This window comes from Pan paniscus, chromosome 17 (genome assembly GCF_029289425.2).
Source record: "Pan paniscus chromosome 17, NHGRI_mPanPan1-v2.0_pri, whole genome shotgun sequence".
NCBI classification, from domain to species: Eukaryota; Metazoa; Chordata; class Mammalia; order Primates; family Hominidae; genus Pan; species Pan paniscus.
Window position 1 is genome coordinate 81,381,444 of NC_073266.2, and position 71,300 is coordinate 81,452,743.

General features: G+C 38.1%; 2 protein-coding genes across 2 annotated transcripts; both read left to right on the forward strand.

The window, feature by feature from the left end:
- The first annotated feature begins 12,564 nt into the window (after positions 1–12,564).
- On the forward strand, positions 12,565–28,860 carry SERPINB2 (serpin family B member 2). Its single transcript, XM_008952654.6, has 8 exons — positions 12,565–12,761; positions 16,419–16,595; positions 20,249–20,368; positions 22,080–22,208; positions 22,716–22,833; positions 26,716–26,858; positions 27,380–27,544; positions 27,873–28,860. Exons 2-8 carry the CDS (start codon positions 16,428–16,430, stop codon positions 28,275–28,277), a joined length of 1,248 nt encoding a protein of 415 aa, XP_008950902.1. The 5' UTR covers positions 12,565–12,761; positions 16,419–16,427; the 3' UTR covers positions 28,278–28,860.
- Positions 28,861–31,206: 2,346 nt separating this feature from the next.
- Positions 31,207–59,924, forward strand: SERPINB10 (serpin family B member 10). The gene is made up of 9 exons (XM_008952656.6): positions 31,207–31,229; positions 32,925–33,005; positions 40,475–40,651; positions 42,423–42,488; positions 42,932–43,069; positions 44,755–44,872; positions 53,884–54,026; positions 56,896–57,051; positions 58,655–59,924. Exons 1-9 carry the CDS (start codon positions 31,209–31,211, stop codon positions 59,057–59,059), a joined length of 1,305 nt encoding a protein of 434 aa, XP_008950904.3. The 5' UTR covers positions 31,207–31,208; the 3' UTR covers positions 59,060–59,924.
- Positions 59,925–71,300: the final 11,376 nt, after the last annotated feature.

The following is a 71,300-nucleotide window of genomic DNA, read 5'->3' on the forward strand; positions in this document are numbered from 1 at the left end:
TGTAATATATTTAAAATTTTAAAATTCACTACGGTTATTATTGTCTTTCATGCTCAAAGTTCCTCAATTTTGGCCACTGGGAACTTTTTCAATTGGCTCCTAGGTCCTTTTGACAAGATTTTAGTTGCCTTCAATGGCCTGTTTGCTTTCTGGTTTGACAGAATGATCCCAACTCATCTTCTATAATGCTTACCCCAGACCTAGAATTTATAATTTTTTCAAGTATCCCTCATCCTCTATTTTAAATTTAATTTTTTAAAATTGTTTTAACTTTTAACTTCAGGGATACAAGTGCAGGTGTGTTACACAGGCAAACTTGTGTCATGGGGGTTTGTCGTACAGATTATTTCATCACCCAGGTATGAAGCCTAGTACCTATTAGTTATTTTTTCTGACCCTCTACCTCCTCCCACCTTCCACCCTCTGAGAGGCTCCAACGTGTTGTTCCCTTCTATGTGTCCATGTGATCTCATCATTTAATTCCCACATGTAAGTGAGAATATGAAGTATCTGGTTTTCTGTTTCTGTGTTAGTTTGCTAAGGATAATGGCCTCCAGCTCCATCCATGTCCCCACAAAAGACATGATCTCATTCTTTTTTATGGCTGCATTGTATTCCATGGTATATATATATAAACCAAATTTTCTTTACCCAGTCTATAATTGATAAGCATCCCTAGTCCTCTTTAGAGGCAAAAGTTTTGTAACTTAATACAAAATGTTTTTCTGAGTTTGGGATAGAAAAGTTTTTTTTTTTTTTTTTTTTTTTTTTTAAGATGGAGTCTGTCTCTGTTGCCCAGGCTGGAGTCCAGTGTCCCATTGTCAACTCATTGCAAACTCTGCCTGCCGGGTTCGAGTGATTCTTCCACCTCAGCCTCCCAAGTAGCTTGGATTACAGACGCCTGCCACCACGCTCTAACTTTTGTATTTTTAGTAAAGAAAAGGTTTCACCACGTTGGCCAGGCTTGTCTCGAATCCTGTGACCTCAAGTGATCCACCAGCCTTGATCTCCCAAATTGCTAGGATTTTGCTACAGGTGTGAGCCACCACACCTGGCCAAGAAGACTTTTTTTTAAAGACATAAAATGCTAAGCAAGAAGAATGTGACAGCATCAAAAGTCATCTTAAATGAAGGTTAAAAATGGCAAATTAGAATATTTTTGCAACCTATATAGCTAGCAAAGCTTAAATATCCAGTACATATAAAGAAGTCCCATAAGTCAATAAAAAGACAAATAACAACAAAAAAAACCTTTCAAATCTTCTCCAAAAATTTTAAGTAAAAATTTCACAGAATAGGAAATATGCATCATCATGATATTATGAAATATTAAGAGCTGTTCAATCTCTTCAGCATTCTGAAAATTGCAAATCAGGACATGCCACCTTATACATACTATAATGGCTTGTCAAAAATTAAGACATTTGACAAAATTAAGTGCTGGAGAGGTGTGTATTAGAAATGTCTTTGTATATTGTTGATGGGAATATATATTTTAAAAAGCATATCAGAAAACAATAACTAGAAACAGCCTAAATATGTATTGACAGGAAAAAATGAATAAATTATGATACTTTAATTATTTCAATGGAGTAGTAATGAAAAAATGAAATATACCTACAAGAAACAACTGGCTGAATTTTGAAAATATAATGTAGAATTCTCTAGAGGACTTGTAACATTTTAGTAAATAATTTGGCATTCTTTTCTATATACACTAGAGAAACTCTTGCATTTCCCATGCGCATGTTCAGAGTTTCTCTAGAGGAGTCCGTATCCTATAGCATATGGCCCACCACAAGTATTTTGTAGGTGAAATTGAGTTAGAACACAGCTATACCAACTTGTTCATGTCTGCTTGCCTATCACAAGGCAGGCATAAGTGGTGGCAACAAAGACTAAGATATTTACTATCTGACCCTTTTACCAAACAAGTTGGCTGGCACCCTCTCTAGAATATTTATAAGGTAATGTCAATTTTTATAAAGTTTACACACAAACAATACTAAACAATATACTATCTGGGCATACTTTCATGGATAAAGATATAAAAATAAAACTAGAGAATAATGAATATAAATTCAGAAGAGTGTTTACTTCAGGTAAGGATGGAAAGGCTGATTTCTTTCTTTGGGAGAAATCCATAGTAAATGGAAGTTAATAGAAATAGTCCCTTCTATGCATTAAATAGTATATTAGAAACATAAGAAAATTAAAAAGACAAAAGGAAATAATTCAAGAAAGTTCCCTGAGACTAAATGACACAAGCTTCCAGGCTAAAAGGTCTTACTAAGTGCCAATAAAGTGGATAAATGTAAGCCCACCCCAAGGCACATCACTGTGAAATTTCAGGACGTTGGAGACAGAGGGTTTGTAAGCTTTCAGAGACCAAAAGTAAGTCACATATCAAAGATCAGAAATTAAGATGACATTGGACTTCTAACAGCAAGACTAGAGGCTAGAGTATGATGGTAAAGGTCTTCAAATTTGGAGCAATAATATTTTTAAATCTAGGATTCTATACATCACCAAATTACCAATTTGGTGAAAGAGAGAGATGAAGCATTTTCAGACATTTATGATCTCAGAAAGCTTTCTCCCCATGCCTTTTTTTTTTTTTTCTCAAGTAGCTCCTGGAGCATGTGCTGCTTAAAAATGAGTCAGGGAACCATGAAGAGGATGATAAAAAGATGTAGGGAAAAGAGAAGCCGACCCAAGAGACAGGTAAAGGGATCCACCTCAGGATTCTGCGTTTTCTTTAGCAGTCAGACCTTCAGGGGCCTAAAGAGCAACCCCCTTCAGTCTGGAGCCCGTCAGAGGCTCTGAGTGTGATTATTTTAAGAAAATGAAATTGATTAGATATTTCAAGTGTTTGAATGCATTAAAATAATGCTTGTCCAGCTAGGAGAGGCTTTGTGGTCAAGTTGGTGATAAGTATATATAACAGTAAACAAATTTTTTAAAAATCTGAGATAATGCTAGGAAAACAAAATGTGCAGAAAGTAAAATTATAGAATATGGCCCAATAGTGAATTCCATGTACATAATCATGATAATGTAAACTGAAAATATTGATCGAAGTTTGGCATTACTACAGGTATATTTGAAATATGACAGGATGGGAAACGTTCACATGTGTATGAGAAACAGTCAATGCCTAGAGCTCTTTAAGAAGTAGCAATATAATCATGTTCTTTAGAGATATAGAGTTAAATACCAAAAAAGAAAAAAAAATTAGCTGAAGTAGTTTTAAAATTTGTCTTTTTAAAGGAGCGAGAAATGAGAAGAAAAATAATATGCATGTCTGGTTTTAATTAAAATTTAAAGACAAATTGCAACAATAACAGTGTAGAACAAAACTCATGTATTAAATATGATCATCTTCCTCCCGTCTAACCAACCAACCAACCAACCAACCAACCAACCAACCAAATATAGTAATACTTGGAGTTGACCCTTTCCTTAATAGAAATTAATTAAACAAGTCTGCTTGTTAACAAAAGAAGATGAGATATCATCTTTTGTAACCTTTTGAGCACATTACGCAATTCTTGAATGCATGTGAAGTTCGTTGCTCCAGAAACAAAATGCTGTTTGTCAGTTGAGAAAAAAAAAAAAAAAAGAGCAGCATCTGCTGATATTTGTAAGCTGGACTGACACAGTTAGATCATGGTACTTACCTAGAAGACATAAGCCACATAAACGAAATACCATCCTCAGACAAATTGCAAACCTCAGACAAGTTTACTCTGGGACCATGATAAAATGAGATCATTTAATAATTTTGTCTACGTGCAAAACATCACTGCACCACCCATAAAATATTACCAAATATCCACTGTCTCACTCAAAATGATTGACTACTACTTCTTTAACATTTATAATCTTATCCTCTTTCTAGTTCCTCCTTCCTGTATATGAGATTTACTGAGATACCAATCAAAGACTTAACTCCACTTTCTGGCAGCACCCAATCTCGGGCAAAACCCAGGCACAAGTAGGGGTGGGATGTCAGATAATGTCTGATCAGAGGCAGCGTAACTAAGAGAAGATTCAATTTGGCAAATTTCTTGAGGACTTACCATTTTCTAATGACAACGCTAGGCCCTGGGGAAATCAAGATCAAAATCAAAATCAGGAAGAGCGATTATCTCTGTCTTTGAGGTTCTAACAGCTCCTTAAGCAATCACAGAAATGGAATCACACATAGTAAAATTGGAATGAGCAAGCAAGGTATTATCAGTGGAAAGAGCATTGGCCTAAAACATCTGGGTCGAATATACTCTGTCACAATTCATTAATAATGAGGCAACTCCCTTGACCACTCTACATGTCTGCTTCTTCAGCTGTACAACATTTATCTTATTCAAACAATTGTTGAAATGATTAAATAAGATAATGTACATTGAAAGACATTATAATGGGGGCATTACCATGTAAAGAAGGGGAAGTCCGAAGAAGTTAAGCGACCTACCTAAGATTACACGGCTATTATCAGATTTCAGTTTAACACTCACGTGTAGGTAATTATCAACAATACCTCTATAATAATAATAATATCAAGTGCTTATTCTGATTACACATTCTGCCTAACATTTCACCTGCATTATTTCATTTATAATAACAATGCTTTAGTTTTCTATATATATATATATATATATGGTGTATGACTTTTTTCAAATCTCTCCTACTTCATTATTTTAATCAGAGGTACTGGAACTCATAAGCATGATTATATTTTAAACAACTATATAAGAAATTTTGGACATGCAGGATTTGTGCTTATCTTTCCACATTGAGAAGAAGAAACAGGATCTTACTTCAACATTATGATGCCATATCAAAAACCACGCAATGTGATTTCAGTATGAGTCAGAGATAAGGCCCACGGGGTCATGACTCTTCATTAGGAAATGTGATGACCAAAGGTTCTTTATGGATGCTGAAGTCTTCCAAAAAATGTTTCAAATGGATTTTATGTGCTCAAGTCCAGGAAAACAGGAATTTGTCATGGAGTTAAGAGTGTTCAAACATTTGTAACTCTAGGAGATGATCACAAAGATATGCATACTTGAGCGCTGGGGAAAGTCTATCACCTTTCTTGAGTAAATGGGATGCATTTATTACCTATCTCTCCACATGTTTGGGTTTCTTAGCAGAGCTTGGTGAGACATGAGACTAATATAATATGTAGTCAGTTCTGAGTCAAAGAGACATTGGACACTAAGAAGGCAGTGCTATAGAAAGGTTAAATTATCATACTCTTCTGAGCTTTGCCCATAGAATAGTGAGCAATGTTTTCATACTAAAAGAAATAAGCATACGGGTGTGGATATTGAAATTATCCAGAAATGTGATTGAAATAGTGTTGGAAGGGGAACAAGAGTAAAACATCACTGAGAAATAACATGCTTTGGGAGGTACTAATTCCGTTGACTCGGGCTTCATCTAAGCAAAAGCTTTGAAGGGTTAGATTTCGTATCTAGAAGCAAATGTCAGGAAAAAAAAAATAGGCTATCACAAGTCCTGACCTGAAGGAAATCCAGTATATTCCTTATCCTTGTTTGATTTCATTAGCCTAGTTACTTACATGTCAAATAAATCATTTAAATTATCTCTCACTCTGAAGCCAATGTTCTTGCAAATCATATGCAATCTATGAGCTAGAGCACAGTGTTTAGCAGCACTTTCCAAAGTTGGGATTTTTTTTGTCATTAAAAGTTTTATTTTCTTCTGTTTATAGCCAAGTATCTAATATAAAACTTAGAACATTAGGATAAGTGGAGTAGCCTTCCCCCCTTGTGACTTCTCCTTTTGTTGCTTTTAACCCTTACCATCTTCTCTTTCTGTTTGTCTTCTTCCTTAGTACTTAATACGTACTCACAGCTTAGAACTTTTGTAATCCTATCTCTGGTGAGGCCTTACCCTAATCCAGGAGTGGGGACAGAGTTCTCTTGCTGCTGGCCTGATGCACTCTGTGCCTATTGCAATCAGTCAAGTTCAAGGTTTCTGTTTCGTTGCCTATGGATCCACCCCAGCACCTGCCCCTAAAGTCCCCTAAGCTCCTAGTCCCAGGATCCTAACATTTACCTAAAATCCAGTTCATGAGACTCAGCCTTAACTGCTCCCTGTCCTGGAAGATGGTTTTCTATCCTCATAGCAAAGCGGGGAAAGCAGGAAGGCCATACTTTGAGGCTGTCAGTAGTGCTGGGGAAGATCAAAATTGAAGTACAAAAGTTTGTTTTCAGTTGAGTTCAAAAAATATTAAGTCGGGCATCCCCAAGTGAACACATAGTCTACTAAGTGCTGTGTATATAAAAAATAAAATGTACATTTTCTGCTTTCAAGAGAATTGAGGAAACAAACAGTAAAAGCATGAATTGGACACAATTTTCTAAGTATATTAATAAAGGTAAAGAAATAGTAATCCTTAATGCTAACAATTTTTGTGTACCTATGTGCCAGATATTATGATAAAACTTCATCTAGAGTGGTTATCGTGATTAGAGAGGTGCCAGATAACTGATGGCCTTGGACACATATGAACCTAGCTAAGATATATCCTGTATTTAATGGAGACTCATTGAAAGATTTTAAGAAGAGTCATTGCTGGATCAGATTAAATTTATGGATTAAGGGACAAGACACTAGAAACACAGAACCCAGGGCTAAGATGATGAAGACTGGAGCCAGGGCAATAATTTTAGAGGAAAAAGAGGAGCACATTGACTCAAAAAATATTTTGAAGCTAAAATGATTGTTAAATTGTAGATGTGGAAATTGATAAGGACAAAAGATGCAAGGTTGTTGCTTCGATATTAGCTTGAATAAATAACAGGCAAATGGGAAGTGAATGAGGACAAACAGGTCTGGGAAAATGATAGAAACATGATGTGTCCAGCTTCGGACCATGGACATGGGTGCAGCCATAATGAGGGGAGGGGTCATGGCTGGAGATAGAGTTGCGGGAGTCTTTGTTGTCTCTTTCTTTTTTCCCCCACCCACCACTCACATCCGATTCACATTCTCATCTTCCTGCCCATACACTCAGTGTATTATGACTAATCAACAGGGGAAGAACTGAGCAATAATTTTTTCTGCCTCCTCCTCATTTTTCTACAAGTCTAAATAAGGGTGTCATGATTAGAAAGCAATGCAAATTATCTGATCCAACCCTAAGATAAAATGCATGACTACCACAAAGTTCCTTTAGTTTCTCCTTGCCATTTCCTTCCTAGAAATCCAGGGATTCCTCACATTATTTTATATAGGATCAAATGAAATCTGTCTGCAGGGCATGCATATATGTATTTTAGTAGAAAGTGTCAATCTGTTTCTGCTCTTTTAGCCACCCTTAATAAAAAAAGATACAAAAAGTCATAAGAAGATAAAACAAAAATAATTGACATCTGAATTTAGAATGTATCTTACTTAGTTATTTAGGTATTTGTTTGTCATCTGAGTACATACGTGCTATGGCAATTAACACTGAATAGGCTACTTCCCCTAGGCCTAGAACACTGGCTGAGATGCACTAGGAACATGCTAGATAAGAGAGAGACAAAATTAAGACTTGTTAAGTAATATGAATAATTCATTTAATCATAATTAATCCACAAGGATAATGGAGAGGTGAGTGATGCATGGAATCTAGGTTATATGATTCTAATATTATACATTAGACCCTCCAAGGAAACACACCATTGTAAGCCCGGAGTTTTACCAGTGTGTACAAGGAGTGAATTCATGACTCACAGTGTTCTGAGGCTGCTCTGGACATGCAATCTTGCATGCTTTTGTCATGACAGGTCTTAAGAAGTTTATCAGCTTTCTCAAATAGCTGAATGACAGAACACTGGATTTTTGTTCAGATAGCCTATCAACATGGCATCTGTGTTGCGGTTGTCACTTGGTAACAAGATAAGTACTCTGACAGAGGTGTTACACTCCCTAACAAAGCTAACTTCATGTGCAGACTTTCTCACACTCATAGCTGGCCCAGGGCCACATCTTAAAATAGGTGAGGTTTGTTTTCTTTGCCCTGTATCTCGGGACCTTGCCTCTCGGTGGCCTAGGCCTATGCTTATTCAAAGCCTTCTCATTCTCCTATCCTCGTCACACACCCCGAAACTCCTTCCTGGACCACCCCTTTCTCTGTAAAACCCACTTCACAGGAATTTAGATACATGTAATATTTCTCCCAAAGCCGTTAACAAACAAAGTGTTGTTGCTAATTTATTCTCTGATAAAGAGATTTCAAAAAGTGTATATTGGAGAACGTTTTAGCCAAGATGTCCCAAATTCACACCATGGAGGTGACTGCCTTCACCTCCATTTGGTTCTGCTCACAGCAACAACTACTTAAATTTCTGGAATAAATCATGCTACCTAACTACTAAGGCTAATTAATACTAATGATCTTTGTTATAAATTAACATAGTTTCAATATGTCTAACTGGAAGTCATTAAAAATAAGGTTATTATATAGAATTTTATATTAAAATAGGACTTTCTTTTGACCTACATTCATATCATGTTTGAGATAATTTCAGTGGTGATATTACTGCTGATACAGAAATGATGCATTTTCCTAATTTGTACATTCCCCGTATATCCACAAATCATGTAAAATAGGTAATTATGGAAGTATCACTGTTTGCTCTTCAAAGTGAAGAGGATAGAAATGCATTACAATGTGCCAAACATGAGTAAGTCATTCAGCAAACACTAAGTGAACACCTAATATGAGCCAAATGCCTGTCCTAGCCACTGGGGAAGACCATTATAGTCTTGGAGTTCATGGTTGTTACCATCCAGCAGGGAAGATAGGCACTGAAGAGTAAACTACACAGGTTATGCAATCACAGTTGGTTAGATGTTTCAAAGAAACAGCACAGTGTATGCAAGTCTCAGATTAGATATTAGAACTTTATTACTTATAAAGTTATTGTCTTCTTTTGGAAATTATTTCTCCTTTATACATGATTCATTGTAGTGATAGTCAGGAGAGAAAAAACACCTCAATACAGAAACTTTGGTAAATTATTTCTGATTTTAAAAGTAATGCATGCCTATTATGGAAAATGTGGGACTTTTTTAAGGTACAAAGAAAGACAATGGTAAATCTATAAAGTTACCACTTAGACATAAATCCTGTTTATCTTTTGAAGAAATATTATGTTAAGTAATATTTCTTCTGCATGTGTTGTATTTATATAATTAATATAATACTGTCCATATAATTTTATTTCCTTTCATTTCCCACTTATGATTATCTTGTATACATTTTCCTAGAAAATAAGACACTTTCTGTTTCATTAATCTCATATTCCGTAGGAGTGACCTGCTCTGCAATTGTTGCCTGTACTATTTCAGGTTATTTGAGAAAGCTTAATCTTATGTATTTTCTATTGGTAAGGAACACTCTTTAGTGACTGTGCTTTTTTTCTAGTTGACCTACTGGCTGGGTTACTGCTATAGTCTCCTAATACATTTCTCACCCTTTAGATTCTTTCTCTTCTGAATTTTCAGATTTTTCTTCATAAAACACCACTTTTTACAAGTCACTTCCCTTCTCCAGAGTTTACAGTAGACTGCCTTTAGCTTAGATCCCAACTCAGCCTGAGATCAAAGGCTCCTCTATAAGATCTGTTCCTTTTCTCCTTTCCTCCTCTATAAGATCTGTTCCTTTTCTCCTTTCCTCCTCTATAACACCAACTCGGATCCAGACAGACCTCAGAAAGCTATTCTATGATCTTTGCTTCCCACTTCTATAATATTAGTGACTTCCTCTCTCTATTGTCTATTTTTCATTTATCTCAGCTCTTTGCTCAAGACCCTAACACACATTATCAATCGTTTCCCTTCTTTCTATGATACTTACTATTAGCACCACTCAATTTGGGTTTAAGTTACATATTATCTTTTACAAGTCTCTCTAGTTGTTTGAGGTGTGAAAGTCTAGTCTTCTTATACTAGAGCTCATAAATTGCTCTAATCTAGGCAGAAAGGCAGCTCCCAAACCTGACACTAACAGTCACCCTGTTATATATCAGCTAATATTATGCGGCACTCACTACCAACGAGAATCTGCTAAGGACTTGGCAGGCATCATCTCATTGATTATTCACAGCAGCCTGTATTATTTAGAAAGCTTTTGGCTGCAAATGACAGAGAACCCATAGCGTCGAATGCTGCTTAAACAATACAGACTTGTTTATTATAATATCTCAGCAACAGCAAGAACAAAAACTAGAGGTAGGTGGTTTCTAGCACTGGCCGATGTCAGAGCTCTTGTTTGGGATCGCTGCAAATTTCTCAGTCTTCCTATATGGTTGAAATATGACTGTGACTGTGGCATCTTCTGGCATCACATCCTCGCACAACCACGCTCAAAGTTGGGTAGGAAGGGATGGTATAGATATGGAGGTTCTTTCTTCATGCTTTCTTCTGTTAAGGAAAGAAAACCTTTTGCCAAACATTCCCCAGTGGATTTCTCCCAAAACTCTTTGTCCAGAATTGGGTTTATATGTCCACCCATTTCCACCCCACCCCCGCCCTGCCCAACACACACACACCCCCTACAAGACTGGCAGCTAGGCTTTCCTTTCCTGAGATCAAGGGCTCTCTGAATAATACCTGAAGAAAATTAGGAAGAAGAGTAGCAGAAAGGCATTGACTGGGGTAGGCAATCAACAGTACCAGCTGTATAGAATTATTAGAAAATTAGAAGTTAGAGTAGTTGAGAAATACGTGCAAGATTATACAACTAGTAAGTGGCAAAAAGAAGATTCTGAGTCTGAGACTTTTCTGAGTCTCTCAGAATTCATATCCTTGTTCACCACAGTATAGGGCCTCTCTAGAGAGTTTTAGCATGTTACTCCACCCATTAAAAATATTTGGTAAGAATTTGCTTGATGCTCACCACTGTTCTTGCTGCTCAAGGGAAACCAAGTGTATATTTGTGGATAGATCCTAACTCAGATGATACTGTCAGAATATACAAGATTCCTATACCACATCCTGAACTCTGAAAGTTGCAGTTCTACATAGAAGTTCACTGAGGGTTGTAAGAGTCAGAATGGACTCCATGGAAGTTATGGGGTGTGAATCAAACCTCATAGGTGAGTCAGTGGGGAGAAAGAAGCATGACATTCCTCTTGAGAATAACTGGAATGAAAATAATACGGTGAGAAAGAGTAGCACCTGAAAAGTGAGTGAAGGAAAGGGTGGTGGAAGTTCTAGGTACATTGATATCTGTCCCAACTTGTTGAGCTGTCAATGTGTGGTTAAAAAACAGTTAAACAGGCCAGGCCCGGTGGCTCATGCCTGTAATCCCAGCACTTTGGGAGGCCGAGGTGGGCGGATTGCCTGAGGTCAGGAGTTTGAGACCAGCCTGGCCAACATGGTGAAACCCCGTCTCTACTAAAAATACCAAAAATTAGCCCGGCGTAGTGGTGGGCACCTGTAATCCCAGCTATTCAGGAGGCTGAGACAGGAGGATCGCTTGAACCCAAGAGGCGGGAGTTGCAGTGAGCAGAGATCACGCCATTGCACCCCAGCCTGGGCAACAAGAGGGAAACTCGATCTCAAAAAAACAAAAACAAAAACAAAAAACAGTTAAACAGATGGTTGGTCACATAGACATTACCAGAGGGGTCTTCTTGGACAGAGGCTGAAAAGAAAGAAGGGACTTAGCTCACCACCAGACTCCTCAGCACTCACGGGAGAAGAGCACTAAGGACAAAGGGGCACTTAACACGTGTAAAAGGGCAATGGCTCCTAATAAAGGATAAGATCTGTTTTCTTTTTATTTTATTTTTTGTTTTTGAGATGGAGTCTCACTCTGTCACCCAGGCTGGAGTGCAGTGGCACAGTCTCAGCTCAATGCAACCTCCACCTCCCAGGTTCAAGTGATTCTTCTGCCTCAGCCTCTCAAGTAGCTGGAACTGGAGATGTGCGCCACCACGTGCAGCTAATTTTTGTATTTTTAGTAGTGACAGGGTTTCACCATGCTGGCCAGGCTGGTCTCAAACTCCTGACCTCAAGTGATCCTCCTGCCTCGGCCTCCCAAAGTGCTGGGATTACAGGCATGAGCCACCGCACCCGGCCATAAGATCTATTTTATAATCAAGAGAAGATGAAAAATTCTTCTTGTGTCAGGATATTAGGGTAGAATCCGAGTTATTTCGAAAATTACAGCTTGAGACAATGTAAGACAGTTTAAAATAGAGAATTTCTAAGACAGAAAATGGATTTTTTCTTCCCTCCCATGCCCTAAGCATCGCTTGGGTCTCCCTAGGCTCAAAAGAGAGAGTAAATCTCATGATATTTATATATTGGAAGAAGCCCACAGGCCATGGTTGTCCAAAGCTAGAAGAAGTATTGTAGAATTTGATACTATCCTTGAGCACAAGTATAGTGGGGGAAATCTTGAAACTGGGGCTGACAGATTTTAGCTAATTTTCACAGGCATGTGTAGATATTGACAAATTCTTAAGTTTCAGAGTGACCTCATCCTCCCCCAAAATTCCTTAAACCATGCCTTTACAAACAAGTATTTCTATTCTAATGATGTCTTCCTGAGTAAAATGTTGAATCACTCAAAGGACACAGATCAAAAGACAGAGGGAGAAAAAAAATGCCATGTGGGAGGGGCAAAGCTGTATAAAACCAGTCATTACCATGTCTGAACTGTAACAACTCTCAGAGGAGCATTGCCCGTCAGACAGCAACTCAGAGAATAACCAGAGAACAACCAGGTATTTCAATGATTTCCATGCCATGTCTGTGGGAAATAGGGTTTCATGTTTTCTCTTCCCTCATGCTGGTATTAATAGATTGAAAATTTGGATGTGGGGTGTTTGTAGAGGGCGAGTAAAATTTAAGTGGTGTTTTCTTGTTTTGTTGTTGAATTGAAAATATTTTATTTCAAGATTTGAATTAAATTTATAAGGTTTAATTTTGAATCTCAGAAGCCAACAAATACCTTTGTAGCATTAACCAAAACAAAATGTACATTCAGATTGTGATGCCAATTTTATTGAACAGGTTAGATTATATATGTTCTCTACTAGCTACTGTTTTGACACTAAATTTGATGGAAACAACTAGATACATTAAAATATTTTCATTTAAGCAATTGAATGTAATCCCTACATTGTATATAAATAATAGGAAAAGAAGACTTCATTTGCACCTTAAATGAAAAAGCAGGAACTGCAAAAATTAAGTAGCAATTTGGGCTGGGTCAATCTAGTACAACAATATGTTTATTGAGTTTAGTTCAATAATGGGTCAATTTAGTGAAAGAGAATAATCAGCCAAAGTAGTTGCAGGGTTGACTGAAGTATGGTTCAGTAAATAACTTAATATCCCATAAAAAGATACTTATTCATTATGAAAGCCATCAACTAGGAGAAATTGCTTTTAATTCTGTTGGGGGAGATGTAGCAGTATTTGATGAGATATTCCCTTGAAACTGTTGTTTTCTCTTAGTTCTCATTAATTTTTGTGGTCAATTTCAAAATATTTCCACTGTCTAATTGTAAACAAAATTTGTTTTAAATGCTACAGCAAACTGCAATCTAACATCCAGGGCCAATAGGGTGAGAGACAATGGCCGTGTGCCTGGTGACTCCTCCCAAATTCTTCCTTCCCTGTGCCAAGTTTCAGTGGTGCATTTGTCAACTTGTGTTGCAGGAACCAACACAAGCACCACCAGGAAGCCCAACCCTGCATATTACTCCCATTAATTCATCCCAGTAATACTATTAAACCTTAATTAAGAGCATACTATTTGGAAGTTAATGAGATCATATAAATTACTATAATGTTAAAAAATTCACAACAGGTATACCTGTTCCAGGAGGCTGTGGTATTTCACAATACCCCGTGACTTCAATTTTGCCTTGTTTTGAAAGATTTTCATTCAAACATAAAGTATGGCCTTATCTGAGAGTCAGGAAACACTGCATATGGGTGCCTTCATAGATTTCTAAAATTATGAAACTCTCAGACCTTATTTGAAAAGTTTGTAGGAAAGTATTAGACTTGGAATCAGAAGTCTGTGATCCAGTCTAGGCTTCTGAAATGGACCAGCTGTGCAATCTCTATTTTCATATTTTCATTCATATTACAGAAATTACTAAGCCTTACTGGACAGGTAATTATGCAAATTGAAAAGGGAGCTGAAGGAATTTGGTGACTGCCATACAGACATCAAATATTATTTTTACATTAAATGTAATTAATTACACCTTATTTAAAAATATAATTGAAACTATTTTTTTTGAAAGAAGTAAATGCATCCAGGAAAATTTGCTTCTGTTCTTATTAATTTTTTTCTTTATCAAGTTACCTTAAATTCTAACTTAATATTAACAGAACTTTCTGATAGTTTGTCTTTAGAGTTAAATATTTTTACTATCAAAGTTACTATGTGGATTGTTACAAAGAATCCGGTATGAATTGTTACAAAGAATCACGTATTTAGGTATGGGAGAAGTCTAAATTTACGTTTGTGGCTCTGATCTCTTATTTACATTTCTCACATGGGGATCGAGAAATATTTTATTTGTGTTATTAATAGTTTGTTTCCAAAAGATATTGAGATAATTAATTTTAAAAATCTGTACAATAAATCTATTTAATTATGAAGACAATTTTAAGAGGAACAAATTTTTGAGCCATCCAATGTAATCTAGTATCTATGATGAAGCAAGAGAAAAAAAAAAGTGACTTTTTTTTTTTACTTCCTAATAAGCCTTCTAGTAGAATTACAGGTTTACTACTTTTTTCTTTTGACTTCCTCTTTCTAGCATTTCTTGCACTACAACTTGCTTAAGCTCTTACACTTCATAGTGAAGCTATGCACCACCGAGTGAAGCAATGTGGAACATTGGAAAGAGTGGGCTTCCTTAGACAGACCTGGGCTTGAATCCCTGCTCCACTACCTACCAGCTGTGTGACCTTATACAAGTTACTTAATGTTTCTGAGCATCAGGATATAATCTATAAAATAGGGAGAATCACCTCTACCTCATACAGATTCTGCAAAGATTAAACGAGGAGAGGAGGTGAGAGAGTTTTAGGGATACGTTTTATTTAATTTACTATTTTTGTCTTGATAAAATAGTCTGGTTGTATTCCAAATGAGACATTTTAATACAAATAAATTCCAATCACTTTCTTAAAAAAAAAAAGAGTTCATGAATCAAGGGTTCACACAAGAAAGAAGCGACCAATGGTCCTTGTTGGAGAGCAATGCTGTGTGAGACCACAGGTGTACACAGCCAAGACCAGAGCCAGAGGACATGCTTCCTCCTGGGTACTTCCAGCCCCTCCCCAGTTCTGGGAAGGCACTGTCATAAGAAAGTTTCCTGAGGGATGATCAGTATCAGCATTGTTTGTTATATTTATATATTTTGATAATTATCGGGTATGTTGCAAGCTATGATGAAAGCAAAACATACAGCTGGAAAGACAATCATTGGTCAGGACCAAAAAACACACACACCTTGGGTGTGAGCATGCATTCAGTAGCCTGCAGAGCCTGAGGTCAGGGAAGGTCTCAGATGGTTCATACCTTGGTGTATACATGAGTTTCATAGGCCTGGGATTAAGGATTATCCCTGCAGTCTTGCCTGGCATTGACTTTCTACCTGGTGGGGTGGCAGAAGAAGGGGGTCTTCTAGTCCACCCAGTAATGAACTCTCCAGTATAGGAAGTCTTTTTTAGTAAGGCTGTGGTATGTGTGGTGCATATAGGGAAGGGGTTCTGGGATAGGGACTGGGTGAAAGTCCAAACCTTCAAACAATGAGTCAAAGTCACTTTAGAAGCAGGAAAGCAGAAAGAAGATTGACCGTCTTACCAGATGCAACAAGGTATGTATGCAGGTGGCATATATTTCAATATGTGTATATCTTCCTGTGTGGCAGTGTGTGTGGTGTGGATATGTGCATTGTGCTTGTGGGGGCAGCATAGAAGTTGAGAGCATGATCCTAGGGTCTGCCTATCTGGCTTCAATTCCTACTCCTGTCCCTATATATTGTCATTGTTATTCTATGGAATGCCACAAAGTGTCACTGCTCATCATACAAAACACTTCATGTATCTCAGGACTGGCTATGTAATCTACAGGGTCTGGTGCACAATGAAAATGTGGGCCTTTTGTTTAAAATTATCAAGAATTTCAAGATGGCGATAGGAGGGCATTTGGCTAAACAAGGGGCTTTTTACGGCTGCACAGGTGGTATGTCCATGAAGCTGTCCCTGACCTGCCTCATGTTGTTCCATGAGGATGAACAGACAGGGAATCTGTCCCTACACAGAATGCAGCCTGTCCTACTGTGCTGACCTCACCCAAAATGTTACCTTATGTTTCAGAGCTGTTTTTTTCTTCCTCTCTTTGCTTCTAGATTGAAACAATGGAGGATCTTTGTGTGGCAAACACACTCTTTGCCCTCAATTTATTCAAGCATCTGGCAAAAGCAAGTCCCACCCAGAACCTCTTCCTCTCCCCATGGAGCATCTCGTCCACCATGGCCATGGTCTACATGGGCTCCAGGGGCAGCACCGAAGACCAGATGGCCAAGGTGAGTTTGAGCTGAAGCTCCACATTTGGGCCGAGTAGTTCCTGAATGGAATTGGAGAACTGCTCTTGTTTTATGCTAAAGACATTTTAACTCAGGAGGTCAGCAATCATCACAGGTAATGAAGCACTGATCCTTACAACACAAATTCCTTAGATTCAAATCTATAAGACAGCCAAACCCCCGAATCCCTCAAGTGTAGCTGTTGAAGGCATATGGGAGTTGAATAGCCTGCAAGGCTGGAAACAGTTATGAGTGACCACATCTTATATTTTAATAATATAATATTCTTATTTTTCAAAGTTAGTGTTTTGTACCCATTATCTCATTCAGTTTTAAGACAGATATCATTTTACAGATGAGAGCCCTGGTGGTGTCAGAGAAGCCCCCACTGTCTCCTAACTCCTAGCCTGGGCTCCTTCCCATTACTGTGCCACTGTGGTGTTTGTTCCCTATTCCTATGAAGAATTCCTTCTAATAATGTTAAGAGAGTATCACAAAGGGAAAAAAAAAAAAAACATACCAGGGTGGTGCTCACTATACCCACAGGATGCATGGATAGTGTTGTAGCTGCAGAAGATCATGCCTGTGAGGTCACGGTAGCAGAATGAGACCTGGCATTATTATGGCCAGCCCTGAAAACCAAGGTGGATGGGATGCACAACATCATTGTGAGGGATTTCTGCAAGGCCACTGCCTGCCTTCCTTGGTGAATGGATGCGGACTCAGTCAGGAAACTCTTTCCATGGAGTCTGGGCCCTTGAAATTATGCTGGATTACTTCAATTGTACACTGCAATCATTACTGTAACAGTCACTCAGCACATACAAAATTCTTGTGATCATGTTACTTCCAAGGTTAGTGACCTCGATGTGGCCATGATATCATTAAAATTCCTTTTCATTCACACACACAAACATTAACATTAAATGCTTTAAGGACAAGCATGCATTGTGCATGCAGTCACACCAAGATGCCGCCGGCTGGTTTCCAGTTTCCTACGAGAATGTACCTGAGTGTAAATACATTCTTTCCATGCACATGGTGACCCATGTAAGGTGGGCCTCATTTGAAGTTTGAAGTTTCACAGAGAGAGCATTGGCCAATATTGCTGCAGGAAGACAAGGGATGGGTGAATCAATCTCTGTGTTTGTGACAGTTTAAACATTGAGACTTACAACAAAACTCAATTGCTCAACTCCCTGACACAAGTAGTCTTTTGCAATATTCTTTCCCCATTATTTTTTATTTTTTGCCTTGAAAGAATAAAGATAGTAAATTGGCATAAAAACTTTAGAAACATCAGGTCTTAGGTTTTTTTCTTTTTTCCTTTCTTTTTTTTGAGATGGAATCTCGCCCTATCACCCAGGCTGTAGTGCAGTGGCGCGATCTTGGCTCACTACAACCTCCAACTCCCGGGTTCAAGCCATTCTCCTGCCTCAGCCTCCTGAGTAGCTGGGATTACAGGCGCCTGCCACGATGCCCATCTAATTTTTGTATTAGTAGAGATGGGGTTTCACCATTTTGGCCAGGCTGGTCTCAAACTCCTGACCTTGTGATCCACCTGCCTTGGCCTCCCAAAGTGCTGGGATTATAGGCGTGAGCCAGGGCACCCGGCCTAGGTTTTTTTTGTTTTTTAAATGTAAAGGAATCAGTAGCAATATATTTTGGGAGCAAATGCTAAATGAAGTGCTCTGGGTTGTTAAAGTAAAAATTTTGATTTTGGTACTAGAGGAAAATAAACTGATCGCTCTGGACACAAGACAGCTTTTCTGTGTCTAAGAAGTGCTTTAAGCCTTTGGGACTATGCGAGGATTCTATATAGTCTTTTTTTTTTTGAGACTCTCTCTATATAGTCTTTTGACAACTCTGTTGCATGTGTACATTTTGAAATTCAAACGTTAATATGATTGCTTCCCAAATAAAAAGAAAAAGACATTTATTGGCTTGGAGAAAGAAGCACAGACTTTGGGGACAGACATATCTGTGTTTGAGTCATGGCTTTGTTCCTTACTACGTGTGTGTGAGGACATTGAAACCATTTGCATCTCAGTTTTCTCATCTACAAAATGGGAATAAAAATGTGTAGCACGCAAGACAGTTGTGAAGATTAGAGGTACTATGTAAGGCACTTAGTAGCAGTCGCTGTAATAACAACCAATACTTATTAGTGTCTTAGCCAGGCATCTTTCTAAGAACGTCTTATAAATTTACTCACATAAGACAAAATATTATGAGGTAGGTACGATGATTACCGTACTCATTTTACAGATGAGGGAATCGGGGCAAGAAGAGACCACACAGTTGAGAACTGCTGTAGCTGTTAAAAGTGGTACATTTGTAGTGAAAGAAAAGAATACATAAAAGACATAAGCTCCTGGACGGCATAGGTCTGTGGGAATTAGGATACAAGCTCTTTTCCTTATAGTGAGGCAACAGACCCATCCAGGCCAAACTGCCTCACTATTTTCTCTGTGGCCTTTGTGTGGACTAGGGGCAGCTCACAGTCCCACTTTTGCAGGGACATCACCCTGAGTGACTTTAACACTGATTCAGGAAGGCTTTAGTGCTAGCCCAAAGAACCCTGATTTAAGGGTCAATTTCCTTAGAAGAGAGGAAAACCAGCCAAGCTGTCATAGGAAATCTTCTTCTTTTACGTGAGGGTGGAGTTGCACCACTTCTTTTCAGAGAGTACTAGGCAGGACTTACGATGTATGACTCAAAGAGCAGAAAAAGACTTCACAAACCCTAACGCCTCTCCTTCTAGCCCAGAAATTCACCAACTTGCTGGACAAGGCTGCCTTAATTAACTTCATTAGCAGAACCCCAACCATCAAGCCACTTACCAGATCAGCTTCTCCTCAGGGACCCCATAGGGAGGTGCTGCAGGACCAAGGGTTCCCAAGGAGGTGGGATGGGGTGGGTGGCTGGGAGGCAGGGCCAGCTTGCAGGTATTAAGACTGGCAGACCAAGGTGGGCAGGCAGCAGTGTTGTGGGAAAGGGATCTGAGGAAGCTTCAGAGGGGACAGTCCTTGCTGCCAGCTTCCCCGTGTCAGCCAAAACTGCCTACTTACTATACGAAGAGATTCACAGTGTCATCAGACCAACTTGTCCCTCACATGTACATTAATTTCTCTGTGTATGAATATGGTATGTGTAAATATTTTAGGTGAACCCCGTTAATATTGCATGACTTGTTTTATGCCTTAGCTGACTCTGGCTTGTAGTTTTTGACAGATTGAAAGTATTTTGTGTATAAGGCCACTGAAAAGAGAGAGACACACAAGGTTCTGAGTTAATCTTATGACTTTCTTTAAAATACTGGCATTTTTTTTCAAGGCCATTTATTGGTTGGATATAATTTAGATAATTTGGGGAAGAGGTTTTAAATCATTTCATAATAACAATTTGTTTTCCAAAATGGCCAGGATATAAATTAATCTAAAACACCTCATGCTGTTTTCTATAAGGGAAATTTAGGTTGGCTGATACTTTTATATTACACAGAAAGAGTATTGAGTATCTATGGTTGTTCCCCAAGTATAAGGGCAGGGAAAAGATCTAGGACCATTTTAGAGCCAACTGATAGCCATCTGTTTTAAAAGTTCAGTAAATCCGTGGGCAAGAGTAACCATTTTCTCTAATTCTGATTGCAGGTGCTTCAGTTTAATGAAGTGGGAGCCAATGCAGTTACCCCCATGACTCCAGAGAACTTTACCAGCTGTGGGTTCATGCAGCAGATCCAGAAGGGTACTTATCCTGATGCGATTTTGCAGGTATCTGACTTACTGGTCCAAATTTCTTTTGTGGTTTATTTTTGCAATCTTCCTGTCTTAAAGCCACAGTGTTAGACTGGGAAGGAAGCGAATATACCCTCCCCCTTTCACAGAAAGAAAACTAAGACTCAGAGTCATTAAGAAAAACATGTCCTAAGGTGATACCCATAACGAGAGATGAGCCAGGACAGAATCTAGACTTCATGAGTTTTAGGCCAAGCCTATTTACTTCTAAATTCTCTCATGCCTCTCTGTCATTGGTGAGGTATGTGTAATTTATTATAAATCCACAGTAGAGACTCCTAGAAGACACGTGTATGGATAAGGATTTCCAGAGGAGAGAGGGTAGGGACTGACAATTGATTGAGAAATGGCAGAAGGCTGGGCCCAATGACTGCATGAGAAATCACTGACCTTCAGGTATCTTTCCTTCTGTCTATCTAATCTATCATCTATCATTGATCTCTGTCATCTATCTTGCCTATCATACATCTATCAATCCTATCTATCTATATATCTATTTTATGTATCATCTATTTATCATCTATCTTCTCTGTCATCTGTCTATCTTATCTATTAATCAATCAGCTATCTCGGGGAGTAATACCTTTCCTCAACACTCCATTTCCTTAAATGTCAGCTATCCAGTTAAATTATAAAAACTGAGTATAGACTGCTCCTGTTGGCAACCAACTTCCACAGTCATGCTTCTGAGGTAGATTATGAAGAGGTATCTCCCAAAGCTCTCTTCCTGGGCACTCGGACACTCCTTCTACCCATTGCCCAGGGAATTATGGGCTAGAGGAGGTGGACAGGACCCTGAACATGTGGAGATTCCGCCAGGTGTTCTGCGGTACCTGGCAGTCCATCGGGAGGGCTCTGTCCCCTGCCCTAGGACAGGCTGCTGCTGTGACCAAGCCCTGTGTCTGACATGGTGCTTACAAACTTCAGTTTGAGAACTGAAATAACCGTTCACTTTTGTGGTTTTCTAAAACCCATGTTTTCCACTGCATAGTTTGCCCCATAAAATAGATATCTAGAGAAGCTATATGAACTTTGTAAGATCATTACTAAGGCAACATTTCCTCCCTGCCAGCTTTACTGAGGTATAATGGACAAATAAAAATTGTACATGTTCAAGATGTACAGTGTGATGACTTGCTATACCTATACATTGTGAAATGATTACAGTCAAATTAATGAACACATCCATCACTACAATTACCTACCATTTGTATGTATGTGTGTATGTATAGTGAGGACACTTAAAAAACATATTCTTCACAAATTTCAAGTAAGCAGTTTTATTAACTATAACTATTAATGAACACAATCTTATTAACTATAGTCATTATACTGTACATTAGATCCCCAGAACTTATCCATCTTATAAATATAACAAAAAGTCCTTAGAGACTTTGAAGTTTCGGAAACTGAGAAGGGGCCTTTCTTCTAGGCTGTTGGTCACCTGGTTAAATCCAATCCATAGACACAGCAAAATTGGAAAGAAATTTAAATTCACCTTATTAGTTTTAATGTACCACATCCTTATCGAAATAATTTTCTCAAAGATTCCTCTAATGTACCAAAAATAAAGTATGTATTAATATAGCATTTCATGATTGTATTCAAAAACTATTACCATGGCTTAAGAACTATCTTGTTTAGTAGTCCTGTGTTATATAGAGAGAATTCCTTCTTTCTTTTCAAGGCACAAGCTGCAGATAAAATCCATTCATCCTTCCGCTCTCTCAGCTCTGCAATCAATGCATCCACAGGGGATTATTTACTGGAAAGTGTCAATAAGCTGTTTGGTGAGAAGTCTGCGAGCTTCCGGGAAGTAAGTGAAACCTGTAATTGAAATGGCTGGATCCCAAACAAGTAATGAAGTCACTTTCAAAGCAATTCTCTACAATTCTACAGTTCATAAAAGCAGAGTTGGAATTCCACACCAGCTCCCTAGGGCTGGCCTTGCATAACAGCTGCCCTTCCTGTACCCTCTGGGGCTTCCTCCTCTTCCCGTTGCAAATGTCCCAATCTCAGAGTCATAAATCAGGAAAACAAATGCAACTGTTTTCCAGAGACACTATCCCCCAAGTCAAACCTCTTTCCTTTTATTCTGTCTCTATAATGCAAGGAGTGCAAGAGGGTGGATAGAGTTGGGGCGTAAGCGTGGACAAAGGGGTCTGCACTCTTTCCCCCTTCAGCACCTGCCTTCCATAGCCAACCTCCACTCCCACCCTACCCCAGGTCTCCTAATTTCAATGAGAAGACCATAATTCACCATTATGCCATGGCTTGTTTGGTATGCATTTTATGTAACCTTTGTCATTTTCTTGCTTTAAAGGAATATATTCGACTCTGTCAGAAATATTACTCCTCAGAACCCCAGGCAGTAGACTTCCTAGAATGTGCAGAAGAAGCTAGAAAAAAGATTAATTCCTGGGTCAAGACTCAAACCAAAGGTAAATCCAAGAAAATATTTTATTTACTTCTTTCCAGTTAGAAAACTCTGATCTATCTTTTTCCATCCATGAACTTAGTTAGCCCTCACCCCTTTACAATTTGTCCAACTTCAGTTACTTTGGTGGATGCAAATTTATTCCTGATTAGCTCAGTGGTGTTTTAACTGAGAAGAAATAATTGAGGCCTACTAATAGAAGACATATGTTTAGTACTTAAATATTTGATTTTGGATATTGCTTGAGGATAGAATATGAAAGGAGGCAGAAGCTTTCAAAATAGGAAATAGCAGCATTGAAATAATTGTGAGTCTATGCCTACTGTGGACAAAAAGAAAACAAGGCTTGACCCTGAGCTTAGTAAATGGTGTGAGCTATAAAGAATACAGGCAGTGGAGGAGGGAAGAATCATAAAATTATTTTCACTCTTTCTTCTCTTTCACCATTCAAAGCCAATCCATCGTCAAGTTTTTTTGGTCTCTGCTTCATCCCTCCTTGATTATCTAAGTCACGTCTACCATTTTAACTCATGCTTTTAATTGTTTCACAGGCTCCTGCCTCCCTTTGTATATTTTACAATGAATAAATTATTTAATTGAATCATTTATTCATTGTAATTTAGTTTATTAAGTCATTTATTCATTAAATTCATTCATTCATTAAGTTCAATTAAGTTCATTCACTTAGTCAGCAAATATTTATCCACCACACACCATGTTCCAGAAACTATATGTGGAGATAAAGATAAAAGTGGTAAATCCTGCCACCATAGAACCTATAGAGGAGGGATTCAGTCATGTTGGCAATTGCTATAGAGTAGTAGTCAGTGCTTTCATTGAGAAGTACAGGCACTATGTGGGAGTACACAGGAAAGGCATCTGACTGGATTTAAAAATGATTAAATTGTAATTGGGAAGACAGGCTGGAGCTGGCCAGGTGGAGGCTGTGCGCCTAGGGGGAGATTTCCGGACAGAGTGCACAGAATATGCAAAGGTCCAGAGGTAACCCTAAGGAGACGAATAGAGTCTGGTCTGACTGCAGTGTGGAAGGCCAAGGGAAGGAGGTGAAATTAAAGAGGTGATGCAATACACTTATTATGCTATTCCCACACTAAAAACTGTCAGTGACCTCCTACTGTCCTCAGGAGAAGGTCTCATTCTTTACCTTGACTTCTGAGTTCTCAGTAATCCAGTTGACTGTGCTTGGCTACCACTGGCCCTTGGAGCTCCTTAAACACTCATTGCTGCCTCTAGACTTTGTTTCTGAGGATGCCTCAACTACAGGATTTAAGTTGCAGTTTAAATTGCAGCCAAAGTCTTACTCTTTCCTGGAAGTGACTCCCAATTACTTCCTGATCTTTTCTTCTTCTCATCTCCTCATCCGCTTTTTCAGCTTCACAAGTCATGTTAGTGTTAGCCATATATGGCCTTAAACAATTATGGAACTGATTTTTGTTAGTTTGCTTTGCTTTTCCTCTCAGGCTCTAATTATTTTTGGGTAGGGCCAGTATGTCACACTTATCCTATGCCCCCACAAAAATTTGCACAGTTTTTTGCTGACAGTGAAAATCCTTCATTCTTCTGAATTTCCAGGAAGAGTTGTAGGCCTTAAGTAAACAATTGCTGAATAATAACATATAAATGTATTTCTAAGAAATAGAGATGATTATGAATTCAGAATTGTGTAAGTATTTCGTTCATTTATGATCTGTTAGGATTGAAAATGTCCTAAGAGAGCTCCTATCCATCTTACCAATTTGTGGTTGGAGCACCATGTTCCCAGGGGATTAGCCAGCTCCCCTAAGATCCCACTGGTAGCAGTAAAGCCAGGGTTGCTTCTTCTTCTGATCCTTAGTCTAACTCCAGAATTCCTCAATCGTATGTTTAAAATTTTTATAACTTATTTTTTTAAGGATTTTCATTTAACTCTTATGTTTAAGACATTGTTTCAAGAAATAGTTTGGTGTCTTGCTTTATTAGTTACCACAGTGGAAAATGCACATAAACTAAGTTCTATGGGATTTCAAAAAATATATATTTATTTGTTTATCTGAAAATAATTGATTTCCTTTTAGTTCTTCATTTTCATTGTGGATTTGTGAAATACTGTTCTAAAATATTGACAGACCACTGACACAAAGGAAGCAGAGAAAGATGATTTAAATCAAAAGTTCAAGTAAAAATGGAGAGCAAAATTAAAGAGACACATGGAAGTTTTGCCTTCTTTAAAGAACGGCATGAATTGTTTTTCTCTTTAGACATTGTGCTAAATGGCTGTAAGTCAATCAGTTATTTTGCCAAAATGCCAAGCAGCTATTTTGGCAGATTGTTTTACCAGCTTTTGTAAGAATTGGAGAGAATTGTCTGTTTCATCATGTTATGATCAAATTCTAGTTTTATCATATACATCACAACATTACTATACCCCAATACTAACCAAAAATTTTAATAGCTTGGGAAATATATTGAATGTATATATTAAATGAATACATTGAAGATGAAACTGATGCAAGGCAGGCAAGCTCCAAAGTGGGGCTTAGCCTTCAAGAGTTCTTGGCTTCACCCAGGAAAGTATTCAAGGGTGAGCTGGAGGTAGGGTAGAAGAAAACAGCTTTATTGAAGTGGCAGTATTACAGCTCCATGATTCCTCCTGCAGAGCAGGGCTACCCCAGGCACTGTGCTGAGAGGCACAGTGGGGTCATATTTATACCTGCTTTTAATTACATGTAGATTAAGGGGTAGTTTACACAGAAATTTCTAGGGAACGGGGAATAACTTTTGGGTCATCAGGTCATTGCCACAGAAAGAGGTGGTAACTCCAAGGTGTTGTCATCACAATGGTAAACTGACATGGTACACTGCTTCCACCCTGTCCCTGGTCCCCGTTTTAGCTAGCCCTCAATTTGGCCTGGTGTCTAAAACCTGCCTCCAGAGTCAGGTCCCACCTCCTACTTCAAAACCACATTGACCTATTAATTTGTTAAGAGTCTTGTATTTGTCAGTAGTTTTGACTGTGGAGGCAGAATTTTTACAAGCTTACCAGCATTGTAACGTTGGGAAGACTGCTAACCTGGTGGTGTCGTTTTGCATAAAATGACACTAATAAAACCCACCTAATAGAGTATCAAAATAATATATTTTGATGCTTGGAATACTGCAGAGCAAGTACTAACTATAAACAAACTGCTTCTTAAACCAATTTCATTTTTTTTAATGACCACACTCAGTTGTCATTGTTTCTGTCAATCTTCTCGGGCTTACTCCTTCACTCCCTTCTCTGTATGATCATAGTACTCAATATATTATTTAGCTCAATTACAGAAGTTATCACACAGGGTTTCACAACTGATTTTGAATGTCTCCCCCAGTGTTCTAGGCTCATCCAGGATAATTCTTCCTTTCTCATCTCTTGTATCTGCACTACTCTTAATTTAGGTCTAGTATATTATTTTAAAAATGTTTTTGAATAAATGAGTAAGTCAGATCCTCAGACTATCTAGACCAGATCTAGCAGTACATGATATATTTTGGAAAGGCACTATTATATTCCCTAAGAGCCTCTCTTTCACTTCCTTCTGATTTGAATAACTTTCAACTGCCAAGCTTTGAGAAAAGAATATAAAAGGGAGTGAAAATCTCCATTCCAAACTTGATAGGAGGTCTAAATTTTAAATGCATTATTTCTTCATTTTTTCTTGGATTTTGCAAGCTTTGGGGAAATTTGTTTCAATTTTAATTTTGCTTTAAATAAATCTAAAAAGCTTTAGCTTGAAGATTAACATCTCTGCAATTTGATGAATTTAGTTTGATGGCTACTCAGAAGATTCAGTAAGTAATTTCACAGTTCTTGATTATGAAACCTAAATATATGTTATGTTTTCTGTAGGCAAAATCTCAAACTTGTTACCTGAAGGTTCTGTAGATGGGGATACCAGGATGGTCCTGGTGAATGCTGTCTACTTCAAAGGAAAGTGGAAAACTCCATTTGAGAAGAAACTAAATGGGCTTTATCCTTTCCGTGTAAACTCGGTATGAGACAACAAAATACATCTTCCTAGCATATATTTTAGGGCTTTTGACAAGATATAGACAGAAAAATTAGAGACTGCTCATTAGAGACTTGCTAGTTAGAAGTTATGCATGTTGGACAGTTGACTGACTTTTTAGAAACAGTATAGGTAGAGGGGAAGAACGTGGCTTTTTAATTATACATACCCAGACTCCAACGTTGGCGCTACCACTTATTTCAAAGGGCTGTAAATATTGAGACATGGCACGGTTCCTGGCCCATAGTACGAACTAAACAAGTGTTTTAGAATTATGGTTGTCATTACCATTGTTGTCCATCTTACTAAATAATGGTTATAAAGTTGAACAAGCTAATAACATCAGAGTACCCACTGTAAGGATGTACAAATAATTTATTTTGTTGGTTTAAAAAAATCACATTTATCCAACACTAAAGTAGAACCAATCCTCCTTTATGTCTAATTGTAAATCTCTTGATATCTTATAATCGACTTCCATATTTTACCTTTTAATAATATCAGGCTCAGCGCACACCTGTACAGATGATGTACTTGCGTGAAAAGCTAAACATTGGATACATAGAAGACCTAAAGGCTCAGATTCTAGAACTCCCATATGCTGGAAATGTTAGCATGTTCTTGTTGCTTCCAGATGAAATTGCTGATGTGTCCACTGGCTTGGAGCTGGTAAGACATTCAGATATTTAAGTTTCTGGGGCTACACCTACCTTTCGTGAGATGAATATATACTCCTTACAAATGGTGTGGTAATTTCTCATGGAAATATATGAAACAGTTGATAGTAAATATGCCATGCCTCTACATTTCATTCAAAGCCTTAACTATGTCATACGTGTTACCTTCTTGTAAAAATCTGACCAATCTGTTAACTTTCTATATCACCCACAATATAGTAAAATCACTGATTTTTAATATTAGACTTAAAGTTGTTTTCCTTCTTTTCTAATACTTGCTGTATTTTCTTTTGTTTGTTTTGTTTTGTTTTGCTTTGCAGCTGGAAAGTGAAATAACCTATGACAAACTCAACAAGTGGACCAGCAAAGACAAAATGGCTGAAGATGATGTTGAGGTATACATACCCCAGTTCAAATTAGAAGAGCATTATGAACTCAGATCCATTCTGAGAAGCATGGGCATGGAGGACGCCTTCAACAAGGGACGGGCCAATTTCTCAGGGATGTCGGAGAGGAATGATCTGTTTCTTTCTGAAGTGTTCCACCAAGCCATGGTGGATGTGAATGAGGAGGGCACTGAAGCAGCTGCTGGCACAGGAGGTGTTATGACAGGGAGAACTGGTCATGGAGGCCCACAGTTTGTGGCAGATCATCCTTTTCTTTTCCTTATTATGCATAAAATAACCAAGTGCATTTTATTTTTTGGCAGATTTTCCTCACCCTAAAACTAAGCATGCTGCTTCTGCAAAAGATTTTTGTAGATGAGCTGTGTGCCTCAGAATTGCTATTTCAAATTGCCAAAAATTTAGAGATGTTTTCTACATATTTCTGTTCTTCTGAACAACTTCTGCTACCCACTAAATAAAAACACAGAAATAATTAGACAATTGTCTATTATAACATGACAACCCTATTAATCATTTGGTCTTCTAAAATGGGATCATGCCCATTTAGATTTTCCTTACTATCAGTTTATTTTTATAACATTAACTTTTACTTTGTTATTTATTATTTTATATAATGGTGAGTTTTTAAATTATTGCTCACTGCCTATTTAATGTAGCTAATAAAGTTATAGAAGCAGATGATCTGTTAATTTCCTATCTAAAAAATGCCTTTACTTGTTCTGATAATGAAGAATAAATAGGTATCCCTCCATGCTCTTCTATAAAAAATATCTGGAAAAAACATTAAACAATAGGCAAATATATGTTATGTGCATTTCTAGAAATACATACCACATATATATGTCTGTATCTTATATTCAATTGCAAGTATATAATAAATAAACCTGCTTCCAAACAACAATACATTTGTTGTCATTTCATTAGGTCTGCAGATCATAGACCTTGACTCCTAGGAGTTGAGCATTATGACTCACTTGCGAGAACTCAGAAAAAATAGACAGGATGAAGGAGCCAAGGGCATAACAACCTTCATTCAAAAAGACCCGATGTTGAGGGTCAGTGGGATGGGGTTGTATGAAAAATGGGTTAGAGCTGCTTTCTCACAGCAGCAAAGACACAGCAATTCAGAATAGTCTAGGTTAGAGTCCTTTGGGGAAACCACTGTCTAAACATTAAGGACACCAGGATTAATGACCAAGTCCAGTGGTCCAGACACAGAAGAAGGCCTCAGTCATTGAGCTCAGAGTTGCAAGCAGTGAAGATGGGAGATGGGTTGGGTGCAAGAGCAGGAGGGGAAATATAAGATGGCTCTTTCTAAGGGTGTTTGTTTCTAATAGCAGTAATGCTTTTGAGTGAGTCAGAGGCAGAGGAGAACATAATTGAAGACCTGAGAAATAAGGCAAATTGTAGGTTGGGGGCCTGAACAACAGAGTCTGGCTGCAGAAGTGCGGCTGGATCCTGGAAATGCAGCACACTGCCTTTGATGGCAGGCAGGGATGCTTGATGCACTAGAACATGGTAGCTAAAAAAGTGGCCTCAAGACTCAGACTCTCTGCCTCCAAATCCCAGTTGTAACACTTACAAGTAGCTTCACCACAGGCCAACCATGGTGCTTCTTTGTGCTTCAGTTTTCTCTCAGTGAAAACTAAAGAAAAAACTGCTTTTATCGTATTGCTATAATGACTAAATGAGTTCATATATAACAAGCAATTAAAAGAACACTTGGCATATATAATATTTAGTAAATATTAGTGATTATGATCTATCTTATCTTTGTCAGTAATAAAACTGTCTCACTCTAAGCTGGTCAAACACGAAACCCAGAAAATTACTCAGTTAACTTTTTAAGGCTTGAATAATGGTGTATTTCTTCTAATCAGACATTCCTGAAAATTAAGAGTTGCTGTTTCTTGCATTCTTCTACTTACTTTTAATTTCATTTCTCTATGTGCTTTAATAATTCTGCAAGGTGGTAGGTGGTAACTTTGTGAATTATCATGAGTCTTAAAATATCCATATTTCACTCTCATTATTGAGTTAGAGTATGGATATACAATTCTGGGTTCCAAGTGCTTTTCAGCATTTTGAGGGTATGATTTTATTGTCTTTTTGGTACCCAAAATTGTTGATAGGAAAGTTGATGTTAAGATAGTTCTTGACCCTTATAATTTTCATTTTTTTGTTTTTGATTTTTTTGATATTTCATTACATTAAGGATATTTTTAAAATCATATTTTAAAAAGCTTATCCTGTTCAGCAGAAGATTTTTCTATCTGGAAACTTATATCTCATTTCAGTTCTGGGAAACCTCAGCCATCACTATGGGCTCAATATATCTTCCCAAAATTTATATGTTGAAACTTTAATCCCAAGTGTGATGGTACTTGGAGGTGGTTCCTTTGGAAGATAATTAGGGGTAGATGAGGTCATGAGGGCAGAATCCATGATGGAATTACTGCCCTCATAAGGAGCTCTAGGCACCAGATCTTTTTCTATCTGTCATGTGAGGATATAACAAGAAAGCAGTCATCTGTGACTCAGGAAGAGGCCCTCACTAGAACCTGACCATGTGGAAACACCCCTCTCAGATTACCAGTCTCCAGAACCATGAGAAATACTTGTTTGTAGTTTATGCCACACAATCTATGGTATTCTGTCATAGCAACCTGAACCGACTAAGACAGCAATTATCTACTCAATTGCTTGGCGCCAGTTGATCTACTCTCTTCTTCTGGATTCCTACTAAGATAATATTGATGCATCTGATGCTCCTCTCTCTGTTTCCAAATTTTTTGAGTACCTAATAAATTCACATGGCCCAAACATCAAATATCATAAAAAAGACTAGAGTGAAAAGTCTTCCTTCCACTCCTGTTCCCTATTCATTTAGCTCCTATTTCTCTGTCTTTACTAGTAATATATGTGCATATTGCAGTATACACACAGGGTTATAAATAAAAACAACAAACAAACAAAATTGTTCTAATAATACTGTATTATTAACTTTGTACATGATTTCTTTCTCTTTCCTAGTCCCCCAACAGGCAACAAAATAATGTACAGCTATGATTTTACTATTGTAGGCAGTATACCTACACGTAGGGTGATATAGTTTGGATATTTGTCCCTGACCAAATCTCATGTTGAACTGTAATCCCCAATACTGGAAGTAGGGCTTGGTGGGAGGTGTTTGGATCCTAGAGGCTGATCCCTTATGGCTTGGTGCTGCCTTCATGATAGTGAGTTCTCATGAGATCTGGTCACTTAAAGGTGTGTGGCAACTCCCCCAACCCTCTCTCTCTCGTTCCTGCTTCTGTCATATGGTATGCCTGCCCCCCCTTTGCCTTCTGCCATGATTATAAGCTTCCTGAGGCCTCCCCAGAAGCTGAGCAGATGCCATCACTATGCTTCCTATACAGCCTGCAGAACTGTGAGCCAGTTAAACCTCTTTTCTTTACAAATTACCCAGTCTTGGGCATTTCCTTACAGCAATGCAAGAATGGCCTAATACATAGGGGGTTTAATCAAGAAGTGAGGAAGAAATCTGGAGAAGGTTTTGAGGGAAAAAAATGAATAAAACTTAATCTTTGACTTTAGGGAAGATGAAACCATTTGTTGCATAAATCCGCAAAATCCACATTGATGCCTTTACTATAACATAAGCAACACAAGCAAGTTTTCATGCTGGGTGGTGTTGCAGCCCAAGTCACTGTGGTGGACTGCCGTCAGTCAAGGTGAGCAGTCCTTCTATCTGGAGGCTCCATATGATGCTTTTTTCTAATAGCAGTTCTGGAGGCATTCTTGGATAATCATATCTGCTCAGTGCAAAGTTGGGCAGGCATCATGGAACTTTCTAGCACACGTCTCATTCCCTAGTGAAATCCAGAGTACCACTTTGCTCTGGGTTCCACATCAACATTCAAATATTAAGGTCTGAGCCATCTTGCCAGAAAATAAGTATGCCTCTGTGAAGAGAAAAACAGGAACTACGTGAGAAAAATATACAAAATAGTTTATAAATAGAGAGGCTCCTTCTTTGTCTTAATCCCTCCTGGAGATGTCTTCCTGTTCCAATCCCTCTCCCAATGACCCTCCCCGCCTTCCTCCATACACATGCAAATGAAACAAATGGCCTGTTATTTTTCTTTTGTAATAAATAAGGAGTGAAAAAGCATTCCTTGGGAAAAATAAAAGAGAACCAGAAAATGATGAACTAACATCCGACCCAATAATGGTGTCTAAAATTTTGATCCAAAACCCTTGTCCCTGCTAGTGGGGAAAACAGACATCCCAGTCATTCAAGTGATGCTCTGGGTTCTACATCAATGCTCCAAATGAGAACAGAAAATCTTCCGGGGTGCCTTTCACATAGTAACCGAGAGCCATTTTTAACAGGCTTACAATAAAGGCCAGGCATGATGGGTTGTGCCTGAAATCCCAGCACTTTGAGAGGCCAGAGGTGGGAGGATCACTTGAGCCCAGGAGCTAGAAGCTGCTGCGAAATATTATTGCACCACTGCACTTCAGTCTGGGTGACAGAGTGAGACCCTATTTCTAGAAAAAACAAAACAGACACAACACAAATTAATAATTCAGTAATATTTTCTATTTCATTGATCATTATTATTCCACTAATTTGAAGCTTTCTATTTGTGTTTTATAAAAAAAATACTACCTGGGAAAACCATGCCAAATATTCTCTGTTGGCAGACTAGAGAAAGGATTAAGCAAAAAAAGGATGAGTTACAATTTGTCAGAATCCAGGTCTCTCATGTGTACAGAGATGGAAAATGTGAGTAACTAAATAACTCAGGCAAACCCTTAACTGTCTCTTTCTGTCTTTTTATTGAGACTTCTGACAAAAATAAGCCTGAAAGAAAGAGTATACCTGCTTGTGAAACTGAATCAAAGGGTGGAGCTAAGAACAGGGAGGTGCTAAAAAAATTTTTTTTTTAATTTCTTCAGTTGAAAGTTTCTCAACTCTTCAGCCACAATCTCTTACTACAGGAGCAAATTGCCAGTTTTGCTCCAGTGGAAGAAAACAAGGTATTGTAAATATTTCTTTGGTTAATGATTTTATTTATGTTTTTCTTCTTGGTTGAAGTGCCTAGCTAGGTAAAAAATAATGAAGACCCCTTCCCCCAAAAAAGTCCAGAAATAATAGATAAGGCCCAATCCCTTAAGAATTTGTCTGTGTAAGTCAGAGAGTAACCTGAGCTGGTTTGAAGTTTATACTAGAAAAAGGGATATGGGAGAAAGAACATTCATTCCCCAAAAAAGTTAGAGAAATTGTTTTTCTAGAAATTGTGGAGTGGAATTTGCTCCTTGTTTTACTGGGAATTGTGAAATCATCAGTGGAGTTTCCTCCAGTCACATTTATGTATCTGTCAACATGCGCAGAGATAAATAAAATATTCTCTCAGGACAGTTGAGCCAAAACCCTTCAACTCTTTAGGAAATGTGAGCTTGGCACCCTGAATTTGGATCCTATTCATTAATATATGGAACTCACGGTTTGACTCTTTAACTGTTCCCCCCACAAACCCAAAACCCCACTCTCTTCTCCTGGCCACCATTTCATTGGCCATTAGCTTTCTTCTCTTCTGTGGAATAATAAATGTTCCTAATCCCCCACATTATACTAGGTGCTCTTCATAAACCACCCCAAACTATTACCTGTTTCTAAAAAAGGCCTTAGGTGAATAGAAAGGTGCTGGGGATTGGGGAAACTGTCATTCTCTGATATGCACGACTCCATGAGGAGGTAATATTATCAGTGTCATCAGAAAGGCAAGAGGCCCTTGGGAGTGTCTCATGGAAAATGGGACAAGAATCCTTCTCCCCACTCTCCAGATCTTCTTTCTCCTCCTGATGGTTCTCCATCACGTAATCTCTCTCTTTATGCCACTAAAATCTTAAACACAATGAGATACAATGGCAAGAGCAACTGTATTCACAGTCAAGATAACACAGTTGCAGTTTTGACTCTGCTGTGCATCTTTGCTCAATCAACCTCTCTCAGCTTCAGTTTCTTAGCAGACAAAATGGGGGAGCTGGGTTAGGGAGATTCTAAGGGTCTTTCCAACACTGATGTGCTAGGGGCATGCAATGATGAAATGTCTATGATGAGACATTTTGATGAATGACACTATCCTTTTCTTGCTTTCTTAATTCTCTTTGGCTTCTCCTCTGAGCCTGTCTACAGGTTAAGCTCATAGATGATCAGTTTATAGCTCTTGAAAACTGCAAAAGAGCAATTAATTTTGAAAATAACCTGGTAGACTTCTGACCTACACATTTGCAGTCTTCTCTGAAAATATAATTGTCCAACATTTGTATGGAATAATTATTTCCTATAAAATTTCACCTCACAATTCTACACCCTTCAGAAAGTATTTTTCATTGTTGGGTTAAATATCACTAATGAATGGCTTAGTACTTCATTAGGTTTCTTTAAAAAAAGAAAATAAAGAATTGTTTCTCTTGTATGTTCTGGGTAACATCTGATATACAAATAATGATATTAATAAGGGAATTAATGAAGATGAGTACAACTAAATATTAAGCTTACATGAGAAATTAGCTTTTATAATAGAGAATTATTGTTTTCAGGAACATGTTACAAGTAAATAAACACTGGAATAACCATACACTGAGGTAGAAAAACCCCAGCCTCTGAAATGGTACTTTCTCCCCATTTCATGAAGAGTGTGGTTTGGCCAAAAACCAAACATTTTCCGTGTAAATTTAATTCATGAGTTTTAAAAATACAAAGCTTGATATATACTCTATGCAGGTAACAAAATGTTATTTGAATGAGTAAGAGCCTTAAAGGAAATACAGAATTATTTTGAAGATGGCATTTGATCTGTTGAGGAAGAAAGTCACAGGCAAATATTCAATATTTTATGAGAGTGTAGAATTACCACAGATCTACAGTCTTTTTTGTTTTCTATTTAATCAAATAATGTCAGCCTGGGATTATCATAAGCTTTTGGAGTAGGCAGGAGCCACACCTAGGGCATGATTTAGAGGTGGGGAAGCTGTTTGGTTAAGTGTAAGTTTATGGCTGGGGGGATTCCCACTGTATCACTATTAACTCCAAGTTATGATGAAACCAAAACCTTGTCTGCACATGCCTCTCTCATGATTAAGTTATTTGAGTATAGAGAATTCCTGACGTTTTCCAAAGCTCTCATTCTAGGTTTCTCAGAAGGCCAGGTGACGTTCATGCAAGACCTAACTCTACACAACTTTGGCATTAATGAGATTTCCTAGGTCTAAGAATTCGAATTATTTTATTTTTTAAATAATTTCAGTTTTTACTTTTGACTCAGAGTGTACATATGCAGGTTTGTTAGAAGGGTAAAATGTGTGATGCTGAGGTTGAGGTTTGATTGAGTCCATCACCTAGGTAGTGAGCATAGTACCCAATAGTTAGTTTTTCAATCTTTTCTCCCTTCTCTGCCTCCCCATTCTAGTAGTCTCCAGTGTCTATTTTTGCCATCTTTAAGTCTATGAGTACCCAGTGCTTATCTCCCACTTATAAGTGAGAACATATGGTATTTTGTTCCTGTCATAATTTGCTTAGGATAACAGCTTCTAGTGCATCCATGTTGCAGCAACAGACATGATTTAATTCCTTCTTTTGGTTGCATAGTATTCCATGGTGTGTATGTACCACGTATTCCTTATCCAATCCAACACTGATAGGCACCTGGGTTGATTTCATGTCTTTGCTATTGTGAATAGTGCTGTGATGAACACGTGTGTGTGTGTGTGTGTGTGTGTGTGTGTCTCTTTGGTAGAATGATTTATTTTCTTTTGAATGTATACCCAGTAATGGGATTGCTGGGTTGAAGGGTAGTTCTAACTTCCTTGGGAAATCTCCAATCTGCTTTCCATAGTAGCTGATCTAATTTACATTTCCATCAACAGTGTACCCTTTTCTCCACAGCGTCATCAGCATCTCTTGTTTTTTGACTTCTTAATAATAGCCATTCTGACATATACAAGGTAGTATTCATTATGGTTTGGACTTGCATTTCTCTAATGATTAATGATGTTGAGCATTTTTTCATGTTTGTTGCCCACTTGTATGTCTTCTTTTGAGAAGTGTCTGTTCATGTCCTTTGGCATTTTTTAATGGGGTTGTTTTTTGCTTGTTGAATTAAGTTCCTTGTACATAATGGATATTAAACTTTTGTCAGTGGAATAGTTTGCAAATATTTTCTTCCATTCTGTAGTTGTCTGTTTACTCTGTTGATAGTTTCTTTTGCTGTGCAGAAGTTCTTCAGTTTAATTAGGTCCCATTTTGTTTTTTGTTGCAATTGCTTTTGAAGACTTAGTCATGAATACTTCCCCCAACACTGATATCCAGAATGGCGTTTCCTGGATTTTTTTTTTTTCTAGGATTCTGATAGTCTGAGATCTTACATTCAAGTCTTTAGTCCATCTTTAGTTAATTTTTGTACATGTTGAAAGGTAGGGTCTACTTTCATTTTTCTGGATATGGTTAACCAGCTATCCCAGCATCATTTATTGAATAGAGTCCTTTGCCAATTGCTTGTTTTTGTTTACTTTGGTAAAGATTAGATGTCTGTAGGTGTGCAGCTTTATTTCTGGGTTCTCTATTCTGTTCCATTGGCCTATGTGTCTGTTTTTGTGCCAGCACCAGGCTGTTTTGGTTACTGCAGGCTTATAGTGTAGTTTGAAGTTGGGTAACGTGATGCTTCCAGGTTTGTTCTTTTTGCTTAGGGTTGCTTTGGATATTGGGGCTCTTTTCTTGTTCCATATGAAATTTAGAATAGTTTTTTCCAATTCTGTGAAAAATGACGTTGGTAGTTTGATAGAAATAGCATTCCATCCGAGGTTTGCCTTCGGCAGTATGGCCATTTTAACAATATTGATTTTTCCTGTCCATGAGCATGGAATGTTTTTCCATTTGTTTGTATTATTTATGATTTTTAGCAGTGTTTTTTTTTTACCTCACTTTGTAGAGATCTTTCAATTTCTTCATCAGGTGTATTCCTGGGTATTTTATTTTATTTTATTTTATTTTTTGGCTATCGTAAATGGAATTGTAGTCTTGAGTTGGCTCCCTGTTTGAATGTTATTGGTATATAGAAATGCTACTGATTTTTGTACGTCGATTTTGTGTTCTGAAACTTTACTGAAGCCATTTTTTGGTTCCAGGAGGCTTTTGGTGGAGTCTTTAGGGTTTTGTAAGTATAGAATTATATTGTCTATGAAGAGAGATAGTTTGACTTCTTCTTTTCCTATTTGGGTGCCTTTTATGTCTTTCTCTTGTCTCATTGCTCTGGCCAGGACTTCTAGTACTATGTTGAATAGGAGTGGTAAAGAGTAGGCATTCTTGTCTTGTTCCAGTTCTCAAGGGGAATGCTTCCAGCTTTTGCCTATTCAGTATGATATTGGCTGTGGGTTTGTTACAGATAGCTCTTATTATTTTGAGGTATATTCCTTCAACACCTAGTCTGTTGAGGGTTTTTATCATGAATGGATATTGGATTTTATTGAAAGCTTTCTCCACCTCTATTGAGATGATCAGATGTTTTTTGTTTTTAATTGTGTGGTGAATCACATTTACTGACTTGTGTATGTTGAACCAATATAGTACTCCAGGAACAAAGCCTACTTGATGGTGATAAACTAACTTTTTGATATGCTGCTGGATTCAGCTTGCTAGGATTTTATTGAGCATTTTTGCATCTATGCTCATCAGAGATATTTGCCTATAGGTTTCTTCTTCTATTGTGTTTTTGCCAGGTTTTGGTATCAGGATGATGCTGGCTTTGTAGAATGAGTTAGAGAGGAGTCCCTCCTCTTTAATTTCTTGAAATTATTTCATCAGCATTGATGCCAGCTTGTCTTTGTACATCTGGTAGAATTCAGCTGTGAATCTACTTGTTCCAGGGCGTTTTTTGGTTCGTAGGATTTTATCATTGATTCAATTTTGAAACATGATATTGATCTGTTCACGGTCTCAATATTTTCCTAATTTAATCTTGAGAGGTTGTGTGTTTTCAGGAATTTATTCATTTTCTCTAGATTATCTAGTTTGTGTGCATAGAGGTAGTCACAGTAGTCTCTGAGGATCATTTGTATTTCTCCGGGATCAGTTGTAATGTCACTTTTGTTATTTCTGATTGTGCTTATTTATATCTCCTCTTTTTTTCTTTGTTAATCTAGCCTGCAGTCTATCAATCATGTTTATACTTTCAAAAAACCAACTTTTGGTTTTGTTGATTCTTTGTATGGATTTTTGGGTCTCGATTTCATTCAGTTTTGCTGATTTTACTTATGTTTTTTTCTTTTGGAAGTTTTAGCATTAGTTTTTTTTGTTTCTCTAGTTCGTCTAGGTCTGATGTTTGATAGTTAATATGAAATATTTCTAACTTTTTAAGGTAGGCATTTAGTGCTATAAACTTTCTTCCTAACACTGCTTTTTGCTGCATCTTAGAGACTTTGGTATGTTATGTCTCTGTGTCTATTTCAAAGACATTGATTTCTGCCGTAATTTCATTGTTTACCGAAAAGTCATTCAGTAGCACGTTGTTTAATTTCCAAGTAATTCTGTGGTTTTGAGAAATCTTCTTGGCATTGATTTCTATTTTTATTGCACTGTGGTCTGAGAGTATAGTTGGTACAATTTCAGTTTTTAAAAATTTGTTGAGACTTGCTTTATGGCTGAGCATGTGATCAATCTTGGAGTATATTCCGCGTGCAGATGAGAAGAATGTATATTTTGTGGTTGATGGCTGGAGTATTCTGTAGATGTTTATTAATAAGTTCAATTGGTCAAGTTTTTCTTTGTTAGTTTTCTCCCTCAATGATCTGTCTAATGCTGTCAATGGGGTGTTAAAGTCCCCCACTATTGTTGTGTGTCTGTCTAAGCCTTTTTGTAGGTTGAAGAGTACTTGTCTTATGAATCTGGGTGCTCCAATGTTGGGTGCATATACATTTAGTATAGTTAAGTCTTCTTGTTGAATTGAACCTTTTGCCATTATATAATACCCTTCTTTGTCACTTTTTACTTTTGTTGGCTTAAAGCCTGTTGTATCTGATATACGAATAGCATCCACTGCTCTATTTTGTTTTCAATTTGTGTGATAGCTCTTCCTCCAACCATTTAGTTTAAGCCTATGGGTGTTATTACATGTGAGATGGGTCTCTTAAAGACAGCATATTAATGGGTCTTGTTTTTTAATCCAACTTGCCACTCTGTGCTTTTTAAATATGGTGTTTAGCACATTTACATTCAAGGTTAATATTGATATGTGAGGTGTTGATCCTATTGCGAAGTTATTAGCTGGTTGCTTTGTGGTTTCTATTGTGTGGTTGCTTTATAAAGTGTGTATGCTAAGTACTTAAGTAACAGGTATCATTTTTTTGTTTCCATGTTTAAAACTTCCTTAAAGATTTCTTGTAAGGCTGGTCTAGCAGTAACAGATTCCCTTAGCACTTGGTTAAATCGTTTAACTTATTCGAGAAATTATTTTGCCATAAAATCAAAATAGATGGAATTAACTATAGAAACCTAGTTTTAAAAGGCTTTTAAATTAAAATATTATGGTATCGGTTGGGTATGGTATATTGGCTTTGGTTTAGGGTGGACTTGGTAGCATAATATCCATGCAGTTTCCTCAGTTGTAATCATCATCAATAATGTCTGCAATTGCCTCAGTGGTCCAGGCTGTGAGTGTTTGTGATGGAGTGGTGGTGGTGCACATTTGCTGTGGATTGGGGCACCTGTCATTTTCAGGCCAGGTACATGCAGGTGTGGTAGGCTGGCCAGCTGTTTGGTTGCTTCCATTAGAGATGACATTTAGATGTTGAGTATAATATCAAAAAAGATGAAGAAAACTGAGTACTCTTGTTCCAGAAGACCAGTTTCAGAGGGTCTCAAATGAGTGAGAATAAAGACAAACAGTCTTAACTTCTCAATTTCTCTACAAGCATTTTCCAATTAGTTGTGCATGATTCCATGTTTACATAAATTAAAAATGGTAGTTACAGCCCAAACCATGAATATTGTAAATGAGTAATAAATATTTACAAGCACCCATTTTGTGCAAAATCCTTAGCTAGGTGCTGTTGGGTGCACGAAGCAGCATAAAAAGAATATTTTGCTCTCAATAAGCTTATGCTGGAGTTGGAAAAACTAGATACAAACACATGGAAACAAAACTGGTGGTGTGAAAAATGTCAAGAGAGTGGCAAAAACTATGTTATGGGACTCAGCTTTTAACTGACCAGAATCCATTTATTCTCTAATGCACATTAGCACTAAAATTTGAGGCAATTCCCGTAAATTCTCTAAACTTCAGTGTTTTAATATATAAAATACTATTATTGGACTAGAATTTTGCTAAAGTCTATTCAGCTCATATGACAATGTATATGGATATGTATGCAACTATGAATACATATTTTTACAAAGGTGAAGTGGAAATAAATATTAATATGCTCTCTAATTTTTGCTTTATTTTTCTTAGGTTTCCTCAATGGACGCTCTAGCAACATCAATCAACCAGTTTGCCCTGGAGTTGAGGAAAAAGCTAGCTGAATCTGCTCAGGGTAAAAATATTTTCTTTTCTTCCTGGAGCATCTCAACTTCCTTGACCATGGTGTATTTGGGCGCCAAAGGTACCACTGCAGCCCAAATGGCCCAGGTGAGTGGAAAAGGTCAACTATCTTCTGTTTCTTGTAAACTAAGTGCTTTCATTGCCTTTTAACTTCAGTTTTCTCTTGACAACTCAATAATTTACATTTCACAATAACATTCTCTAAAACAAGACATACATTAAAACATTCTATACCATAAAACAAATCCTGGTAAAGAGAATCAATTTGCAAACTGTTGCTAGGAAAACCATTTGAGAACCTGTGTCCTTTAGCAAAATAAAATGGAGAAAGGATAAGGTTATCAATTTTCGTTCAACACCAAAACCAATTTTATTTTGATGATATTATTTCAAAAAGTAATTGGTCAAACTTTAAATAATAGAATTATTCAGCATCTTTATAATCACATAAGGATTTTCTTGAAGACACAAAAAAGAAAAATAAAAGAATTCTGTTTCTCATGCTTTGTTTGATTCTCTCTTTGTTTAGTCCCTGGTTATCTGAATGAATCTAAGGAGCCCATTAAGATCATTACAATAACAATATAATACTATTATATACAGAACTATTTTTGCAATAAGCATCCTCAAAACATTGTGTGTATGTAAATATATATATGTAGTCATAGATAGCAAAATAGCCATATGTGTGTGTAAAAATATATATGAATACATATATATGCAACAATATGTATATATAAATGTGATTTTAAATAAAAAAAAAACAGAAGGAGTAAACTCGGCCCTAAATCTTGCAAAACCAAAAGGCCAAATGACAGAATTTTCACCCAAGAAGGTGACTTCCTTAGAAAGTATGGATGTGAACACGGTTGGTAATTCTGAGGGAAGTGGGCAGAACACATGCTATATTAGTCTGGACTTGGGATAACATCCTTACTCTTGTAGTTCACAAGATATCAGGTGGTTTAAAAACAACAACAGCAACAACAAAATCCTTGTTCACAACTTGTTAATGACAGGTTCATTAGCTCAAAAGTCTTAATCATTAATGTGATAGACAATCTTAAGTGGATTCCAATGTGAATCTATTTCATATAAATACATTGCTGGGTGTTGCTTGTCCTTGTTTTGGATGTTAACACTTTTAGTTGCAAATGGGCCTCATGAATTAACTGTGCACCCCTTTATGTATGGCAGGTGGCCCTTGTTCTATTAACACGGGTCAATGCAACCGTTGATGCAGTATACTGTATTTCTTATTGTCAGCTGGGTCCAGGACTTGGCAGATAAAAGTATTGTCTTCTGTTCTATTGTTGTACAATTCCAAGGAAAGAAGAGTATCTACATCCTTCCTGTTAACTTTCCAATGAAATGCTGGGGTAAACCCAAACATTGTGCCTAAATATGTCAAGTAGTGGTAGACAATAGGAACTGAGCATTTAACTAGAAAAAAAAACAACTAAAATTCCTTAATTTTCCACATAATTATGGCTTTTACCTAAACTGTCTAAATGATGGTCTCAGTTGGACACCTAGCATTCTTCTTAAAACAACCATGAGTAAAAAGGAAATACGGAAAATAAGAGAATTTTACCTCAAGGTTTTCCTAACATCATTCTAGTTACAAAACATAGGAAAATAAAGAGACCAGCAACTTAAATTTGACTTTAGAAAATTTATTTAAGAGCAGTTCTTGACTTATTTTATTACACACATTAAGTCAAGTCAGAGCCCCTTTGTTTAACTAATTATATGTTCTGCAATTATAGGAATGACTGACTTGTATTTACAGATGATGTATGATTTATATGATTACTTCTCTGCAGTCTATTCATTTGTATTTTTATTGAAATTGCAGGTGCTTCAATTTAACAGAGACCAGGGAGTCAAATCTGACCCTGAAAGTGAAAAAAAAAGGAAAATGGTATATCCTATCCTTTAATATATATTTCATAATTAAGGAAAAAGTACTTTTAGCACATGTATTTTAGTGATAACTGAAGCAACTTTTAGCAGGTAATTTTTCTTAGAAACATATATTAAAGTTACAGAAACTTTTTTTGGAATACAAAATATCTACACCTTTTGAAAGATTTCTTGTCCCCACGCCCTTTTAATCTCTCTAAAAATTTCTCTAGTTTCAAACTTTTTCTTGCCTGCTTTTGCAAACTAAATGTGGAGAAAATTATGGCCTCAATAACATTTCATTCTTTTGCACTAACACTAAAGAAAACATTTTTATCCACTTTAGGAACATTTTCAACTTTTGTTTGCAATTCCCCAAATAATTTTATTTAGCTTTAGTTTGCTAACATGTACGTAACTCTTGTTCAACATTTTATTTGACTAGTTCCTTCTCTTCTAAAGGAATTCAACTTGAGCAACTCGGAAGAAATACACTCTGATTTCCAAACACTTATCTCAGAAATCCTCAAGCCCAACGATGACTACTTACTTAAAACAGCCAATGCAATATATGGAGAGAAAACGTATCCATTTCACAATGTAAGTGCAAATGTCTTATTTTAAGCTAATGGAAAAGAAAGAGCAATGTGAGACCAATCAGTAAACTCTGTATATTTCTTTAGGGATCCAGGGACAATCTTCATGTGGTCAGTACTTCCCTGCAAACAATCAATTAGACCAACCAATGAGTGTCTAGTGGTAAAGGAAACCAATAACAGGTCTCAAATCAGATCTAGCAATCAGATATTTCTGTCTAGAATACAGAGGTAGCCCCTGAGAATGGCCTACAAATACATATGGAGACTTGGCTGGAGACTGTCTACTTGAGAGCAAAACTGACCTTGGGATGAGAGAAGTGAGCAGTTTTCACATCAAGACTTTACAGACTTTGGGAACATGAAACATGAAATAATATCAACTTCTCCTCTTTACTAAGGGTTGAAACCCCACCAATGCAGACCATGATGACTCTGTCCTCTGTTAAGAGGGTCACATGACAACCCAGGTCAATAATTTCCTTCATTGTCCAACATCTCTTTGGGCAGGAGGACCCGTGTGTCCAGTGGGCAAAGAGCAAGGAAATTAGATAGGGTAGAAGAATAGCAATAAGATAAAATAAAGCTACCTTGTGATTTCAAGCAATGCTATCCCTGTTCAAATCTAGTGAATTCTGGGGAGTTCAGGAATTGAGCTTTGTTATTACTAAAGACATAAAATCATCCAAATGGAATCTTAAAGACAGTTTCCTTTCTTGTAGGCTCATGGACTCTCGTTTGATGCAGAAGTAGGGGACATGATTGACTCAGTGGGCACTTAGAAACAAGAGGGACACAGAGATAGAGACAAACATATTTTTATATGTCCACAAGCCCTGAATTAAGACAGGCAGTGGTCCCTCAAAAATATTTAAGTTTTCCTTTTATTAGATTTTAAATTCCACCGAATTTAGACTTCATAATCTTCAAGCCACTTCCTGGCAACAGAATTAACTCATCACTTTTTCTCCTACAAGCCCTGCATAAAGTAAGCAAATTGAAGGAATACTACAATGTCTTGAAGAATAAATTGTGTTCCCAAGGCAGATGCCCCCATAACAGCAAACTCAGTCATAGCCTACATGTGATGACTGCCACTGGGTGAACATCAGAGGACCAGGAGGAGGTGGAGGCCTCATTTTTTTTTTTTTTGCCTCAGAATGCCTAATATAACATTCAACTCTGCTTAGAAATCCATTTTCATGGCAGGATATCATTTTCTTCAAGGGTCCTCCACAAGATTCTTGATGTTTAGAATCCACAGAAGGAAGCTACCAGTATCACAAGCCTCACTTTGATTTCATCCCTACCATAAAAAGTCAAGTACAATGCCCAATACCTCTTGGCCACTGGGGTCACTCTTGTTATTTGTAGTCCCTTTCCATTCTAGCCTCATTTCAAGGCATGGATAAAAATAGAAAGGAAGAGGATGTGGAAGCCCCAAAAATGTGGGCATCTGTACTTCCTTCCACAGCTGGAGCTCTGCATAGCTAGCCAGTGCCCTGCTAAGTTTGAAGAGTGAGGTGTTTAGTTTTTGACCAAAACTGGGAGTCAGGAAAGAGAGGATGGAGTGATGGTGTGGGAGTGTGCAATTGCCCGCCTACCTAGTTCTTTTGATAATCTAAATAGATTTGATTTCTCAATTTTGAACAAACTCTACAAAAGGGGATTTTTATCTATGTCTTTCAGAAATATTTAGAAGACATGAAAACATATTTTGGTGCAGAACCTCAGTCTGTTAACTTTGTGGAAGCTTCTGATCAAATCAGAAAGGACATCAACTCATGGGTTGAAAGACAGACCGAGGGTAAGCTTTCACCAAGGGGTTTGGCAGTGTGCTTTTCCCAAACATCCTTGTATTTATTTTAGTTTGCGTCATGTGTAAGTATGTATACTCCTTAAATAGAAGTGTGGACACATTATAAATATTCAGAACATTTATTTCTATTCATGTACATAATTTTTAGATTCACTGCCTTCCTAATAAGTCTTATCTAAAACAAGTAAGTCAGGCCATCACTTTACCAAATAGACAAGAAAATTATCATCTCCCACTAATTCCAAAGAAGAGCCCAAGGGTAAAAAGCAGAAAAATGCAAAAAGGAAATTGAAAATACTGCCACATGCATGGTTTTTAAGGAAAAATATCTACTAATAACAGAAATGTGGCATTAAATGTGCTATAGAATCTTAAATACTTTTCAAAGTAAGTTCAAGTATCAGTTAGAGTATGGATTAAACTACTCTAAAGAAGAGACCCAAAATATAGTGGCTTAATAAGACACAAGTATGTCTTTCTCTCAAATAATAGTTCAAAGGTAGTTAGGCATCCTGGGTTAGAGAGAGCATTCTGCCTCCCAAGGCCAACCAGAGATCCAGGCTGGTGTTCAGCACTGCCACCCTCAATACATGGCTTCCATCTCTAGGTGCAAGATGGTTCTTACAATAGCCAGTTGTAGTAGCAGCAGGAAGTGGGGAAAAGAAATTTCAGCAAAAGCTAATTTGTCTTTAAGGGGATGCCCTGGAAGTTTCACATGTTAATTCCACTCATCTCCCACTGGTCTAAACTTAGTCCATAGCACACTTTCTGCTAGGGTGACCAGTGCATTCTGGTTTGCCTGTGACTTTCCTAGTTTTAGGATCAAAAAGCCCCTAATTCCAGGCAAGAGCGACCAACCACATTCCAGTCAATTCCAGTCACCATACTTGCTGGAAGAAAGATCTGCAAAATGGAGTTTTCAGCTGGGTTGCCATTTGTCACCTAAATTTCAGGGTTTTATTTCTAAAAGGAAGTAGTAGAAGGATTCTCCCAGGCAATTTAACAGTCTTTTATTATTATCCTTATTTTAGAAATAAGGAAGCTGATATTTTAGAGAAATTATCTATGATTACACAGTTTAAAGCTTCAGCAATAGGATTTCGAATATAAGTCAGCTTAGTTCCAAAGTCTGAACTGATTTCTACACACCATGCTGCCTTTTAAATCAACATTTCAATTGATATTATATTATATCTTATGAAGAAATACAAAGGCATCATCATTAATGAAGATTAATTAATCATTCATGACTTAATGAAGATTAATCATTCATGACTTAATGAAGATTAATTCATCATTTGTCATTAATGAATATTAATGATGATGCCTTTGCTTTGTGTCTAAGCACATGGAATGTTTTGCTGTCTTCTCCTCTGAACTTCAGGGCTCATAACAAACACCTGCTAGACATATTTGCCAAGGGTCCCATGCATTTCAAATTCACCATACCTGAAATCACATTCAGAATGGTTTTCCCAGACCTTGTCTTCCTCATGTATTCTCCATCTTGGTGAATGGGTACACCAATCACACACTTGCCCAGAACAGTAATCTGAGACATACTCTAAATTCTACCCTTTCCTTTGCTTCCTCTTAAATGTTTCTCAGAGTTCACTTTTCCTTTCAATTCCTTTCCTCCACAGCCTTTCTTTCTTCGCTATCTTTTATCTGCACAAATGCAATAATTTGCCTCTAATCTTGTTCCCTTCAAATCTAACCTCCATTTACCACCCAAATTACCTGCCTAAAATACAAATTGGACCAGATAGGCCATGTCACTCCTCTACTCAAAACTGATTCATGCTGCCCCATGACCTATGGGATCAACACAAAGCCCCTAACCAGACATATAAGGGCCAATGTGACTGTGGAGCCTTGCTTGTCTCTCTACTTAAACTCTTGTCACTCCCTGGATTAAAATTTATATTTCAGGGATTCTACATGTCATAGAATGTCCCGAACTCCCTGTGCTACTTAATGACCCTGTACTCATGCCATTTCTTCTATCTGAAATACCGTTCCCTGCCCTGCCACCCCCGAACCCCTCCTTTGCCCCCAAATAACTTCTCAGGGCTTCATTCAGGCTAAACATCCTCCTCTTTGCTCCCAGACATTTATGCAAACCTTTACTTTGACACTTACCACACTGTTATCAAAACTAACTGCTTATACATCTATGTCCCCTGCTAGACTCAAGGACTCTGTGTGCAATAACTCTGCCTTCAGCTTTAAACCACACATAACAGGCCTGCTCATAGCAGTTGTTCAGAACATTAATGTTTATTGGAATGAATTGATAACATTGGCAGCCCTAAGTGCTCAGTTCCTTTTACATTGAGCCCATGACTTAAAAGCCGTGGTGAAGCAAGAGTGACTATGATATTTAACTTCCATCCTGATTTGCATTCATCTGAAAATAAGTTTGTTTTGTTTAGAATTATAGATTAGCTAGCAGTTACTAGGTACTTGCCCTTTTGTAGCTTGTGTGAGACCACATTTGATTGTACAGGCAAAAGTATGTTGTGACCTACAACACAAATTCAACATAGCAGGAGTAGGAGTAAGAATGGTGCTGGAGTTGGGCAAAATGTTATGTTTTAGATTCCTAGCCTGGTGACTGTTATGTTGTTTGGAAATCAGGTAGGGATCCTACAGATAGGAAGGCTGGGGCAACTAATCTGCTAGCTTTGCATCCTAGCAAAGCCTTTTAGAGCCAAGAAGACAGCTGTTGTCTGATGCCACATAAGCACGGCTCTTAGGGGTTGGTCCTTGCCTTGCTTCCCCAGCTTAGACTGATGCACTCAAGGTACATAACAAAATCCAGGTGTCTGAATTACAGAGCTGTCCAGAAGATCTTCCTGTGATGATGGAGATGTGCCATAAATCTGCACTGTCCAGTGGAGTAGCTTCTATTCCCATGTGAACACAGGTGATTTGAAATGTGGCTAATGCGACTGAGGAACTGAATTTTCAACTTATTTCATTTCAATTAATTTAAATTTAAGTAGCCACATGAATCTGGTGTCCACCATATTAGACAGCATAAGTCTAGAAGTTTCATTTCTGAAGAAGAACTGAGCAAATAATCTTTTACTTTATGGAAGAAAGGGCAGACTGCAGATTATAGTACTATATGGCCACAGTATGGGACATCCACACTTTAAAAAATTCTCTGTTATCATACCACTGGTCAAATGAGAGGCACCAGAAAATAAGCTCATGGTGGACACAGTTCGAATCTTTTACTGAGCCTTGTTTGCCACATCCCATGATTTCATTCCTCCAGCTGACCCTCCTCACTCTATTCCTCAGAAGCGGAATTGTCTAGAGAGGGAGAAAGCTGTAATCCTTCTGTATTTTCTATTTTGGACACAAATATCTGCTATTTGGAAGCATTCAACATCAAATAAAATAAGGAATTAATTAGTTCTTCAGGAACTTAGACTTTGTCGAGGCAGAGTTCCATATGTCCTTAAGGGAAAGTTGCTAGGGTGTTTGGCATGACTAGGTTCTACCTGAACCATCTCAAAGATACTTCTTTCCTTGAGCTTTCAACAGGTCTTCTCCAAGGTCTTCATTTTTCCTTTAGACAGTAGCATCCAGCATCATTAATAAAAACAACAAACCTGCACACTGAACCTTCCCCAGAAGATTTTAGAATACTTTTCTTTCTTTTTGGTGTTCTGAGGTTTCAACATTATGTTCTAGGCAGGGGTCTTTTTATTTTTATTTATTTACTTTATAACTTTGCTGGCAATTATTTTAAATCTAAATATAAAGGCCTTTAGGTAAACAAAATTGTGTATATTATTTATTTCATGATTTTCTTCTTTTCATTCTGTCCCTTCTTGCCTTCAGTACTTCCAATAAACAAATTTGAAATTTCACAATCTATTCTATCTGCTTTGATTTTCCATTTATATTTACTTTTCATCACTTTGCCCTTCTGTTATTCTTTTCCAGCTCATGATTTTGCTCCAGCTGTGTTCATTCAACTATTCAATCTATTCAAGAGTTTTATTTCCACAGTTATTTATGTTCTGCTTTGACAATTATTTCTTTTCTCTTCCAGACTTATGGTTATTGGTTATTTCTTTTTCATTAGTGAGATCAGTCAGCTTTATCTGAATATGTAAATTTTGCTTATTGTTAAGTCTTTTTGCTGTATTAATTCTGCTTCCTGTTAGTGCATGTTGATGTTGGTGCTTCTCTCTCATAGGGTGGATTTTCTTACCTGTTTAATCCTTTTGGTTTTCTGTGTGTCTTTGTTTGGCAACCCCAGTTTACCAGTCTTAGTTTATAATACAGATCACAATAACTTGTCTATGGTCACTGCTGGGCTGACATTGAGGTGCTGTATTTATAACTTGCCTTCTGGGCATGGGAAGCTTCCAGTTTTTCTTGGGAATTCCTAGTACCTTGGGAACACTGTTCTAACTCCACTGTGACATACGGTGTCCTCACTCATTGCTCTAGACTGTAAGCTAATGTATTTGTAGCCCATTGCTGGTACCCAGGGAGGTATAGAAAGTCAATAAACACAATTGCTGTAAACCAGTGACTCTCAATCGTGGCAACATATTAAATTGAATTTACTGATTACTAAGCCTAACTCCAGATGAACTAATTCAGATATCTTGGAGTGAGGTTCAAGCATCAGTATTTTTAAGTCTTTAGGAGATTCTAATTTGCAGTCAAAGTTAGGAGCCACTGCAATAAATGGAATTATTTCATTAATCTCATTGATGCTCCCTGCCCCCAACAAGCTCCATGAATGCATGGCCTTTGAGTTTCTAACTCCCTGAGCAACACCCCAACCTCCCAAGAAGTCATCTGTGATGCCTTTTGTGTGTGTATGCTGTGGTTTCCTCTATCAGTCTAATCCATCTGTATTTTCTCTTTCGGGATTCTTCAAATTTTCCAGTCCTTTAATGGCATCTTGGCTTGTAGCACTGTTTCAGATACATTCTTTTAAACAAACATATGGTCTAAAACATTAAGTAACCTTGTAAAACAGCATTTTTGACTATAAATTCAAAGGTTAAAAAAAGTAAGTATACTTCGACTATATATTTTAAGGCTGAAAAAAAGTACACAAATATTGTACCCTAGTTTTTAAATTTGTTTTTAATAGAAGAATGGATTTGCAATCCTGAAACTACTTTATGTTTGTTCTAGGATTAAGCAAATAAGGAAATATATTGGAAATCATGAGAGCCAGGAAAGAAATTACAAATAAGGCAAAGACAAAGGCTACAATGAACCCTTTGTTATTAGATTGGAAGTGAAAGTATCAATATGACCTTCTACTCTTCAATATATATGCAGAAAGATAATTCAATAGATAAATGTAGAAATAGATACAGATGTGTGTATAATGCATACATTTCCCAGCCCCATTTGCTGAGAGGATCTGGAAGCAATGACATCCCAATAGTAATCAGCGTATCTGACACCAAGATCTTGATTTCTAAACTCCTTCTTTCAAAAAAAGAAAGCAGAGCTCCTGGAGAAAATGGTGATAACAGAGCTGGGACAAGCGAAGTACAAGATAAGGACTTTTTGTGGTGACAGAATGTAAGGAAATGCTCAAAATACTTGGGAATATGTCAGAAGGACACAGGAGCCAACAGGGGAGGCTTCCGATGACAAAATCTGGAGCAATTTGTGCAACAAAATAAATAATGATAGTAATGGATTATAACCCATAGAATAAAGTAAATACCCATGAGTCTATACTGATATAAACAAATAACTGAAGATCCAAATAAATGAAGAAGGGAAGGCTCTTTCTCACAGTAGAATTCTAGTTAATGAATACAGAAGAATGATGGAAATAGAAAACAACCATCTGCAATAGTAACCACAGTAGTAATTGTTTTAGATAGCAATCATAAATGGATACTAAAATTAGTGGACAAAAGCCTGATGGGAAACAGAATATTACACGCTCTCAAAGTATCTTCCCACATGATACCAAAAAATAAAAAAACCAGCCAGTCCTTTTACATTGGAAAAATCAGTGTTCAAATTAATAGCACCAGTAATAGGACATATGGGCATCATGCACTTCCTTACATGATTCATTGAGAAGAACACAGCATGACTTCGGTGGTTGTATTAGTTTCCTAGGGCTGTCATAACACATTAAGGTAAACGGAGTGGTTAAAAACAACAAAAATGTGTTCTCTCACAGTTTTGGGGGCTAGGTGTCAAAATCAGGCTGTCAGCAAGGCTGTGCTCTCTCTGAAGGCTCTAGAGAAGAAACTTGCATGAGCTTCTCATAGCTTCTGGTGGTTGTTGACAATCCTTGGCACTCATTTGTTTGCTGATGCATCACTCCAATCTTTGCCTGCATTGGTACATGGCTTCTTCTTCGTGTCTGTATCTCTCTTTTATCTCTGCATCTTCTCATGGCATTCTCCTCTCTGTGTGCCTATGTCCAAATTCCCCCCTCCTTACAGAGAGACTAGTCATTGGATTGGGTCTCACCTTAATCCAATATGACATCATCTTAACTTTATTTCATCTGCAGAGACTGTATTTCCAAATAAGGTCACATTCACAGGTACTACGGGTTAGAACTGGGACTTGTGTTTTTGGGGGACACAATTCAACCCACCACGGTGATACTCTCACAAAAATGCATAACTTGAATATTATCCTGATTAAACATCAGACAAACCTAAACTGGGAATTCAGGAGAATTCTACAAAACAAATGGGAAGTCTTTCTTAAAGGTGTCAAGGTCATGAAAGGCAATGAATGAGTGAGAAACTGTTCCAGATTAAAGGTGAATAAGAAGAAATTACAACTAAATGCAATGCAAGGTCTTGTATTGGTTTCTAACCCAGAAAAAAAGGACTTTATTAAAACAACTGATGAAATTTAAATATGACCTGTCAATAATATTCTATTAATGTTAACTTCCTGGTTTGGATCACTGGTGTATGTAAGATGTCATCATTTAATGATATTTTATAATCATAATTATTATAAATGTGGTGTATCACTAGGATGTAATTATATCATTTTCTAATTGTTTATTGTTAGAAGATAAGAAAATAATTTTTTAGTGTAATAGTGTAACAGTACCTAAAAGAACTTATTAGTTTTCATTGTTTTTTAGTTGATTCTCCTTGCTTTCCTTATTATTTGCAAATAATAATTTTGTCTCTTCCTTTTATATAATATCTCATCTAATTTTTTTTGCTTTACTTAGTATTTTGAGAAAAATGTTAAATAATGGTAGTCATAGCAGGCCATAAATACCACTAATGTTTCTGGGTTAGCATTATTATGGGTTTGTTGAAGAAAAATATTATTTTTAATATTATAGAAGTATTCTTCATTTTAATTTACAAAGTCATCATTTTAAAATTAGAAATGAATGTTGAAGATCAAAAGTATTTTTGTAGATGATGTTATGATTTTTTTCTCCTATCAGTCATCAAAGCAATTGTCTCAGTCCATTACAGCTGCTATAACAAAACATCTTAGACTGGGTAATTTATAAATAATAGAAACTTATTGCTCACAGTTCTGGAAGCTGGGAAGTCCGCAATCAAGGTGCCAGGAGATTCAGCATGTGGCTAGGGCTTGCTCTATAATTCCAAAGTGACACCTTCTCATTGTCATCGCATAGTGGAGGGGGCAAACAGGCTCCCTCAATCCCTTTATAAGGACACTAATCCTATTCATGAGGGCAGAGCCCTCCTGATCTAATCTTTTCCCAAAGGCCCCACCTGTTAATTCTATCACACTGAACATTAGGTTCCAACATATGAATTTTGGAGGAACACAAATATTCAGGCCATATCAGCAACACGCTACATTAATAGATTTCCTAATATATGTTTCTTGCATTCCTAATGTATATTAACTAGATTTATTTACTAAAATGTAATTTAGGGTTTATTTGTTTATATTCACAAGAGAAATGGGTTTACGGATGGGAATTTTGTGCTTTCTTGTCATTTTTATACTAGGTATATGCCAGCTTGATAAAAGTAATCAGAGAATTTTCTATTTTGTGCTTTGAAACTGTGTGAATAGTGTAGAGATTTATCAGTTACTTGAAGGTTGAAAAGAATTTACCTGTCTACATGTCTGGGGTTGATGCTGTTTCCACAGGAGGTAATCAATTGACAGTTGTACAATTTCAATCATGTTTAATTTTTTTTCAGATTTTCTACTATTTCTTGAGATTCTATTAATATTTTCCTGGAAAATTATTTTTTAAATTAAGTGCCACAAGCTGTCTCTTATAATTTTAACAGCTTTCCCATGTCTGTATTTTGGCAGTTTAAAAGATCAGCCCTTTATTCTGAGTAGTGTCTGTTGCAGAGTGAAGCTGGGTTGGCCAGGAGGTTCTTCTCAAGCCAGTTCTGTCTACCTCAGTTATCAAACATGTGCCTCTAGAGCAAACCTATAATACTTGATTCGAGAGATATATATTTGACGTATTTTTATAAATCGTTCAAGGTGCTTTATTAGAGAGTTTGGAGAGAATGTATTCGGGGTTGATAGCCAAATATCAGTTTAAGTTGAAACTATAACAATCTGATAGAAGCAATTGCACACAGCAATATTTTGGGCAACAGGAAAACATTGGCACAGCCTTTCAGATGTTAATCAGAGCAGCTCACGGTTTGTGGCTACAAACAGAAGTGAAAAAGAAGGAAGCATTTCAGTCCCCTCAAAATAGGGGTACAAATCAACTCATATTACAGGGAAGTTTTTATAATTAAAATGTAAATTTGTACTTTATGTGGAATAATGCTTACTGACTGTCCAGCATATTATTTCTTCAGGGTTTCTCTATTTATTCACAGCAGCTATTCTGGACAGGAATAGTACTTGTCCATTTCCGGAAAATCAAAAACCAGGACTTTTAAAGAAAACTTTTATAGTTCCAGAAAAAATAGAAGCCTGGTTGTCTTTAGTTAAAATATACATATTTCTACAAGTCATTTGCAACCTGCCTTTTGTTCTTACAGGTAAAATCCTGAATCTCCTGCCTGATGACTCTGTGGATTCCACAACCAGGATGATTCTGGTGAACGCCCTATACTTTAAAGGAATCTGGGAACATCAATTCTTAGTGCAAAACACCACAGAAAAGCCTTTTAGAATAAACGAGGTAGGAAATTTTTAAAGATCAGTTTGGATTTTCACATGGCATTGTACAAGTGATTCTCTTATAAATTCACTCTTCTTTTAGATTGTATGTTCTAGTGAACTATGGCTCTTACTAGGGAAGTGATGGCTGGGCTAAAAGCCTTCAGTTCCATGGGGAATTCATTGAAATTCCCCTGTCCTTGTTTTTCTCTGAATATACAATCACTCAGTCCTTGCTACCCATGTGAGCTGGGTAGGGTAGTTTTCATATTTATTTCCTAGGTGAGAAATATAGTGTAGCCAAGTGACTGGAGGCATGCCTGAGTTAGAAGCAGTCCAGAACAAGAACCTAAGAGTCCTCACTGCAAGTTCTGTACCTGCCCTGCTAAACCAGTACTAACTTCTACCAAATTCTTACCCTTACATAAGTAAAAGCAATAAAAACGGAGACTAAAGTAAGGTTATAGATTTGACTCTCGTGAATGGGCTGGAGTGTGGCTGGGCCTTGGGACCTGATTGGAAACAAGGACTTAAATGTTGTCAGGATTTTTTCCTCTATTTTTTCAACTCTGTTTCTACCATCATTCTTCTCTCAGGTTGTGGTCTAACTTTCTCTGTTTCCCAGTTCACAATGACAGAACATAGCTACTCACAGGACCTTCGCCATTCTAGAGACCAGTTGGAAAATCCCATTCCAAATTCCTAGGAAAGGAACTAGTTGACCAAGGTTTGTTACAGTTGTTTAGTCTAGGGATAGGCCACAAACAGTGCTGCTGTGGAACTATGGCTGTAATGAATGTGTGCAATAGGCATTTCTCAATCAGTGGGGTGAGGATGGGGAAGAAAATGAACACATAATCGAGTAGGTTAACGAGAAGTGAGCTGGATAGTTACCTGGGTTTATATATTCACTGGAAATTTTCAGTTGCAAGTGATAGAAAAGTATTCCAAACTAGCTCTGGCAAAATGGGGATTGTATTGGAATTAGCTGAGGTGACAAAAAACTGGGAAGTCCAGGAGTGAGTGATTGGGGTATTTAGAGTCTCAACACATAATCCCAGTTCATTCTCATGCTGTCTCTTTCTCTTTTTCTCTCTAGTTGCTACTCTCATTCTCTAATAATGATCAGGGAATATGGTTGCCTCATATTCAGTCTTCAAGCTTCGCAACTCTAGTAGACAGAGAAAGTGTTTGCCATTAGTTCTAGGAGGGCTCTGGCTGGGGCCATTCATGGGCTCTCTCTGGAAACAACCACAGTATGCTAGAATACTCGCAGTAAACAGCCCTTGTCGTATGGCCACCACCTTAGCATACGGTGGGGCTTTGTGATGGACAGTTCGACCTAGAATGGAAAAGTAACATATGTCTACAACATCTAAGTTGCAGGGGTGTTTTTTTTGCTTTCATTTGGCAATTGGTCTTATTTTAAAATAAGCTTGATTTTTAGAGCATTTTTAGGTTTACAGAAAAAATTGTGCACGAAGTATAGGGCTCTCATATGTCCCCCCTTCAACACACACACAGTTTCCCTTATTATTAACATCTTACATTAGTGTGGCATATTTGTTATAATTGATGATCTAATATTGATACATCATTATTAACTAAAATCTATAGTTTACATTTGGGTCCACTCTTGATGTCGTACTGTTCTATGGATTTTGAAAATGTTCAATATCACGTAGCCACCATTACAATGGCATTCCGAATAGTTTCACTGCCCTAAAAGTGCCCTGTGCTTCACCTGTTCATCCATTCCCCCTAAATTCCTGACAGCCACTGATCTTTTTTTGTTTGTACAGTTTTGGCTTTTCTGGAATGTCACATAGTTGTAATCATACAGCACGTAGCCTTTTCAGGCTGGCTCCATTCACTATGAATTTAAGGTTCCTCCATGTCTTTTCAGGGCTTCATAGATCTTTTTGTTTTATTGCTGAATAATATTTTATGGTACAATTGTACCACAGTTTGTTATCCATTCACCTCTTGAAGCACATCTTAGTTCCTTCCAATTTTTTGGCAATAATAAATAAATTTGCTATAAATACTACACTGTGTGCAAGTTTTTCTGTGGACACTGTTTTTAACACATTTGAGTAAATACCTAGGAACAAAATTGCTGTATCGTATGGTAAGACTAGGTTAACTTAGTAAGAAACTGCCCAACTGTTTTCCAAAGTGGCTGTGCCACTGTGCGTTCCCACCAGCAGTAAATGACAGTGCCTGTTGCTTCATATCGTCATCAGCATTTGGTGTTGGCAGTGTTTCATATTTTAGCCATTCTAGTAGCTGTGTGTAATTTGCAATCTCCTAGTGACATATGATTGAGCATTTTTCATGTGCTGTATGTCTTCTTTGTGAGGTGTTTCTTAGATCTTTTACCCATTTAAAAAAACTGGCTTGTTTGTTTTATTATTGTTGAGTTTTTTATTATTTGTTGAGTTTTTATTATTGTCTCATATGTTTTGCAAATATTTTCTGCTCATCTATTGCTTGTCTTTGCATTCTCTTAGTGAATGTCAATTTTTATAATACTAAAATACTTTCTCAAATATTTTCAGGTAAAATATGCCTTAGTTTCTGGATTATTGGCATTTCCATAATTTACACAAGATCATATATTAAGAGTTTGATTTAATACATGTTGCTATGATTTATAGGGGTTACCACAGTTGTGTTAGAAACAGAAACTCACATATCTGCTATTGCTGATACTTTTCAGGGGAATAGATATTTCCATAAAGGAAGGTCTGGATAACTTTATTCAGCATTTAGCAGAGAATCAGCAGTTTCACCAACTGAGAGCCAATGATGGTAGAGAATTAAGGAGTTGGTGGAATACTTCTTCAATGACCTTGTTACCTGTTTTTTTGTTTTTTTGGTTTTTTTAGACTACAAGCAAACCAGTGCAAATGATGTTTATGAAGAAAAAGCTTCACATTTTTCACATAGAAAAGCCAAAAGCAGTGGGCCTTCAACTCTACTACAAAAGCCGTGACCTCAGCCTGCTTATACTACTGCCAGAAGACATTAATGGGCTGGAACAGGTAAATAACATCAGTGTGTCTGATGTGAGGGTGTTTCCAGTGTTTACTAAGAAAAGAACTGGTTGGCCAAGGTTTCTCCCAATTGTCCTCAGGAAGAATGTTCTCCCTATTATTTAATTCCTATAGAGAAAGGTCACCAATGTACCTTGAGTTCTAGGCACTTCACCTTCACAATATTATTTAAATTTTACAACACTCTGTAAAATTAATATTACTGTTCCTCAGAAAGGTTAGGCAATGTATAGACAGCTCCAGCCTGGGGTCATCACACACATAGCCACATGTACAACAGATACAAATATACCTTGTCAGTCACAGAACTGTGTGGATTGATCATAACCATCTTTCAATCAGTCTAGGTTTCCCTCTGGTAGGACCTATGTAATTTGAAATTAATATTTTAACCATTTGCATTAGTATACACACACGTACGCAAACATCAAGCTGTCTTCCAAAACTTATTTGTTGAACATTTTTATCAAGGAAGCAACCTTCAGGAGAAAAAGTCTCTATCAATACTGTCTTCAAGAATTATTTAAGCTGTTTACCAGCCAAATTTCCATTAATCTGGACACAACTTTTGTCAAACCATGCTTCTGAGCAATTTGCATGCCTAAACTGAACATGAGTCTCATGCAACGGATGGCCTGTCTTTCTTTGCACAGTGTCTAATTTTTCACATGTGTCAGACTCTTAATGCTTATAAGTTTCCACGATCCTACTAGTATGTAGAAAATATTTCCAAATTATGTCATAAAATTTGTGAAACTGGAGAGGATAGTGAAAATAAAACCAGTGTGGACAAATAACCATCAGAGTCAAGCCCTTGTAAGATAAAAACCTAGAAGTGCAATTTCCTGAGCTGAAGATATTGTCATGTTATTAATGTAAGTGGTTTACAGGTATGCCATTGACAGCCAAAACTTCCATCTAGAAGATGCATGTGCATTGAAACAAACATGTCATTTAAAAAATCAAACATACACATATATACATGTGTAGTATGTACACATATATTTATCATTTTAAAAATTTAAAATATAAAGAAGAGGGAAAGCATCCTTAAACTCACTGTAAAATAATTACTTTTAAGATTTGGAGGATTTTCTTATCTTTTCTTTCTTTTTTGACTTAGTTTATAATTATTAATCTCACGTTGTTTTGATTAGAGTATAGACGTGTTATTTTATTCCAAATTTTGTTTTCAAAGAGCTGTCTCCCATGTCGATAAACAGGTTTTTTTGTGCCTTGGCTTACAACTTGAACTAGAGTATATGCTTTTGTATAGCTAACATCTAAATGTATATTTATATTTATGTATTTGAGTGTATAGCTGATGTCTTGCATACTATAGCAGAAGTACTTCCATTTTGAATTAAACTCTAATTCTCCTATATCCGGATAGCAATTAATCTGCAGAAAAAAAGATTTTGAAGGTCAACATTATACAACCAAAGGATTTCCAGATGTGTGTGTGTTGTCACCCTGAGTAACGGGAGTGATCATAATTCATCTATGTAATTCCTAGGGTGCTCTCTCTACTACTGTTTTTCATTCCACTTTGGAATTACTGATTCTTTCTTTCTTGATTCCAAATGGGCAGCTGGAAAAGGCCATCACCTATGAGAAGCTGAATGAGTGGACCAGTGCAGACATGATGGAGTTGTATGAAGTGCAGCTACACCTTCCCAAGTTCAAGCTGGAAGACAGTTATGATCTCAAGTCAACCCTGAGCAGTATGGGGATGAGTGATGCCTTCAGCCAAAGCAAAGCCGATTTCTCAGGAATGTCTTCAGCAAGAAACCTATTTTTGTCCAATGTTTTCCATAAGGCTTTTGTGGAAATAAATGAACAAGGTACTGAAGCTGCAGCTGGCAGTGGGAGTGAGATAGATATACGAATTAGAGTCCCATCCATTGAATTCAATGCAAATCACCCATTCCTCTTCTTCATCAGGCACAATAAAACCAACACCATTCTTTTTTATGGAAGATTATGCTCCCCCTAAATCCTGCATATCTCTCAACAAACAAGACCATCTTACAGTGTGAAAAATGTACCATGAGATGGAAAAGCACAATTTTCACAAAAATGAGTTTGTAGTCCAAACCTTTTTCACATTCGAATATAAGTAAATAGATCTTGAAATAATGCATTCTAATGATCCTGTCATATCTGTACAGCTGGAGAGAATGATGATTTTTATTTTTACCACGTTAACATTTTGCCTAATGTGACTTTCATTTACATTTCAGAAGTACTACGCTATTCAACTGAATGCCTTACAATTCTTGATCACTTGCAATATCCATGATACTTGTTATCATTATATATTTCATATACATCATTAAATGAAAAAAAATCTTTATAAAGGTGATATGATATTGATAAATACGAAGTTTCTCAAGAATATCGTTTTGATCAAAAATTTAGCCCGGCATGGTGGTGCACACCTGTGTTCCCAGCTACTCAGGAGGCTAAGGTAGGAGGATTGCTTGAGCACAGGAGGTTGAGACTGCAGTGAGCCAAGATCACACCACTGCACTCCAACCTGGGCAACAGAGCAAGACCCTGTCTCAAAAAAATCATTTTGGTGGCTCATAAATTATCATTGTAAAACTAAACCCCCTTTTTCTGCTATTTAAAAAATACTTATATTGACATTAGCTTAAAAAACTAGTGAAATACAAATGAAATTTGAAGTTTAGCTAGTAGCAATCTCTCAATGTTGGTGCCCTAGTTTTGACAAATGTACCGTGGTCATGTAAGATGTTATCACTTGGGGAAACTGTACTGGAGTATATGAGAATTAGCTGTATTATCTCTGCACCTCTTCTGCCAATCTAAAATTATTCCAAAATAAAAGTTTTATTAAAAATAATCATTATGGATGGTTGAAATACTCAATACCAACATCCCCCAGTAGGCTTAGCCCCGGCGAGCGCAATGCAGCGCGCGTTCCTCCTCCTGGGCGCCCATCCTCGGCTGCTGCCTCTTCCTTTCGGGCCCCTGGGCCTGATCTTCCTTCCGGGTCCGCACAGAAGGCCTGAGCGCGTCGCCTCTGACACTGGTCCAGCGCGGGGGAACGCGGTGTGCCTCGGCTGCCACCTCCTGGAGACTAATTCTAGTGGACGTGGAGAGCGAACCACAGCCTCAACAACACCTAATTCTAATTACAGCTGGTGATCGGTGAGGTAACGGAAATAAACGGGGCGCTATGGCGGGAACTAACAGATGGTCTCCTGAGGGTGTATGAGGTGTCCCTTGACCCTTCTCTCCCCGAAGTGGACATCAAGGTGATCCTCCCCCCATGACCTCCTACCCGTGGCATCCTGCGACCCCCACCCCCCGCTGCCAGCCCAGTCCTCCCAGGAGCCCTCGAGGGGAGCACGGGGTTGGCTGAGGGGATGGGGAGCTTCCGCGGACACAGTCCAGCCCCGCAGAATGCAAGTGGCGCAGAATCCTCGAAAGAGCTTCCGAGTGAAACCCACGCCCGCCCGTGGGGCGGAGCCCTAGCAGGCGCGGGCGAGTTCCCGCAAGGCCAGCGCCGAAGGGAAGAACACGGTGTGGGGAGGCAGGGGCTCAGGAGGGCGCCATCAGCTGGTGCTCAGAGCCCGGAGGAAGGAACTCCCCCCGGAGTTGGGGGGTGGCCCTAGGGACGCCTCACCGGCCCCATCTCTCCACGGAGCTACGGGCAGCATCGCCCATCGCTCCTACACCCCACGCGCCCTGGCCCAGAACCGGCGCTAGGCTCGGGCAGGGATCACCTCGAGGCCGGGGCTACCCCAATTTTAGGGCCTGAAGTTACCTGTTGCTTTCAGGGACTCCAAGCCCTGTATTTCTCCGTCTGACTCAGCTCCTAGACCACACGGGAGCCTCTGCTCTTTTCCCGACATCTCCAGATTTCAGCATCTGGCTCAGCTTCCTGGTCATCGGTACCTGCACCATCATCTGTCCACACATCTGCAGCTTTCAGTTCCTCCTAGATGCCCGGCTAACCCCCAACGCACAAGATTCCACACCCGCTCGAATCTAGGCACTTTTACTGCCACTTAACTATGGCCACGCACTCTGTGACCCCATATGAGCCTGGTCATCTCCCCAAACTGCTCAACTTCCTCCTCAAAAGTCCTCCTCCTTTTATTTGTTGTTTTCAGTAACTCTCTTATCTAGCTCTTTCTGTGCCTCTCTTGCCTCTCCAAGTGTCTTTTTCCGGCTCTTTTTTCCTCTATTGACGGCTTGTATTTTGGCGTTCTTAGGGCTCTGGTGCTCTTCACACACCCTCTGGAAAATCACTCCATTCCCGTGACTTCAGCTATATCGATTTGTTGAGGACCCCTAAGTTTTTCTTTTTTGTAGAGAAAGGGTCTCATTATGTTGCCCAGGCTGGTCTCGAACTCCTGAGCTCAAGTGACCTTCCCACCTTTGCCTCCCAAACTTCCCCTGAACTTTCCATATAACCTTAGCATGTCAAAAACGAAATTCATTTTCTCCTCCAAATTCATTCAGTTTCCTCTTTCCCCAATCTTGCTTATTGTCACTGACATTCACTGGCTTGTCCAAGTCAGTAAGTCTGGAAATCATGCCAGCTTTCTCCTTCCTCACCCTCCTACCCAACAATCCCCAGGTCCTGTCTATCCTCCTTTTTAAACAGCTCTTCCATATATTTTTTAGTTTAGGTTTTTCATTAAATCAAAGACATTTCCCTAATTTCCTAGTATTTTACCTGCTGTTTCTGATTGTCACTATTCAGAAGGCAAAAGACATGGTAAATGCCATCTGTCCTTACAATACTATCCTTGTTCCAGCTTCCCTCTATCTGTAGACAGCATGCTCTCTCTAGTTCCTCATGGCTAGGTTTCTTGAAAGAGTAGTCGAAGAGGGCTGTCTTCACTTTTCCCTTTTATATCTCAATCCAATTCAATTTGATTTTTATCCCAACCACTCTCACTAAGGTAAGTAGTGACTAGAATATTGAGAAGTGGGCTCTCTTCAATCTTAATGTTCCTTTTCCTCTAGTAGCAGCTGCTGATACTATTCACCTCCTTCTTTTTCTTTGTCCAGCTTTTTCTGTATCTTCTCCTTTTTTACATCCTTTTTGCTATGCCCTCTTTCTGAAGCCATATCTTAAATGTTGGCATTGCTGGGCATGGTGGCTCATTTCTGTAATCGCAGCGCTTTGGGAGGCAAAGGTGAGAGGGTCACTTGAGCTCAGGAGTTCAAGATCAGCCTGGGCAACATAGTGAGACCCTGTTTCTACAAAAGAGAAAAAAAAGTTAGCCGGGCATGGTGGTGCATGTCTGTGATCCCAGCTACTTGGGAGGCTGAGGGAGGATCACTTAGGCCTAGGAGGTCAAACCTGCAGTGAGCCATGATTGTGCCACTGCACTCCAGCCTGGAAGACAGAGTAAAGATCTTATCTCTAAATAAATAAATATTGGCATCATCTAGGCTTCTTTCATCAGACCAATGCTTTATTTATATGCAAGCTGCCTGGGCCAATTTGTGTCTCCTGAAACTTCACTTGGTGCCTCTACACCATACCTTAGTCTTTACTTCTGTCTCCAGGCATTTTTACTTGCTACTCCTTTCCCCCATGTTCTCTCTCTCTGTTAATAAGGTCATCATTTATCCAATTATGTATGTTAAAAAACTAAGACATATAGTAATCTGCTCTTGTCCTTGCCCTCTCCCCCAAAATCAACTTGGTCATTAGCTCCTGTGATTTCTGCCTTCTAATGAGTTCTTGGCATCAGCATTGCTACTGTCTGGGCTTAGGCCCAAAATACTTGTGTTCTGGTCTCCTCCTGCATCCTAAGTATTGACATTAAAGTAAATCAGACACACACACAGAGAGAGAGAGAGAGAGAAATCAATAAATCATGCTATCATGCCACTTCTCTGGTTTTAATTCTATAATGGTTTTCCATTGCTCAAAGAATAAGCCCCAAATTTCTTAGAATGGCAGACAGAATCTTTCCCAGTTTAGCCTTGACCTACTGACTGGGTTTAACCTCGTTCAATGTCACCATGTGCCACTCCTCAGTATACACCTTCTATTCCACCCTCAAAATATACCCATTCTTCACCTGCTACAAACCTTTTCACAACCACATTTTAGAAATATGTCCCCTCTGCCTAATATATTCTTTCTCCACTCTCCATCTGTAAAGTCACTCATCCTATAAGACTCAGCTCAACTGATGCTACTGTGGATTCATCCCGAGTCCCCAGAGCTACTGTTTCCATCATTCTCTTCTCATCCTGCTGTGTACCTGCTCCATTAAAGCTGCTGTCCACTCTATTGTAAATACAACCTGTCTTTCCCATTCATCTGAGATACAGAGAAAAAGAAGGTACATATTTTATTTAGTTTTGTTTCTTAACTTCCTTATGGCCTGTTACAGTGCTCAGTACAATAAAAGTCTAATAAATGAAGTTATGGACAACTAGTAAATGGTTTGTTTATATTGTTTCCCAAATCTGTTATTTAGTGAAGAAGGGATTTCAAGGGATGAAAAGATTTGATGTGGGAAGGGTTTAGAAAATATCTAAGCATCTAAATGTAAAAGATGGTCTGTGGTTTAAAAAATACAATCACTTTTTCTCTTTTTAAAACATAGTACAATACAAATCTAGAGTGGAGCAGGAGAGCATGGCCTCATTGCATCGCTGAGTCCTTTTCCCTCAAAAATGAATTATTTTGATTTTTAACTGTGGGAACAAGAGAGGTAAATTTATTCTGAATTTTTCCATGAATTCCAGTAAGGGGGAGAAAAAAGCAATTTGCATCTATATTGATGGACTGTGAATTTTCTTTAATTCCAGACCTATTATTTCAGTTCACGGAATGGAAGCCACTAGAGATAAGGAATCTTCTTCAGCACTTGGTTGTTACCAGTCTGTAAGTGGAGGCGCGGGTTGCTGAGTGCCAGAAAAATATGTTCCAGCCTCAGTGCTTGACCCTCCACTAAGATATTTGAAGATATGGCTGGGCGTGGTGGCTCACGCCTGTAATCCTAGCACTTTGGGAGGCGGAGGCTGGTGGATCATAAGGTCAAGAGATTGGGACTATCCTGGCCAATATGGTGAAATCCTGCCTCTACTAATAATACAAAACTTAGGAGAGATCAGGTTCCAAGATGGTCCAATAGGAAGAGCTCCAGTCTACAGCTCCTAGTGTGAGCAACGCAGAAGATGGGTGATTTCTGCATTTTCAACTGAGGTACCGGGTTTATCTCACTGAGGCTTGTTGGACAGTGGGTGCAGGACAGTTGGTGCAGCCCACTGAGTGTAAGCTGAAGCAGGGTGGGGCATCACCTCACCCGGGAAGTGCAAGTGGTCAGGGAATTCCCTTTCCTAGCGAAGGGAAGCCGTGACAGATGGCACCTGGAAAATCGGGTCACTCCCACCCTAATACTGCACTTTTCCAATGGTCTTAGCAAATGGCACACCAGGAGATTACATCCCGCGACTGGCTCGGAGGGTCCCACGCCCACGGAGGCTCGCTCGCTGCTAGCACAGCAGTCTGAGATCGAACTGCAAGGTGGTAGTGAGGCTGGGGGAGGGGTGCCCGCCATTGCTGAGGCTTGAGCAGGTAAACAAAGCCACCAGGAAGCTCAAACTGGGAGGAGCCCACCACAGCTCAAGGAGCCCTGCCTGTCTCTGTAGACTCCACCTCTAGGGGCAGGGCATAGATGTCCAAAGGCAGCAGAAACTTCTGCAGACTTAAACGTCCCTGTTTGACAGCTTTGAAGAGAGTAGTGGTTCTCCCAGCACGGAGTTTGAGATCTGAGAACGGACAGACTGCCTCCTCAAGTGGATTCCTGACCCCCAAATAGCCTAACTGGGAGGCATCTCCCAGTAGAGGCCAATTGAAACCTCATACAGCCTGGTGCCCCTCTGAGACAAAGCTTTCAGAGGCAAGATCAGGCAGCAACATTTGCCATTCTGCAGTATTTGCTGTTTGGCAGACTCTGCTGGTGGTACCCAGGCAAACAGCGTCTGGAGTGGACCTCCAGCAAACTCCAACAGACCTGCAGCTGAGGGTCTTCACGGTTAGAAGGAAAACTAACAAACAGAAAGGACATCTATACCAAAACCCCATCTGCACGTCACCATGATCAAAGACCAAAGGTAGCTAAAACCACAAAGATAGGGAGAAACCAGAGCAGAAAAGCTGAAAATTCTAAAAATTAGAGTGCCTCTTCTCCAAAGGAATGCAGCTCCTCGCCAGCAAGGGAACAAAGCTGGATGGAGAATGACTCTGAAGAGGTGAAAGAAGAAGGCTTCAGATGATCGGTAATAACAAACTTCTCTGAGCTAAAGGAGGATGTTCAAACCCATCGCAAAGAAGCTAAAAACCTTGAAAAAAGATTAGACGAATGGCTAACTAGAATAAACAGCGTAGAGAAAACCTTAAATGACCTAATGGAGCTGAAAATCATGGCATGAGAACTACGTGACACATGCACGTGACACATGCTGATTTGATCAACTGGAAGAAAGGGTATCAGTGATTGAAGATCAAATGAATGAAATGAAGCGAAAAGAGAAGTTTAGAGAAAAAACAGTAAGAAAAAACAAAGCCTCCAAGAAATATAGGACTATGTGAAAAGACCAAATCTACGTCTGATTGGTGTACCTGAAAGTGACAGGGAAAATTGAACCAAGTTGGAAAACACTCTGCAGGATATTATCCAGGAGAACTTCCCCAACCTAGTAAGGCAGGCCAACAATCAAATTCAGGAAATACAGAGAATGCCACAAATATACTCCTCGAGAGGAGCAACTCCAAGACACATAATTGTCAGATTCACCAAAGTTGAAATGAAGGAAAAAATGTTAAGGGCAGCCAGAGAGAAAGGTTGGATTATCCACAAAGGGAAGTCCATCAGACTAACAGTGGATCTCTTGGCAGAAGCTCTACAAGCCAGAAGAGAGTAGGGGCCAATATTCAACATTCTTAAAGAAAAGAATTTTCAACCCAGAATTTCATATCCAGCCAAACTAAGCTTCATAAGTGAAGGAGAAATAAAATCCTTTACAGACAAGCAAATTGCTGAGTGATTTTGTCACCACCAGGCCTGCCTTACAAGAGCTCCTGAAGGAAGCACTAAACATGGAAAGGAACAACCAGTACCAGCCACTGCAAAAACATGCCAAATTGTAAAGACCATCGATGCTAGGAAGAAACTGCATCAACTAACGAGCAAAATAACCAGCTAATATTATAATGACAGGATCAAATTCACACATAACAATATTAACCTTAAATGTAAATGGGCTAAATGTTCCAATTAAAAGACACAGACTGGCAAATTGTATAAAGAGTCAAGACCCATCAGTGTGCTATACTCAGAAGACCCATCTCATGTGCAGAGACACACATAGGCTCAAAATAAAGGGATGGAGGAAGATCTACCAAGCAAATGCAAAACAACAAAAAAAGAAGGGGTTGCAATCCTAGTCTCTGATAAAACAAACTTTATACCAACAAAGATCAGAAGAGGCAAAGAACGCCATTACATAATGGTAAAGGGATCAATTCAACAAGAGGAGCTAACTATCCTAAATATATATGCACCCAATACAAGAGGACCCAGATTCATAAAGCAAGTCCTTAGAGACCTACAAAGAGACTTAGACTCCCACACAATAATAATGGGAGACTTTAACACCCCACTGTCAATATTAGACAGATCAACGAGACAGAAAGTTAACAAGGATATCCAGGAATTGAACTCAGCTCTGCACCAAGCAGACCTAATAGACATCTACAGAACTCTCCATCCCAAATCAACAGAATATACATTCTTCTCAGCACCACATCACACTTATTCCAAAATTGACCACATAGTTGGAAGTAAAGCACTCCTCAGCAAATGTAAAAGAACAGAAATTATAACAAACTGTCTCTCAGACCACAGTGCAATCAAACTAGAACTCAGGATTAAGAAACTCACTCAAAACCGCTCAACTACATGGAAACTGAACAACCTGCTCCTGAACGACATCTGGGTGCATAATGAAATGAAGACAGAAATAAATAGGTTCTTTCAAACCAATGAGAACAAAGACACAACATACCAGAATCTCTGGGACACATTCAAAGCAGTGTGTAGAGAGAAATTTATAGCACTAAATGCCCACAAGAGAAAGCAGGAAAGATCTAAAATTGACACCCTAAAATCACAATTAAAAGAACTAGAGAAGCAAGAGCAAACATATTCAAAAGCTAGCAGAAGGCAAGAAATAACTAAGATCAGAGCAGAACTGAAGGAGATGGAGACACAAAAAACCCTTCAAAAAATAAATGAATCCAGGAGCTGGTTTTTTGAAAAGATCAACAAAACTGATAGTCCGCTAGCAAGACTAATAAAGAAGAAAAGAGAGAAGAATCAAATAGATGCAATAAAAAATGATAGAGGGGATATCACCACTGATCCCACAGAAATACAAACCACCATAAGAGAATACTATAAACACCTCTACTCAAATAAACTAGAAAATCTAGAAGAAATGGATACATTCCTGGACACATACACCCTCCCAAGACTAAACCAGGAAGAAGACGAATCCCTGAATAGACCAATAACAGGCTCTGAAATTGAGGCAGTAATTAACAGCCTACCAACCAAAAAAAGTCCAGGAATGTTTATATGGACTTCAGAGGAGAGAATAAGTTGGCATTGATCAGGAGAACTGCAGGTAAGGAAATTAATTGTTTAGGAGAGAAATGAGACATGATGAAGGTGAGAAACAGAGAGCGGATTGAAGCAGCATGAAGATGATAGAAATGGCAGAGCTGTTGATCATTTAGTGAAGAGAACTGGGAAGGGATGCACCCAGGTTTCTGAGAGATGTCCAGTTGTACACAGGTAATGTCTACAGCTCAAGAGCCAGGTTAGCGATATGGATGAAATAAGTGAAATTTGAAACTTGAACCTATGGATACACTTAAGGTCATATGATAAGATCGTGACAAGATCATATTATAGTGAAAAGTAGAGGGCCTAGAATGGGAAGAAAGGAATCTGGATACCAAGCAAAGGAGTTGAGCAAGAAAGGAAGGGGGCTCTGGACATCCTGGGAAGGCCGAAGACGAAAGGGCTAAAGGTCGCCAACAAACAAAATGAGATAAGACCTGGGGCATATCTTTTGTCCATGGCAATTAAAAAAGGAGTGGTGACCTTATCAGGAGGAATTTCAGAGAATGTTGGGGTGGACTTCTAACTGCAGTGGGGTCAGGAGAGAATCAAACGTGAAAAAAAGACAACACTCTGTGTATACACTTTTTATAAAGAAACTTGATGGAGAATGGAAAAATGAAAAGGTGGAGTTTTATTTCCAAGGTGTAAAAAATAAAGACTCCCAATAAACTAGGTATTGATGGAACATATCTCAAAATAATAAGAGCTATTTATGACAAACCCACAGCCAATATCATACTGAATGGGCAAAAGCTGGATGCATTCCCTTTGAAAACCGGCACAAGATAAGGATGCCCTCTCTCACCACTCCTATTCAACATATTATTGGAAGTTCTGGCCAGGGCAATCAGGCAAGAGAAAGAAATAAAGCATATTCAAATAGGAGGAGAGGAAGTCAAATTGTCCCTGTTTGCAGATGACATGATTGTATATTTAGAAAACCCCATTGTCTCAGCCCCAAATCTCCTTAAGCTGATAAGCAACTTCAGCAAAGTCTCAGGATACAAAATCAATGTGCAAAAATCACAAGCATTCCTATACACCAATAATAGACAAACAGGGAGCCAAATCATGAGTGAACTCCCATTCACAATTGCTATAAAGAGAATAAAATACCTAGGAATACAACTTACAAGGAATGTGAAGGACCTCTTCAAGGAGAACTACAAACCACTGCTCAAGGAAATAAGAGAGGACACAAACAAATGGAAAAACATTCCATGCTTATGGATAGGAAGAATCAATATGGTGAAAGTGGCCATTCTGCCCAGAGTAATTTATAGATTCAATGCTATCCCTATCAAGCTACCAGCGACTTTCTTCACATAATTAGAAAAAAAAACTACTTTAAATTTCATATGGAACCAAAAAAGACCCCACATAGCCAAGAGAATCCTAAGCAAAAAGAACAAAGCTGGAGGCATTACGCTACCTGACTCAAACTATACTACAAGACTACAGTAACCAAAACAGCATGGTACTGGTGCCAAAACAGGTATATAGACCAATGGAACAGAACAGAAGCCTCAGAAATAACACCACACATCTATAACCATCTGATTTTTGACAAACCTGACAAAAACAAGCAATGGGGGAAGGATTCCCTATTTAATAAATGGTGTTGGGAAAACTGGCTAGCCATATGCAGAAAACCGAAACTGGACCCCTTCCTTACATCTTATACAAAAATTAACTCAAGATGTAATAAAGTATTAAATGTAAGACCTAAAACCATAAAAATCCTAGAAGAAAACCTAGGCAATACCATTCAGGACATAGGCATGGGCAAAGACGTCATGAATAAAACACCAAAAGAAATGGCAACAAAAGCCAAAATTGACAAATGGGATCCAGCTTCAGCACAGCAAAAGAAACTATCATCAGAATGAACAGGCAACCTACAGAATGGGAGAAAAATTTTGGCACTCTATCCATCTGACAAAGGGCTAATATCCAGACTGCAAGAAGAACTTAAACAAATTTACAAGAAAAAAACAAACAACACCATAAAAAAAGTGGGTGAAGGATATGAACAGACACTTCTCAAAAGAAGACATTTATGCGGCTGACAAACATATGAAAAAAGCTCATCATCGCTGGTCATTAGAGAAATGCAAATCAAAACCACAATGAGATACCATCTCACGCCAGTTGGAATGACAATCATTAAAAAGTCAGGAAACAACAGGTGCTAGAGAGAATGTGGAGAAATAGGAACACTTTTACACTGTTGGTGGGAGTGTAAATTAGTTCAACCATTGTGGAAGATGGTGTGGTAATTTCTCAAGGATCTGGAACCAGAAATACCATATGATCCAGCAATCCCATTACTGGGTATATACCCAAAGGATTATAAATCATTCTACTATAAAGACACAAGCACACGTATGATTATTGTGGCACTGTTCACAATAGCAAAGACTTGGAACCAACTCAAATGCCCATCAATGATAGACTGGATAAAGAAAATGTGGCACATATACACCATGGAATACTATGCAGTTCATGTCCTTTGCAGGGACATGGATGAAGCTGGAAACCATCTTTCTCGGGAAACTAACACAAGAACAGAAAACCAAACGCCGCATGTTCTCACTCATAAGTGGGAGTTGAACAATGAGAACACATGGACACAGGGAGGGGAACATCACACACTGGGGCCTGTCATGGGGGTGGGGTCTAGGGGAGGGTAGCATTAGGAGAAATACCTAATGTAGATGGCATATTGATGGGTGCAGTAAACCACCATGGCATGTGTATACCTATGTAACAAACCTGCACGTTCTGCACATGTACCACAGAACTTAAAGTATAATAATTAACATTAATAAAAAATTAATTAATTAATTAGAAATAAAATATATAATCTGATACATTTGGATATATGTATATATACACGTACACACCTGTAAAAACAAACTAGATAGTGGACATATCCATCACACCAAAGTATCCCCTTCTCCTTTATACTGCCTCTCACCCACCTCTCTCTGCCCTCTCCTCAGTTCCATGTTCCATGCAACTATTGATCTACCTTATGTCACTATAGATCAGTTTGCATTTTCTTGAAATTTATGTAAGTAAAATCATATACAAAAGTAAAGAAAGTGTGTTTTTAAAAATATATAAGATATTGAGTATAATTATGAGATAAGACTTCAAAAAAGTGAAGAGGTTAAAGATGAAGGAGTGAAGGTAAATATTTGCTTAACTAATTTAGTGAGTTAAGTAATGGATTCAATCACAGATGATTTAATCCACTAGTTTACATATTTTACTCACCCAAGGTTAGAGTTTACTATTTAGACACTTAACATTTCTTGGCTTACTGGACAATGTGAGTCACCTCTCCAGAAAAATTCATGGCATTGAATGGATACGTTAAAAAAGTAGAAACTTTGTTTTAAAAACTCTAAAATCAATCACCACAGCTTCTACTTTAGAATATCAGAAAAAGAAGAGTAAATTAAACCCAACTAAGCAAAACAAAATAAATAATAAAAATGGGGGCAGAAATGAATGAAATTCAGAGAGAAA

Excerpts from the sequence above, each read along its gene's own strand:
- SERPINB10 (XM_008952656.6), top strand. The coding sequence starts at position 31,209 with ATGAGATCTGGTCACTTAAAG. Across the intron at positions 31,230-32,924 it reads TGAGATCTGGTCACTTAAAG|TTGAAAGTTTCTCAACTCTT; the intron begins GTGTGTGGCAAC and ends TAATTTCTTCAG. Across the intron at positions 33,006-40,474 it reads CTCCAGTGGAAGAAAACAAG|GTTTCCTCAATGGACGCTCT; the intron begins GTATTGTAAATA and ends TATTTTTCTTAG.
- SERPINB2 (XM_008952654.6), top strand. The coding sequence starts at position 16,428 with ATGGAGGATCTTTGTGTGGCAAACACACTCTTTGCCCTCAATTTATTC. Across the intron at positions 26,859-27,379 it reads ATCCTTTCCGTGTAAACTCG|GCTCAGCGCACACCTGTACA; the intron begins GTATGAGACAAC and ends TAATAATATCAG. Across the intron at positions 27,545-27,872 it reads TGTCCACTGGCTTGGAGCTG|CTGGAAAGTGAAATAACCTA; the intron begins GTAAGACATTCA and ends TTTGCTTTGCAG.